Source organism: Phocoena sinus, chromosome 1 (genome assembly GCF_008692025.1).
Source record: "Phocoena sinus isolate mPhoSin1 chromosome 1, mPhoSin1.pri, whole genome shotgun sequence".
NCBI lineage: Eukaryota > Metazoa > Chordata > Mammalia > Artiodactyla > Phocoenidae > Phocoena > Phocoena sinus.
Window position 1 is genome coordinate 32,293,749 of NC_045763.1, and position 50,930 is coordinate 32,344,678.

Sequence of the window (50,930 nt, forward strand, 5' to 3'; positions counted from 1 at the left end):
CAGAGCCCCTTTTTGCTGGATCGTGGGAAGATCCAGGGCAGCTGAGGCCATGGGGAGGGGGAAGTCAGGGGCTCAGGCCAGCGCTGTTTAAAACCGTTATGGAGGCATTTCAATATTTTAATCGCCAGTTTAGCTGGACTGGTGCACACCAGTTGAGTATCATTATAATGCCGGATCCAGCTTGGATTTACACTTCTTGCTGGTTTCAACTTCTTCTGCTACATCTCCATCATTCTGATTGGGCTCTCAGAAGGCAGAGACGGCTATTTTGCAGTGACCTTGGCAATCTCAGTGCATAGTAACAGGGCTTCTGTTTTGCTAAGTGGCAGTTTCCATTGGGTCTGGGACTTGGCTGGCAAGAATTTCCTGGGACGTGCTCTGCAGGCGCAGTTGGGGTGCCGTGCTTTGGGCTCCAGGGGTTCTGCATGTCAGGAGCTGTGGCTCCTCGGGCCCAGTGCTGCAGCCCATGGCTGGGCCTGGGGCTTTGGTGCTCGCGCGGCTTTTTAATTTGCCTGCTGATACAATAAGCGATGTTCTCCCTGGGACATCTCATCCCTTGAAACAATCAGAAGGTGTGTCTGGCAGCTGTCTAAGCCTGCCCCCAGGACTTCTGGCCTTTTATTCCAGACACTGAAAGCTTTTTTCCAGGCCTGAAATGCTCTTTTATGGTTTCAATAATAGAATTTGGACCCTAGTGTCTCTCATCGCTGAGGGCTGTCCAAGTCCATTAACAGTGCTCCAGGGAAACACACAGCTTTTCTGGTGCCTTATCTTGCTGCTTCCCACATCACCGTTCTCCTGCTTCCTGAGAGACCTGGAAGAATCAGGGGTGTTTATGGTGAGGCCCCGGGGGCAGGACCTCTTGGTCTCAGCATCCCTCGGTGCATCTTAATTAGGTGACATCCGGTGCTGCCCTCGCAGCGCGTGTGTCCACCCTGGTCACACAGCCTAGTGCCATGAAGTGAGCCTCGGCTGTGCCCAGCCTTGCAGGCTTCTCATGGCTACCAGCTGGCTCTGTGAGCCCTGGAGACTCCCCCAAGGGGTGATTCTGACCCCAGAGGAAGGAGAAGCAGGCCTTTGTGTGGTTCGGCCAAGGTCAAGACTGACTGGGATTCAGTTCCTTCTCTCACTTCCTTTCGGTTTGCTGGAGGCTGTCCTTAGGTCTCACAGTATCTCTGGCTGGGCTGGGAGCTTCGGCAGAGGAAAGAGCTCCAAACCAGACCCTCTGCCCTGAGGCCTCTTCTGTTGGCCGGAAGGATCCTGGCTGTTGATGGGATGACCCTGGGCAAGGACATCCTCATCACCTGCCCGTCCCCTGGCGGTGCCCAGACACCCAGCACAGCCTTGCCCTTCCTCCCCACGGCCAGCCTCTCAGCCGCTCCAGCACTGACAGGACAAGCCCAGCCCAGGACTCTCGTCTCACCCAAACTGTTGCTCATTTCCAGAGCCACCTCAGTCTTTTGACTTTGTTCTCCCTCCTGCGTTATCTTTCTGATGTTACGATCCTGCCCTCCACTGCCCAGAACCTGTGCCCATTCAGACCCTGGGCTGAGTCCTCAAAAAGATAAAGGTCAGGCCTCACGTGGCCTGTCACCCCTTTTCCTGCCCCCAGAAGTGTTCCAGCTCCCCTGCACACATCTCCAATGACACCTTTGGCTTTCTTCATAAAGTGCTTGCTCACAGCTGGGATTCGCCCGGGAAGCTGGGCAATCAGTCCCCGCCACTGACATCTCCTTACCCCTTCTGGGTCTTCCTGAGGGACCAGCCTTTGGAGGTCCCACCCTCTCTCCGGAGAAAGCCAAGCTGGTCAGCAAAGGAGGAGGCTGACTCATCAAGCAGTGAGAGTTCTTCCCTGGAAGTGGTTGACAAAGAGGCTGCAGGGGCTCCTGCAAGGATGGAGAGTTCACCAGTGCACCGCAGGGGGAGGTCACCTCATCCTAGAGTCCCTTTGACAGCATCCTAGTGACAAAGAGCTCGCTACCTCCAATTACAATCCCATAGCTGGAGAATCTTGCTAATGCACACTGCAGCTCCTTCCTCTCTAACCAGTCACTGCATCAGACCTGACCTCCCCACATTTCCTATATCACTCCAGGCAGGCCTTCCCTTGGGCTCAGCCTGGACCACCTCCCACTTCAGCCCCTAAGGTTTCTCCCCTTGCGTTTGAGCTCACAACACTAAACACCAACTCTCCACCTCTTCGCCCCAGCAGGGCTGCTTGGCAAGCAGAGTAGGACACAGTCATTGAGGGAGTGAGGGTTGAGGTGAGGGGGTTGATAGGCAGCAACAAATTAACTTTGGCTAAAAAGCAAAAGCGAAGGAAGCACTGAGCAGGCCTAGTAAAGCGCCTTCCCAGGGAGGGCCTGCAGTGCCCCCTGCTGGCCGGATGAGAGTCTGCATGCAGGTTAAATTCACTCCCTCCCTCCTTCCACAAACCCTGCACCTGGCAGCTGACCCTTGATGACTCAGATTAAGGCATCGCAGGAAGTAGACAGGTCATCTCATCCAGTGGTTTCCAAACGTGTAAAATTATAGGGAAGGTTACTGTGGATGATTGTGTGCCTTGCCCATTTGACAAAGGCCTCTGGGCTGAGGCGCCGGTAGGGGCCAAAACCCAGCCTATATCCTGCCAACCAAGCTGTGTGCCCCAGCATGGTCTGGGTCAGCCCAGAGGAAGGGCCGTCTTTTCACAATTCATTCTAGAGACAGCGTCTTTCTATAATTTGTACAAAGGTGCTATATATATCAGGAGAAGCCCTGGCTCAGAATCCTTCCTTCAAAGAGGGCAATCTTATAAAACCAAGCTTCTTTAGCTAAAGGAGAGTTTGAAAACGCCCTAAAAGGTGGGGAAATTGACTCATCACGCAGTGAGAGTTCTCCCCTGGAAGTGGTGACAAAGGGGCTGCAGGGGCTCCTGCAAGGATGGAGAGTTCACCAGTGCACCGCAGGGGGAGGTCACTTCATCCTAGAGTCCCTAGCAAGGGAACTTAAAGCCGTGCACAAGGCCAGGACAAAGTTTAGAAGCCAGATCCCATCTCTCTCAAAGCAGTGTTCTTTGTGCTACGCTGAGCTAGTTTTATAAGCTCCTTTTGAGGCATCCTGCCGCTCTGACCCTCTCACCCTTAGTCCCATCAACTTCCCCCTGAAACCCAGCTTTTCTGCACAGTCTTACTTTCTGAGCCAGGATCATGGCACAGTGTTTTCCCAAAAGGGGAGCCGGTGAGAATGCCGGACCAGTCTGCCTAATTTCCTACAAGTACCTCACTCATAGGGATGAGGGCGGACATGCAGAAGGGCAGAGAGGTGAGGAACTAGAAGCGTCCATTGGGCGACGTGTATGACATGGAGCCATGCCTGGAGCAATGTGGGTCAGCAAAGCTGGTGGTTCAGCTACGGTGCAGATGTGGCTTGCTTCGTGGGTGTGGTCCGCCGGGGTGTCTGCGCCACACCGTAAGGCACGTGGGCGGCCACTGTGCCCATCTCCTGAGCCCCAGCCACGTGGAACATCTGGTCATCAAAGAAGATATGTGGGCGGATCTTCTCCAGGAGGGGGCCCTTGGGCGCTCCCGCGAGGAACAGGGCCTCGTCTGTCTCCAGGCCCCAGCTGCGCAGGGTCTTGAGAGCCCGGGCTCCAGAACTGGCGGCACTGCGTGCCGTCACCAAGTAGGTGCGGATTGGACACTCCAGCCGCAGGCCCTTGGAGTAGAACTTCTTCTGCAGCCTACCCAGAGCCTCCAGAAAACCCTTTAAGGGGCCCTATGAGAAGGCAAAGGAAGACTGTGAGCTCACCCATCTCCCAAACATTTGCCCCCTCCCCTGCTGGGCTCCTACCTATAACACTAGGATCTTGCTGTTTGGGGTGGGAAAGCTTCTCAGGATCTCTAAATCTCTCAGTTCTGCTCTGCCTGCTCGGGCCACTGCATGCATCAATTGGACTGTAGGTCCCTGTGGCAGTCTAGGTGTCCATACTGCTGTGATTGGGGATGTCTGCGTCAGAAAAACCATACCAGGGTTGTTACTATAGCAGCCCACCAGGTACATGGGTGTCTGTCCAGCAACTCCGTTAAGTGTGGCCTTCGTGCTCATCAGCAGGGAGGATATTAAGAGTATTTAGTAACTGTGGCATGGGCACCTTTCAATCAGAATGGACTTTAGCTGCGACAGACAGACCAATGTGTCACTGCCCAATATCAACCCTGCCCCTGGGGCAGGTGAGTGGCTCAGGGTGTCGTGCTCCAGCTCTGTAGGGTCAGGGAAAGGATTTACTCTTTACAGTGCCTGGAGCAATGAAGCTTCACGAGGAGGTGTGAATAAAGAACCAGGGGATGACGAAGAAGAAAACTGTAACGCCGCTGGAAATCACGAAAGATGGGTTTCTAATCTTGGAGACCCCTCACTTGCTGGGTGACCTGGGGCAAGCAGTGGTCTCCTGGGGCTCTGCCTACCACTTAGTGGAAAAACTGTCCCGCTCTGGATTGCCAAGGATTTCAGAGGGAACCAACAAGAGAGAAAATGAAATGATTCCTCTGGAGTCATAGCTGAAGCCTGATGAGCTCTTGGAGAGAGAGGCTTTGGGGTTATTGAGCACCCAGATTTGTGTTTAAAGCACAGATAGGAGCTCCCTGGAGGGCTGGAGAATGCCAGTAGCTCCAGCCTCAAGGAATTTCCACCAGCTCTAGGGCGTATTCTGCTCTCAGTGACACTCTGAGCAGTTTAAGGGTGAGTAAGGGTCTCTGAGCCCCTGGCCAAGGGATGGCTGGCAGGAGGTGTGAAGGGCTGGTGTGGCCCAAAGCAGATGGGTGTGCTGGATCTCCTTGCCCCAATGAAGGGCACCAGCCCAACTCTTCCTTTCCTTCAGTGAGGGAAGCAGGGACTTCTTGGGAGGATGGGATCCCTCTCAGAGGAGTGGGGGAATCTCTCAGAGGGGACAAGCATTCCAGAGAGAGGATGGCAGCTTCAGAGAGAGAGCATGAGGCCTTCAGAGCGGGATGGGGACTTTAGAGATGGGATGGAGACTTCAGAAAGGGGATGGAGTCTTCAGAGAGGATCTGGGAGCTTAGAGGGAGGATGGGGGTTTCAGGAAGGGGATAGAGACCTACACTTGATTTTAGCCAAAAGGCCGAGAAGCGATGGGGATGGAGACCTCATAACGGAGCTGCAAAGAAGACGTAGGGGCTTCAGAGAGGGGCTTAGAGAGAGAATGTGGGCTTCAAAGTGGGGATGGGAATGCAGTGAGAGAGATGGGAGCTCAAAGAAGAGGTAGAAGCTCGCTGAGGGGACCCAGGGGTCAGGTGAGAGGGAGGAAGGCCGGAGGCCTAGGGAGGGGACCTGGCTGGATTCTGGGCTGAGCTTGGGGTTTGGTTCTGGGCCGGAGGTTCCAGCCAAGGGCAGGTTCTGGGGAGCTTCCTTGCTCCACCCAAGGGTTCTGGGGAGTGTGTGGAGCACCTGGGCCAAAGGTTTGTTCTCGTGGACCTTCTCATGCTCGAAGAACCTGTCCAGCCCATGGGCCTTCACGATGCGTTCCGACTCATCTGAGAAGAGCACAGCATCCCCATCGAAGGCCACCCGCAGCTGACTCTGAGAGACAGCCACATCCCTGCTGGGGCTGAAGATGGTGGCGGCTGCGATCCCTGGGCAGAGAAAGGGAAGCATTGTCTGCCTTCGTCTAGGTAATAGGGCCCTGACACCCGCCTCAGCTGCCTGGGGGCCAGGAGAGGGCTATCTCAGGCTATCCTTGCCCTGCTTGCCTCACCTAGGATACGGCTCTGAAGGCCCCGGCCTATGCCAGGGTTTCCCTTTTAGTTGCTGCTTTGAGGGAAGGTCCGGGAGGTGTCCCAGGGAACAGGGGGCACTCAGAGGACCCAGGGCAGGAGCTAGTTATCAATCGGCATGGGGGAATTTCAATACTTTAATATCTAGTAAGTTCATGCTGGTATGGGCCAGACAAACATCAGTCCTGGATGGAAGGGAGGGTCCCCCAGGCCACCACTGTCCTTCCTGGAGTTCCTCACAGGCCCCTGATGTAGATCTACAGGGGGGCTGGGAAGGAGCCCCGACCCTGGCTGGGCCTCAGTTACTCTCTTGCTGTTGATTCTGGCAAGTCCCTCACCCTCTCTGGACCAAGATAAAATTAAGGGTGCTCAGCTCTGTCTGGGGCTGAGATTCTAGGCTACAGTCTGTGGTGAGGTGGGTGTGGGCACCCCCTCAGTCTTCCGCCACAGTGGCACAGACTCTGGGCTTCTCCAGACGGCCCAGTATGCCTGTTGGGAACCGTGGCTCCAACTAGAACTCACTGGACAGCAAAGAGTGGTACCAGGAGGCTGGAGACCCAGGCAGTGGGCTCAGCCCATCCCCGATTCTTCACCTCTCCAAAGGCCATGTCAGCCCTGCTCTTTGGGAATCTAGGGCCGCAGGCCTGGACAGAGGCAGAGCTTTGGGAGGAAAGAGCAATGCCAGCCTCACCACAACTTCACTAGCCTGAGGATGTGTAAGTAGGCCCAGGCCCTGGACATCAGGCCAGGAACCTTCTCAGCTTTGCCAGTGCTGGAACCAAGATGAACCAGAACCACCGGACCTGGGGAAGGCCTGCTTCTTGACCATCCCCTGCTCCCTAGCCTGGGCTTAAATTATAGACATATAGAGGCACACATACGGACCAATGCCAAGACCCCAACCAGAGAGAGTGACATCTGTCTAGGGAAATGGCTTCCGCTTCCTGGTTAAAGAAAGTCTCTTGGAACCCCAAGCATCTCAGGGGAGTGAGGCATCAGCAGGAGAGAGGCCAGGCTTCCCGGCAGGAGACAGCATGAAAGAGGAAGAGGAAAGTAAACATATCGTTGGTTGATAAACAAACTTATGGTTACCAAAGGGGAAACACTGGGGGGAAGGATAAATCAGGAGCTTGGGATAACATACACACGCTACTATATATAAGATAGATAACCAACAAGGACCTACTGTATAGCACAGGGAACTCTACTCAATATTCTGTGATAACCTATATGAGAAAAGAATCTGAAAAAGAATGAATATATATATATGTATAACTGAATCACTTCCCTGTACACTTGAAACTAACACAATATTGTAAATCAACTATACTCCAATAAAATGTCAAAATAAATAAGTAACAGTAGCTTTCAGCCTGGAGCCCTCTCGGGCAGTGGGGCAGTTCTTCCTCCCCTGTGAGCCTGTCTTCTTCCGTGAACAACAGGGAAACACACCTTGTCAGGAGACTATGGATACCATCCCCAAAACTGCCCCTTGAAAGACACATGTGGAGGGAAATTCTCTTTGTCAGCGCTTGCAGCTGTGTCTCTAACCTCACCTCAGCACTGGCCGGCCCAGCTGCTGGAATGGTGGCCATTTCCCAGACTCTACTGCTCAGGCTGGACTAGGTACTGATTTCCCTCCTCACTGGCCCAGAGAAGGACAGAGGCCGCCCATGGTCACACAGGAATTAGAACTCCTACTGACCTGGAAGATTCTTGGAAGGGAGTAGCTTTCTGGACTGTAAGGAGGGTTCCCATGGAAACGGAAGGCTGGGTGATGCTGATGAGTAAAGGCATCCTTAACATGGTAGGGCAGGAGGTGGGACAGTGGAATAGATGGGCAATAAGTGAAATAGGTGAGGCCTTGTTCTCAGAGTTTACAGGACAGGTAGGTCATAGGAATTAAGGAAGGTCCTCCCCTTCCAGTTACCATGGCAACCCTTAGAGCCTGCGCAGAGCTTTAGGACAAGGCTTCCCATCTCTGAGGCCCCTTAGGCAGACTCCCCACTCTCTCCTTCCCCAGTTTGACTCACCTTCATCAATGGCTTCCTGCACTTTTTCTGCATCAGCCGACAAATAGAGATTGGTGTGATAGGCCTTGAGGTAGCAGATGGGGCTGTTCCCGCCTGTCATGCAGAACCTCTCAATGGTCAGGTCTGGAGAGGAGGTAGAGAGTACCCAGGTGATGCCTGGGTCAACCCTCAGGACCTCAGAGTGGTCCCTCTGTGTTCAATGGACGCCATCTTGGCTCTGAGTGGTGGTGGGGCAGCGCGTGATTTTAGGCCAGCGTTCCCCCTCTCTGAGATCCTCCATTCTTCGACCATGAAATGGGGATAATCACATTTCTGGAGGAGTTGCCTGGCTCACAGTAATATCCCCTTTCGGGGGATCACAGTACTACAAAAGTAGGTCCCAGCCTCGTGGCTCGTGGTCACACCTGGTCATAGCTGACTGGATAGGGGTAGGCACCTGACTCAAGCTGGACCAATTAGATTCCCTCCCAGCCTGGGCTGAGAGTCACCTAGTACCTATGTCTGTGCAGGTTGTAAAACTTTGCTTGCTGATAAATGGCTGCTGCTCTGAGCCCACTGAGTTACCCCATCACTACCCCAGTCCCTCACACAGGAGGGTCCACAGTGGAAGGGCACAGCAGGGGTCCTTCAGGACTCTGCCCCAGTACCATAGGTGGTGTCTGTCCTGATTCCTCGGTACTTATGTCACAAGGTGGTTAAATATTTTGAGTATCACCCCTGCTCCTAACAATTTGAAATTAGGATTTAAAAATGCTAACTGGCCTCTCTTGGTTGCTGAAAACAAGGAACAAGGACTTGTAAACTTGTCAGTTTGGGCCATATTCATGAAAAGCAGGGAAACCTAGTTTGCAGAAAGAGAAAAAGAGACAGAAAAAAAAGAAAAAAAAAAAAAAAGGAACAGATTTGCTGAGAGAAGCAGAAATAAGGGCTCACGTGGTCCAGAGAGAAAAAAAAGCCCTGGAGAGATTGCCAGTACTTGGATTCAGGCCTTTGTGGGCCCAATTTCACTTCCTTCCCTGTGGTTCCAAGAGGCACACCTGTAACCTAATAAGAAATCATTTTCGGGAATTCCCTGGCAGTCTAGTGGTTAAGACTCCATGCTTCCACATAGAGGGCACAGGTTCAGTCCCTCGTCAGGGAACTAAGATCCCGCATGCCATGCGGCACAGCCAAAAAAAAAAAAAAATCATTTTGTTCAGCTGAAAGGTCTGGCTCTGGAGGGTCTATTACTTTCAAACAAGAGTTTGGACTAAGACACAAAGTCCCTTCACTCTGACGACTGCACCTGCCTCCGCCAGCAGACTTTAAGGCCTGTCAGCCCCCTTGCAGAGAGAGAAACTGAGGCACGGGGGTAGCAAGTGCCCTGCCCGATCACATAGGGAGTGGGGCCTGTGCAGCGATGTGCTGGAGCCGGCTTGTACCAGCTTGCAAGAGCCAAACGTTAAGCATCCAGGGACTTTTGGAGCCAGTTAGATTGTTCAACTGTCGGTAGCTTGACATCAGCCATGGTGGGAATATTTACGCCCTGAATATGGCAATGCTACACAAGCAGGGTTTGGGGGGTTTGTTTTGTTTCTTGAAAGGGCCTGTTTACCAACACCCCTCTGAGCTCGAGGTTCCAGTGGGTTTATCTGCACCCTGCAGAGGTGTGACCCCAACCCCGGGTGTCCGGTAGGGGTCATGTCATGGCCAAAGCCCTCATGCTCACCATAGTGGTTGATGCTGTTGATGAGACGGACGCCCACTTGAGCGTGGTTGTTGGTCACGAGGACGATGTCGAAGACGTCCTCGCTCTCAGGGTACAGCTCCCGCAGCCGCCTGTTCACAGCCTCCAGAGCCTGGATGGGAGAGTGGACCCTCGGGCTCAGACCCCCAGGGACTGATGCCTGGAGTTGGTAGCCAGGGTTGGGGAGGAGGGGTGAGTAAGTATCCAACATGGGGAGGGAGGAGAGGGGAGGTCCGGGGCCAGGCTCGGGGTGAGGCCAGTGGACGCAGGCTATCTCCTCCTAGTCTCTGCCATTGTGCGCGTTGATTATTGCCCAGGGATGCCTCACTAAAAGGGTGAGTGGGGGTTGAAATCCAGCTCAGGTTCCATGCACTAAGCTGGTTACCTGGAGTGGGGTTGCATTAGTCCAGAGGATGGGGTGGCCTCTTCTTCCCACAATGGCTGTCCACTTGCCAAGCTATGCTCCTGTGTGGTGGCATCTGCCCAGAGGGGACCCCTTTTCCTTACTCATACACCCATGGGAGTGCTTTTCTCTAACGCCCATGAAGGCACCGTATGGCCAGTGGTGGAACTGCCCCTCACCTTCACGAAGGGGAAGGCCGGCCCAGGGCTGAAGGGCTCGTTCTCGTGTTCCAGCTGGTAACGCACGTACTCCTCCACACCCTGCTCCGTGTAGATCCGTTGCTCCTCGTCCATGCGGAACAGGGCTCGGGAAGACACAGCAATGGTGACCGCATTCTGAGGCTTGGGCTGCAGGGGCACAGGAGAAGGGGCTGACTCTCAGATTCTCTTGAGGCAGGTCTCAGGGACAGGGAGAAGACACAGGTCCAGCCTCTGCCATAAGGAGCTCAGCCTTGGGCAGGGGCAGACCTAGATCAGGACCCCCTCTGTGCAGGACCCAACTGGGGACTGAGGGAGTTGATGGCTCCCCACGGAGGAGGACAATCTGATGGGAGGCACATGCCCTCAGGGAGTTTGCAATCTAGCCAGCCATCTGGACTCGACAGAAAAATGAATACACTGTGTGTAGTCAAAGTATGACAGATGCTCAAGACGGTCTCCAGATGGTTTCCATTATAAAATGGGAGCTACCTGCCCTTTGGAAGAAGCGGTGCCCAGAAACATGACAATTATATAAGAACTTCTATCTCCAGCCCAAATCTTTCTCCTGAGCTCCAGACTCGTATATCTAACTGCCCCAGTTGACTAATAGACACTCAAACTCATCATGCCCAAGGCTGAATTCCCAGCACTCTCTCCACCCCCAAACCTGGTCCCCTCCCCGCTTTCCTCATCTCAACGCTTGGCACCACCAAACTACTCATCACCTAGACCAGAAGCCCGGAAGTCAACCGCAAGTCTTCCCTCTTCCTTCACCCCCTTCCCTCCATCAATCAGTCACCAAAACCTGCCAACTCTACTAGAATCCATCCACTTCTTTCTGTCTTCCCTACCATGGTCCGGCCCATCACCATCTCTCATTCCCTCCAATACGTGGTCCATAGTGTTGTCAGGGGATTGTTCCCAAATTCAGATCTGATCATGCCCCGCCTCCCCCTTCGGTGGTACCCACTCTTCTCACACTTGGATCGGCAGCCTTGAGTATGGAGTAGGAAGCCCTTCATGACAGACCCTACCTCTGTCTCCACTGTCACCTTCCCATTACCCTGTTTTGCTCAATCTGACTTTCTCATGTCTAAGCACACCTCCCCCTACCTTCTCCGAGCCTTCGCACTTGATGTTTCCTCTGCCTCATGTGCTCTTCCCCTGACTGCCCTTCCAGCTAACTTCTATCCAGCCTTCAGGTCTCAAACTACAAGTCACCTCTAGGAAGCCTTCCCTTACCCCTAGTCATGGGCTTGCTACCTCTCCTAAGGATTTCCTTTGTGGTAAAATTTAACACTAAATTATAATTACTTATTTAACTATTTCTATTTCTAGACAGAGCTCTAGAAGCAGGAACCATGCTTAAGTTCTCGGGGAACAGGAACCAGGACTATCCTGTTCATTTATTGTATCTGTAGTGCTCAGAACTGTGCTTAGCACATAGTAGGTGCTCAGTAAATATTTAATGTCTCTGAACTTTTAAGCAATATAGTTTAATGTGAGACAGTATTTGCCATGACAAATTTAACATGAACTAGAAACTCCAGTGCAGTGCCCTCATCTGTTCAAATTGCTTGAAATATAGTAAATGCTCAGAGAATGTTGTTTCGGTTGATGCAAATTTGACAAACATTTACTAGTTCTTTGTGCCAAGCACCTGGGCTCTGCCTGAGAATGATACTGGTAGGGATTTGGCTCCTGCCCTCAGAGTCACAGGCTGGTAGGGGAGAAAGACAGGTAAACAGAGACGCAAAGGGGACTGAAATGAGTGCTCGAACCAGGTGAAAACGAAGTCTCGATGACAAGTGTTCAAAGCAAGTTGTCATAGGACAGGAGGCGTTTCAGCAAAGCCTTGAAGGAGTGGGGCGAAGGAAGGCATGAGGAGGTGTGCACACACACCGTGCCTTCACAAAGGTGAACAGAGCTCTGTGCATGGGAGCAGAGTGTAGTTGAGCCCGGAAGAGTAGGCAGGTGCTAGATTGCAGAAGGCCTTCTTTCAGGGGCCCGGGAGTGCCTCAGAACTCCTTTGGCACCTCCAGCAGAATGGGGAGAGAGGAATGCTACCACAGGCAGCAGCTGGACCCTTCATAATCCCTGGGGTCCCCAAGGGACTCACAGACACCCAGAGAGTCCCACCACATCTCTGTGACTTGAGCGATCCTGGGACTATGATTCCCACTTTACAGATGAGGAAACAGGGACTCAAGTTGGGGGCAAGACTCATAAACGGACCTTGCATGCTGGCCTGCTCCTTACAGCCCGCAAGTCACGCACTCAACCCCATTTCTCCTCTCTGGAGTCAAGCCTGGGTCCCAATCAGTTGACAACACTGAGTGATGACCATGTGACGGGCACTGTGCTGGGGACATGGCAGGGATCACACAGCTGTGATCCCTGTCCCCATGGAGCTTATGATCTATCCCCAAGGCAGAGATCTGTGCATGCTTTTGAAGAGCACCGTCCAATAGACCTTTCTGTGATAATGGAAATGTCCAGTGCTCTCCGTGTGGCTGCGTGTGGCTAGGGAGCCACTTGAAATATGGTCAGTGAGACAGAGGAACTGAATCTTTAATTGTATTGAATTTTAAGTTTAATCAATTCAAATTTAAGTGGCCATGAATGGCTAGTGGCTAATGAAGCTTTAGAACCTCAAGGTAGGAAGAGAAGACCAGAGTCCCCAAACTCAGGAGGTGGACCTCAGTTTGCATTTGACTTTTATCCCAACCAAGACGGTGTGTGGGCCCAGCAGGGTGAGTATAAGGCATCGGCAGGTCAGGTGCCTGTCCTCTGGGGCTCAGCCCAGTAACTCTCCCAGCTGCCAACCGCCCCCAAGTGTCTGTGTGTTCTTGGGCTGGGTACCTCCCAAACCCCTCAGCCACCGTGAGCCTTCAGGGAAGGAAGGTAAAAATGAAAGAAAAAGGGTGATAGACAGATGGCCAGGGATGGGAAGGGTATGGTTGGGGGCGCAGGGAGGCCTGCTCTCAAACCCAGGAAGCCTGTTGGCCTTCAGGGCAATGGCTGAGACTGCCTCGCCCCCTGGGCTTACTGCCCAGGGCCAGGCCCAACACCCCTTCAAGGACAGGGAGCCAGCTACCCTCCAGCTTGTTCAGGCAGGTTCCCAAGCTGGAGGCTCCAGCTCAGGCAGCCAGCCAAGGTCTTGCTCGTCACTTTCTGTCCCACAGTCCCTGCCAAACTGCTATGTTCTGGGTCTCCTCCGGCTGACCGGCCCAGACCCCATCCCATCCCACCTCTGGCCACTGCAAAAAAAATATCCCAGCTGCCTTGGTCCCAGGAGTCTCCACTTCCTTCTTTTACAGATGGGGAAATAGGCCCAGAGAGGGGAGAGTATTACTCTTGGTCACCCAGCAAAGTCAAGGAAGAGCCAGGATAAGATCCCAAGTGTCTGGCCTCCAGCCTGGCCTCTGTCCACACAGCAGCACCCTACCCCCGTATGCCCCTCCTCAATCACTTGCAGAAGACCCCAACCCCTGCTACTTCAGGCACTTCCCTGGGACTCTCCTCACACCCCAGCCCTCCCTTTTCAGATCTGGGAGAACTAGTGAGGGGCACCATGCCCTCAGAGCAAGGTTTCTCAGGGCAGGGCTCTCTTTACCCCCAGAATGGAGGGCCCCAGGGCAAGGACCCTGCTTCCCTGCTCAGCCTGCTCCGACTCTGTACAAGTGAGGAGAAGTCTAAGGGCCTAGTGGGCATGAGCCGCTGTGGGAAATATGGAATGCCAGCTGGGAGAGAGAAGCAACCTGTCTGGGCTCCAGGCGGAGCTGAAGGAACAAGTGAAAGGGGCTGGTCGGAGCTGGGGAGAAGCCAGGCACTAAGACACCCCCTTGGACCTCGCTGCAGAGGGAGGCCACCCCGTCACGTGATGTCAGGTGCATCTAGAGACAGTTCCTCCAGAAATCAGAAAGAAGTCCAGATGCCAGACTGAAGCTTGGGTCAGAGAGACCCCCTACCCCAGACCAGGAACTCAGCCTGGGAACTCTGGGCTCCAGGGAGTCACTGGAGTGGGGGGGGGGGGCAGGGATTGGGGGGGGTCCAGCTGATTACTCCTGCTTGGGGGACAGGAATGGAGGGATAAAGGAGGGCAGTCCAGCCCCACCCAGCCTGCCTGAGGAGCTTTCACTGAGGCCAAAGTGATTTTGCCTGTTGGGCCCAAGATAGGAACATAGCCAAAAGCTGTTATTTCTAGAAGGACTTAGAGTGAGAAAGGCTGCTGGAGGAGAGAGGAACAAAACAGGTTTGGACTGAGGAAGTCCTCTGACCTCATGAGGTGAGGGCCTCCTATAGGCCTTTGGGGGTTAAATATTTCACTCAGGCTCCTGGGGATGAGAATAAGCCCAGGCCAGGCCCTGATGGGGCCCAGGAGGCCCAAAGCCCCCAGAATAGCTTGTAGGGGGGAGGGGTTTCTGCAGGAAGGAGTAGGGACCAAGAAGCCACCAGTCTCCTTGCCTCCCAGAGAACAGTGAGGGCCAGGGGCTGACCGAGAGGTCATAACTGACGACTGGGCCTGAGCTCCCGGGTTCCTTGGTGATTGGGGAGGAAACAGATTGGTGTGCTCCACTCACCACCCTAGTTCCCAATGTCCATCCCCTCCTTTCCATCCCACAGCTTCCTCCCCAGGCAGGGACCAGCCTCCTCACTGATCTGCCTGCTGCCAGACACGCCCTCTCCAATCCATCTACCAACACAGCCTCAGAGTGACCTTTCTAAAATGAAAATGGACCGAGTTAATCCCTTGCTGAAAAGTCCTGCCATAGCTCCATAATGGTTTTCATACATTTTTTAAAAGTAGGTTGACATTTTATGCAAACGAACTCTTGCAAGGAGCCCCGATATGTAAACCATATAGTACCATATTTTATTGGTATAAATTTATACTATAAATTCAAATGTATTACATGTTCACGCTATATTTATTATCATGTCAACCAATGAATACAGGAGACCAGTGTGGATTTAAGCTTCATCATCTAGTCAGTTTGTTTCTGTTTCCGTTTGTCGGTTTTTGCACAGCGTTGAGAAAGCCCTGATTCACACCAATAAGTGGTTGCAAACGGTAAAAGCCTTTTTTTTTAAGGTTTTGTTTTGTTTTTTTTTTTAATTTATCTTATTTATCTTATTTATTATTGGGTCTTCATTGCTGCACGTGGGCTTTCTCTAGTTGCGGCGAGCAGGGGTTACTCTTAGTTGCAGTGCACGGGCTTCTCATTGCAGTGGCTTCTCTTGTTGTGGAGCACGGGCTCTAGGTGCATGGGCTTCAGTAGTTGCAGCACGTGGGCTCAGTAGTTGTGGCATGCGGGCTCTAGATCACAGGCTCAGTAGTTGCTGCACACGGGCTTAGTTGCTCCGTGGCATGTGGGATCTTCCTGGGCCAGGGCTCGAACCCATGTGCGCTGCACTGGCAGGCGGATTCTTAACCACTGCGCCACCAGGGAAGCCCCAGGTAAAAGCCTTTTTTTGTTTTGTTCTGTTTTAAACTACAACCCTCAGGAGACTCAGCAACGATTGTCAGCAATCTCAAGATACTCTTCTATTAAAACAGATCACAGGAAATGCTTTATTCTGAGGTTTGCTAAAAAGGTAATCAACCTGTATGTAGCATAAGTTAATATGTTGGCAGTCTCCAAGGTGCTAAAATGTCCAACAACACATTTGAGTAAGTTGAGTTTTATCACCTATTTTTATTTGTGTAAAACATAGTTTGAAGAAGAAAGAAAATGAATTGGCTTCACATGTGGGTAGACCTCCTGAAACATGGGGCTTCATGGAACCTAGTTTTAAGACCCCTAACCCCACTGAATAAGGTTCAGACTCCTTAATGTGGCATTCAAGGCCCTCTGTGGGTCTCTGGCATCACCTCAACTCTTCTCCTTCAGATCCTGCATCCTCTCAGTTTCAAAGACATCAGTCATGCTTTTTGCCCAGCCTGTTTCCCTCTCTGCCTGGGAAAGTCCACCTACTCAGGCTTTAAAATCAGCTCAAATGCCACCTCTAAAAGACTTCCTGAGTTGGCAGTCACTCCCGCCTCTATGCTCCCACTGCTAGGGTCTTTCACCTGAGGACTCACCATGTCCAGGGTCTCTGTGAGCTCCTGAGGCGGGGACTCGGTCTAATTCATTCTCAATCCGCACTGCTGGGCAGGCCTTGAGGTGCTCTGGGAGAATGACTGTTGACAGGGTGGGCCTTATGGGAAGGGTCTCAGGTTGGAGCTCTTTGGAGAATGCTCTGAGCCAGCTTCGATCCTCTATCCCCATCCCAAGCTCTGAGATCTGGGAGGCTGGAGTGAGCAAGGCCCAGGGACCAACGAGGGCATCATGAATTTGTCCAATGGGGAGACGAGCTCCCTCCTCTGTGTGAATCCCCAAGGGATGAGACGACCACTGAGGTCGCAGAGATGTCGATGCCAGCGAGGGCTCGCCTGTGAGGCGAGCAGAGCCCAGAGCTGGGGAGCAGAGTCCAGCGTCGGGATCCCAGAACCAGGGACGCAGAGCCGCTAAGCGCAGAGAGCAGATTCCAGGGCAGCTCCCTTCTCTTAAGACGCGGGGAACCCGGCACCCTGAGCCCAAGGCACAGGACCTTGACTCAGACCCTAAACGCAGAGGTTCGGGTCCGGAGCCCGGTGCCCAGATGGCAGAAACCGGAGCGCACAGCAAGAAGCCGGGTTTTCAGAGTCGGGTTACCTGAGCCCGGGGCGCTTCCGCAGGCGCCGCTGACCGGCTTTGCCAACAAATGCTGTCCGCTAGCCCCAGGCTGCCTGCAAGGGGAGGGGCTGGGCCGCTGCCTGGAGCTGGGCCCTGATGACAGCATGACGGAGGGGGATCCTGGTGTGGAACACGAGCCCCGGCGTAAGAAAAACACCAGAGCAGAGCTCCAAAAATAAACCCGAGCCCGTGCCAACGGCCTGGCGCATTCTGGTGCTGAGGAGCTGCGTCCCTTCTCGGAGGGGCACCACGGGTCCCCCTCCAGAGGGCTGACGACCCCCCCTCCGGTGACCCGCCCCCTGCCCTCCCCCATACCCATGCCCTGCTTTTACCGATTTGGGTTTCTTCTTGGGCGCGAGGTTGTCGTGGAAAGTCTTGGCTTCCTCCCAGCGCGGGGCCGCGGCGGTCCCTGCCCCCGGCCCGGGCTCGCGGGGCTCCCGGGGCTCTCCAGGCTCCATGCTCGGCTCTGATCCGGCCCAGCCGGAGCAGGCGGCTGCGGAGAGCGGAGCCGGCAGGGCTGGGCTGCGGGAGGGAGGCGCGTCCCAGGCGTGAGAAGGGGGCGGGCAGCGGTGGAGAGTGCGCGTGCGGGCCGGCCAGAGGGCGGGATGGGGTGGGGGGGGGGCGCTGGGGTGCTCAGCTCGCCCTGTCGGCAGCCGGTGCGTTGCTGCTGTTGCTGGTGGATGTGTATTTCAGGACAGCTGCGCTCTCCTTCCCCGACCGCCCCACGCCCGAAATGGGGGGGGGGGGGGGCGGTTGGACCCTCGGGCTCGCAGGAGGAGGGGGCCTAAGACGGGCCAGCAGGTTGCTACGGGTTCGGGATTGCGGGGATAGTGTTCTTCGATGAGCTATTCGGCACCGAGAGAAGGGGAGGCCTGCCGACTTTTTCCCCCCGGGGTGGTGATCCACAAAGGAAAAAATGCAAAGCTAGCCGCCCCCACAAAACAAAGATAGCCCCCGTCTTTCCCCTCTGATGCCAGGACAGGGGGACCCTGAGCGGCGTCCTCTTCCCTCAAACCCTAGTCCATTCCGCAGAGGGGGAGGAGGTGGTGGATGGACAGCTCCATCCACGAGCAGGAGCCTGCTCCTAGCTGGGGGCACAGCGGAGGGCCCAGCCGGGAAGCTCTTGCCCACCAAGGCGGAGGGACCCTTGAAGTCGTGGCGAGACCAGGCTCCCCTTGGCCTGGCCGGGGACCCAGACCAGAGAGACTCCCGGGGACCCCGGTTCCTGCTAGCCCCTTGATGGCCAGCAGGGGGCGCACACTCCCAGGTACCACCTGCTGAGCTTGGTTAGTTATACGCCATGAAGTGGCTGGATTGAAAGAGAATAGAAAAGGAGCCTAGGAACCCAAGAGTCTTGGACCAACATCCTGGAGTTCTAGGGCATTGCCCTCCTTGGTGCAGACCCCGAGGTGCAGACATTAATGCCCCTCATTCCAAGGCACAGGCTAGGAAGCAGACAAGGGGCATCTCTGTGCGTGTCTAGAAGTGTGCAAAGGTGGCTGGGAGCAGCAGGAAAAAATACTGGCTTAGCCTGGTGGACGTCTGACTGGGATGGGGTACAGAATGGAGGGGTCTGCCCAGCCTCCATCATGACCTGGGAGGAACCAACCAAACCTTGCATGGGAGAAAAGGAGAAATAATCATAACAGAAAGTTTTAGGATTGGGGGAAGTATGTTTAGACTTGTCCTTCTCCAGGCTTGGTAGATTGTTTCCATACACGACCTCAAACTCTCTCGCATCCTGCTTGCTCTTTGGCAATGTGACTTGGACACTTCTCCCATCCAGAGGTGGAGCTGAATCTGAGTTGACCCAGCGTCTTGCTTTGACTAAATAGAATGCTGTAGAAGTGATGCTGTGCGATTTCTAAGCTTAAGCCTTAAGAGACCTTGCAGCTTCCATTTTTGCCCTCTTGAGAGCCAGCTACTATGTAAAGGAGTCTGGAAAGGCCACATGGAGAGGCAGAGAGGCCCTGGAGGATAAGAAGCCAGTGGAGAAAGGTGGTTTCCCAGGCAACTGTCAGCATCACTTGCCAGACATATGAGTGAGGTCATCTTACTGCTCCAGCCCCAGCCCAGCTCCTAGTGCGGTGCAGCAGGAGGAGTGACCTCCACAGACAGCACATAAAGTAGCAAAACCTCCCCGCTGAGCCCAGGCAAACCAAAGAATTATGAAAAATGATACATTTTTATCATTTTAAGCATTACATTTTGGGGTGGCTTGTTACACAGCTATAAATAATGAAACTCTAGGAAGGGGTCAATTATTCTCAGGTGCCTCATGGAAGAGGAGGAGGAGGAGGTCATCAGGGAGAATGTATAGAGTTATTTGGATGGCAGTGAGCACCTGACCCAAAGGTGAACCATCCCCATGCTATCCAGTGACCTTTGACCTGGGTAGTAGCCTGGGTTGAAAAGATGATCTGTGCCAACCAGATTCCTCTTTCTCAGGAATTTAGAATTGGGAAACAGGGGCTGGATGGATAGTCAACTGTAAGAACAGAAGCCAAGGATGCTGCGAAATACAGTTGGCTTCCAAGAGGCCTGGATGGGCCTTAGCCAGCTGCAGTTACGTGCAACATAAATCTAAGAGGGAGCAGAAACTCTGAGCAGAATGAGCCCATCAGCATAAAGACGGAAAAGGGTTTCTGCAGAGGGCAGCAGAGACCCCATGAAAGAGAAGCCGTGCTGCCCTGAGAGGGAGCTGCTTCTGGTCCTGATAGTTTCCCAAGTCCTAGCTGAAGCCTGGCTCTAAAGCCTGTCTCTAAATTTCCATGAGATTCTCCACACTGCTTCAACAAATGCCCCTCAGAAAGGTGGTGGCTATTGGATTTGCTTGACTGGCAACTTTTCCCACCGTCTCCTCCTAGTAACAGGCCCTGCCTCCCTGGTCACAGGAATAGGCATGCGATGCCGCCCAGTCACATAACTCTATTTCCCTGGACACAGTGATTGAGCCACAACGGGGATGCGACCTCAGCTGCGCCGGACTCTTGTACAGGGATGCTGGGAGATTTGGGCTCTGTATTCTCTGGGGTTATTAACCTGGGACAGTGTGAGCTGAGACCCATCTTTCCCTGTGGCAGGCGAAGCCCATCTGAAGAGGACTCAGGATCCCCGCACCTGAACTGCTCCCCCTGTGGGCTGGTCTTCGGCAAGACCAGGGGTGGAAGCCACCTCCTCCATGAAGCCTCCCTTCATCCTTTACCTGTCCCCCTCCCCTTCTCCTCCCCTACCTCCTGGCCCCCCCGCCCCAGGCAAGACCCTCCCTTCCTCTGATGCCCAGAGCTCAAGGTTTGTTACCTCCCTTTTCACATCTAGATTTGGATTCCCTCCCGAGGATGAGGAGGCACTATAAGCAGTGGCCTTGAAGTTAGGAGACCTGAGTTCAGATCCCAGCCTTACCATCCATTCTCTGAGCCTTCATTTCCTGTCTTTTTTTTCTTTTTTAAACAGAGACTTAAACGTGTGTTCAGCTCAGCTGACAGGGAATCACATGGGAAGCTCTTTGGTTACTATGATGGACTGTGTACACATGAGGGGCCAATTGTTTGAGGTCTGGGAGGGCTTCACAGAGGAGGAGATCATTGAGACAGGGGTATGGGTGGCCCAGGGAGGGGCAATGGATTGCGCACAGGCACAGAGGCCTAAGAGATCCCTTAGGGAAACGGAGGGCAATTCAGGGTGACTCAAGTGCAGGAGCGGGAGGTGGGGCTTAGAGCAGACTTCTGAGGTCAGCAGGGGACAGATCATGCAGGGCTGTGAGGGACTTCGAAGGAGCTTATTATACTGAGGGAAGAAGCGGGGCATTGGAGAGTTGACATAGTCAGACTGGTGCTTTAGGAAGATCACTCTGGTCCCTTAGGGGCAGACAGTCCAGAGGGCAAACTTGAAAGGGGAAGCTGGACTGACCTGTGACCTCAAGACAGGCAGGAACTAGACTCCCTTTCCCCTCAGTGTAGTTTCAGCTGCAAGTAGCAGCCCCCCACCCCCACCCGGCCGCACCAGTTCTCAGGCTTCTGAGTCACCTCCTTAGGTTCATGGTTGCCCTGAGGCCAGGTCAGCCTTATTCCTCTGTCCTAATTGCTTCCTGTCAAGGGAGCTGGCCCCCTCCAAGCGTCCTTGAGAAAACCCTTGCAAAAGTAATTGAGCGTTTCAGGAGGAAGCACGCACCTCCAGCTGCCACTGCACCTGCCCCCCCCCACCCCGCCCCGCCCCGCCCCGGACTCCCTGCAGAGAACAGCTCTTCTCTGGCTTTAGGGGGGGCGTTCTGAGAAAAACAGTTCACCACCGATTCCCATCCCCACCCCACCACATTTGGGTCAGTGTAGGGTGTCTCAGGGCTCTGGGCTCTGGTGGATGGTGGAACAGTGTCTGCAGTACACAGTACCCTTGACCAGGAGGGCAGGTAGAGGCTGAGATCCAGGCTGGCTGCCACTTGCCAAGCTGTGCATCGTGGCATGACAAGGCTGTATTTGTTCAGAAAAGGGGTATATTTTCCTCATTAGCCCAAAGGTGCCATCCATTGGCCGAGCTGAATGCTTATGGGACTGTTACACTCAAAGGGGCACCTTTTCCTAATTCGTGCCAAGAGCCCCAGATGGACTACTTGTAATCCTGGCTCTCAGCCTCTCTCCCCGCTGCCCACTATCCACTCATTTGGGCTCTCACGATGCCTTCCACTGGACACAAGGAGAAACTGAGTCCAAGGTCTCCTGCCACTAGCTCCCTTATGGGGGAACTGCTCTGCCCACAGACCCCGCAAATCAGTTCTGGTCTGGCCATCGATGAACGGACCATGGGCTCCCACCAAAAGCTAATCAGATTCTTTCTCTTGAGAACTGGATTAAGAGACACAGAAGGGAATTGTCAGTCGCTGGTGAGTTTGGATACAGAGTTGGAGATGCAGCCACTTTGTGTTGGGAAACCATGGATGTCTGAAGAGAAATTAAAGAGAGAGCACAGATGTGAATGTTGCCAAAGGGATGAGAACCGGCAGGCCCAGAGGTGAGAGGACAGAGGCCCCAATGACAGTCCCAGTTCTCCTGAGGCGCAGACATCCTTGAATTTCCATCTCTAGGGTCCCTTGTAATCTGTTCACCCCTTTCTTTGAACTAGCTCGTGTGGGTCTCTGTTCCACGTAACCTAGAACAAGGACCCCAGCCCCAAGGAGGATGCTGAGGTTCCCCCACTGTGTGAGCTCCCTCAGGCCTCTTCTCCCCGTTTCCCCTCACCCCAGCCCTATCTCAGCTTAGGGAAGAGAAGGAGCCCTCGGTACGGTCACACCTTTTATTCACTGTCAGTGAAAAAAAAAAAAAAAATACACCACACAGCACAGGGTCGAACACTGAGGACATTCACTGCAGGCACAGCCTGGAGCAGCACATCTGAAGGGGACAGGGGGCCACGCTGGAGAATGAGTTGGGAGGCCCCCCTTCTGCCACCCAGCTCCCCTTGCTTCTCCAGGCCTCCACTCTCCTGCAGCCTCCACCAAAGCAGGAAGGGCCATACACCCTGGAGGTCCAGTCCTGCCCCCAACACTCTGGCAAAGGTAAAAGAAAACGCTGAAAAGTTCAGGAAAAAAATTCCATATTTTTCTGAGACTTTTCAATTGCATATTTGAATTATTTTTTTTCTCAAAACGGATGAATAAAATATGTAAGAAATGTATTGATGCCCCCACAGTGATCTCTAAAGTCAGCACAAAGCCTCACCCAGGGTGGATCTTCAGGAAATATTTGTTGCTTTAGTAAATTTTTGTGTAAAAATATTTAGTGTCAGCTTTCTACCCTGCCCAGCTTCTTCTCTTCTTCTCTCCCTTTCCCTCCTTTCCACTCTCCTCCTTCTCTCTCTTTGCAGCAGGATGAATTTCTACCTCTAGGGACTCTGCCATTATCAGGAAAAGATTCAGTGCCTTTGCTTATGGGCTTCCTGTTTCTTAACTTTTGATTTAAACGTAAGTCATATAATCTTGAGTACAGCTCAGAAGACTAGAGTGGCCATCTGAAGTTGCCCTTGGTGGTGACTTTTAGAGATAAGAAATAAGGGCCCCCTTTCAATTAGCCCCAAAGGATGAATAAAGACAAAATACAGTTAGAAGGCAGATTTGGGGACCTTGTAATTCAGAGTTGCTGCAAGAAGATACAGAACTTCAAAAGGGAGTTTAAATATTTCAGCATTTTAACTGTCTGTATATTTTTGTGTCTAGGCGAGTCATACTTCAGTCTCCGCTAACCCTGTGCTCTGTGGCAAGTCCCTCTTAGCTGCAGCAGCAGGGATGGGAGGCCTGCCTCTCTTCTCAAGGCAAGGCTGGTGCTCTACCACAGGAATTCCCAAGCACACAGTCCCTGGGGACATCCAGGAGTAAGTGGGAGCAAGGTCTGGCTTGCCTCTGGCCCTTCCCATCAGCAAGATGGTGGTCCCAGCTCCCAGCCTGGCATTACGTGTTCACACTGCTGAGATGTCTGAGAATCTTTGGCCTGACCGTCAAAGATCACCCATGGGTATATGTCCAGAAGCTTGGAGTGATCAAACATGCCTTCATGGGTAGGACTTGCCCACCATCTAGGAAAAATCAAAACAGTTCTCTCAGGGAGGAAGATAATAAAGACAGTGAAAGATGCTTCCCGGGTTGAGTCAGAGAGGTCTCCTAGGACAGCACTGACCTGTTAGCAGAGCTGCCCAGAAATAGAAAATAAGACGCTTGAAAATGTGCGGACTTCAATCAAGCTCCTATTTCTTTATGGAAGACCACAGCCTCAGAAACTTCTTAGCAGGAAGCTTGTAAAAGACCAAAACCAACTTAGCTTGTCCTACAGTCAATCTCTGTACAACTCAGAGTCAGAGGAATGAGGAGGGAAGACGCTCTGAAGGGAAGAAACCCTTGTAGAGCCCTGGGTTCAAGTCTCGGCACTGTGCCACCTCCTGGCTGTGATCTCACACAGGGAACTCTACTCTGTGCCTCAGCTTCCACATCTGGAGAAATGGAATGAAAATTCCTATTTCCCTAGGCTGTGAGGATAGAATGAGAGGGGTCGATGCAAGCCTTCGAAAGCCATGAAGTTCTGTGTGATTGTGAGTTAGGTTAGAGTCAACGCTGGGGGGACAGGAACCCCACTTTGTAAAAGCCTTCCACTGGAAGTCTCAGCTGAGCTGGGCTGTTGAATCCCTATGTACCTCTGGCGTTGACTGACAGCACAAGACACACTTAATGGCCAGCTCCTGAGAGCAATGAAACATCCCTTGAGACATTACTGGATAAAAACTTGCTGCTTACCGCCCAAGGATGTGAATTCCCCAGTCTTACCATGTGGCTGGTCATTGGCAGGATAAAAAGAGGGTGGCAACCCAGCGGACTTGCCACCCCTAAGGGCAGCAAGAAGGAAAGTCTAATAGAATTTGAGACCACAGGTCGGCATCCCCAAGAGTTTCCACCTGCAGAGAGGGAGGACAGGTGAGCACTCAAAAGTAAGAGATATGCTGCATCTCTTTCTTGAAGATACAACCCCACGCCCCCCAACCCAGCAATCATTCCCAGCTCCCACCCTGGGCTGACAGCACCTGTGTACTAGACTATTTTCACCAGCAGTTCAAGGGAAAATCCACTGTCACTGCACATTGAAGTTAATTTCTGATTACAAGCACAGGAGAAAGTAAAGTGAAAGACTTGATGAAGAAGCAAGATTAATTTTCTGGCATTCAAAGCATGCAGCTGTATAGCTCATGGATCCAAAATTGGAAAGCAAAGCCAGTGCACTTGGAAGATGATGAACTACCTGGTGGACTTAGGATTTGGGGTTAGAAAAAGCCTTTCAGTGGAGCATGCCCAGCACATTTTTAGGCATTTGGTCCATACATGCAGCCTGGCAGCCAAAACAGCGGCCGGCTGGTCCTCTTCTTCTAGCTCTGTCTGCTTCTGTAGCAGTGAAAGAATAAGCCCATCCTTAAACTAGACCAAATCCAGATGTGGGAACTACACTTGTCTCACTCTTGGCAAACCTTGTGTTCTCTGTTTCTGAAGTCAGCACCTAACCAGAATAAGTGCACAGCAGAGACATGCTCACTGAATTGAAAAAGATCATCAAAGAGGAAGCAGCAGGAAGTGCTAAGTGTGACAGCTCAGGACTTAGCCTGATAAGAAAAAGTGTCATCTGGTAAGTTGGGTGATATTGTCTCTCTTTTTTCTCAGTTCTTTTTTCCCCCTGAAAATTAGCATTTTCTGTATTCATTTAATCATTTTACAAGAAACCAAGTAATATAAAGTATGTTTTAATATCCTCAATTAATAAAATGATTTTAGCTCTTTTAAAGGGTCCTAAAAATATAGGTATTACATAAATTTCAATTTTTCTTAAAATTCCCCCGACGTGGTTCCTAGACTTCCAAACACTTTTCATTTCATCCTTCTGCAGCTCTGTGGGGAGCTGAGCAGAAAGATTTAATAGTTCCTCTCAAACTAACCAGCCTCACCGCACCCTCTGCTCACCCGTGCTCAACCTCCCTGTCTGAGACCCTGACCACTAACTACCCTACGAGCTGCCGGAGGGCACAGAATGAGTCTTGTAAACTACCATAGCCTTAGCACCTAGAGGCGCCTGGCACTGAACAGGTGCTCAATAAATGTTAGCTGAAGAAAGGACTGAATGAACACTCCAAAGGCTGGGGCCAGAGGGGCCAGGTAGAGTCGTGGGGGCAGGACACAGACCACCTTTAAGGGATCTGGGTCCTCAGCAAAGGACAGACCCAATTTGGCCCTTTAACCGGGGTCTGTGGGACCACATCCTATAAAGCACAATCCCAGGAAGAACAGAATTTCAAAGCAGAACCCAGCCCCCCTCCTTCACCCTGCACCTCGATGCAAAAACCAACTCCCCTATGCCCAGTGGATGTTGATTCTGGGCCAAGACTGGGGCTGGGGCTAGACCACAGGATACCTGAGGATCTGTCTCTATTCCAGAATTAGGTGGTCCCTCAAGGATCTTGATTGAGGGGAGCAAGGACTTGGGCAGAGGGGTGGGTGGGCCAGAGAGTGAGGCTGGAGTCCCCCTCCCCCTGGGCAAGGGCCAACCAGAGGTCACTGGGTTGGGAGGTGGCCACGCCCCTCCGGCCAGGGGCCCTGCCCCTCACCAGCCTCTACTTCTGCATGTCACACTGCAGCAGCAGCACAATAGACGGGTCACTCTTGGCCGCCTCCTTGAACTCCTCCAGTGTAATCTGGTCGTCCTTATCCCGGTCCATCTTCTTGAAGATCTTGTCCACGCGCTGCTGGGGCGTGAGCCCATCCTGGTTCATACGCATCATGATCACCGTGCCCACCATCTTGTAGATAGCCTGGTGGGGCGAGGAGGGAGCTGTTAACACTCACGACGGGAAGGGAGGACTGGGGGTGAGCGAAAGGGCCTGGGGGTGGGCACGGAGAACACTGGGAGATGTGAGGATACTGGAAGGTGACAAATGGTCATTAAGACTGGCGATTTAATGAGCATCTCACACCAAACATGTCTACTACCCAACTCTTCACCTCCAACCTGCTCGGGCCCCAGCATGCCCTGTCTCAGTGAACAGCAAATTCATTCTTCTAGATGTTCAGACCAAAAGCCTTGATGCCATTCTCGACTCTCCTTTTCTCACACCCATATCCAATCTTTCAGCAAATCTTTTCAGCCTTAATTTTGTAATAGGTCCAATAACCAGCCACTGCCTGCTACCTCCACTGCTCCATGGTTGTTGCCTCCATCCCCTCCTGACCGGACTGCTGTGGAAGTCTCCAAACTGGTCTCCCTACTTCTGCTGCCCTCCCACCCCCTATTCCACACAGAGAATGGAGAGAGCCCTTAAGGGCCTCCCATCTCACTCAGAAGAAAGTCAAGTCTCTACCCCAGACTATGGTGCTAAGAGATGGACTCCTGGCTACCTATCTGACCCCCTTCCTACCACTCTCCCCTTGCTGACTTCTCTCCCACCACCCCTGGCCTCCTGGCCACTCCTTGAACACTGAAAACACAGTCTAACCTCCGGATCTTTGCATTTATTGTTCCCCATGCACAGATCACTCTTCCCCCAGACACCTACGTGGTTAGCTCCCTCACCTTATCCAGGTCGCTGCTCACCTTTCACCTTACACAAAATTGCTTTTCCTCCATCGCTCTCTCTCCCCTCACTTTGCTTTACTTACCTTCTTCATAACACTTACTGCCTGACACAGCACAAGTTTTTTTGTTGTTAAATTTTCTCACTAGAAGGAATGTCCCATGAAACCAAGAACTTTGGACAGTGCCTGGCACGTGGCAGGCACTGAGTATACATTTGTTGAAATAATAAGGAGTTAAGAACTTAGACTCTGGAGTCAGACTCCTTAGACTGGAATCATGAACCGCCATCTGATTCATCTCCTCATCTGTAAAATGGGATTTCTAACAGTACCTACCCCCTGGAGTTGTTGGGTAAAGCACTATAGCACAAGACCTGTCCCACACTGAGCGCCCAACCAATGCTACCCACTGGATCCTGGGAGGAGGGAGGAGGGAGGAGGGGAGTGGTGGGGTGTCCCGAGGTGGCTCCCGAGGCCTGAGTGGAGGGTGGCTGGAGAGGGTGGTGCCAGAGAAGGGCCCCGCAGCGAAGACAGGTAGCGCGTCACCCCAGCACACCCCGGTCTCTGGGATCCGCCCCAGCGCACCTCAATGATCTCCAGCATCTCGAGGCGCGTGATGCGCCCGTCGCCGTCCAGGTCGTACATCTCAAAGGCCCAGTTGAGTTTCTGCTCGAAGGTGCCGCGGGAGGTGACCGAAAGGGCGCAGATGAACTCCCGGAAGTCAATGGTGCCATCGCCGTTCTTGTCGAAGGTGCGGAAAGCGTGCTGCGCAAACTTGGAGGCGTCGCCGTAGGGGAAGAACTAAGGCGGGGACACTGGAGTTGCGGCACAGCAACAGCCTCGCAGAGTGCCTGGCCCCGCCCCCGCCCATCCGGCCCGCCCCCCAGGGTGCCTGGCTCCGCCTACCTTGATGTAGAGCTGCTGGAACTCCTCCAGGTTGAGGATGCCGCTGGGGCAGTCCCTCAGGAAGCCCTTGTACCACTGCTTCAGCTCCTGCTCACTGAACTCGGTGTTTTGAACCAGGTCGTCCAGCACCTCTGGGGCCAGCTTGCTGTTGGTCTTCCCCATGACAGGGCCTGAGGGGACAGGGAGCTCCCTCAGTTTGGCCCAGGGCAAGGCCCTCACCAGCAGCCTTCCCCCAGGTCTCTGTAGGACAAGGCTCCCTTTCTCCACCACAGCGCCCTCCCGTAACAAACTCCACATCCCCACAACCAGGACCCCTCCTTCCATAGCAGGGTGGGTCCGCCTCCTCTCACCACCACCCTGGACAACCCCCAACTCCTACAGCTGGGCTGTGTCCTTTCACCACACCTCTTCCCACAGGAGCTCCTACCTCCCCCCCAACCCCTTCCCCTACACACAACTGGGCTGGGGGCTTCCCCTCATTACAGGGCCTCCTCTGTCTACAGCAGGCCCCGCCCCTCTCCTCACAGCAGGGTTCCTCCCCTGGAAACCAGGATCTCTAGCCTTCCAGGTCTCAGCACTCTTCCTTCTCACTGACCAGTCTGCATGCTACAATCTTCATCCTCTCCTCTCCTCTTTACACCTTCCATAGCTCCCTACACCCGTAGAAGAGAGTCTTAATCCTCCCCTTGCTATTCAGAGCTTTCCGCACTCAGCCCCTACCCACCTCTGCAGGCTCCTCTCCTGCCAGGCAGGTTCCTCACATGCTCCCCCTGCATGTCTCCCAAGTTCTTCCTCAAGGCCTTCCAGGCCACTCCAGCAAGAAACTTCTCTCCCTCCTTCCTCTGTACAAATAGAAGTCCTAGCTGGTAGCACTGATGACGCTGATTGCATTCTCCTTTTCATTCGTTCATTCATTCCCTGAGCATTTTTTTTTTTGCGGTACGCGGGCCTCTCACTGTTGTGGCCTCTCCCATTGCGGAGCACAGGCTCCGGACGCGCAGGCTCAGCGGCCATGGCTCACGGGCCCAGCCGCTCGGCGGCATGTGGGATCTTCCCCGACCGGGGTAAGAACCCATGTCCCCTGCATCGGCAGGCGGACTCTCAACCACTGCGCCACCAGGGAAGCCCAATTCCCTGAGCATTTATTGAGGTTGACTGTGTGCTAGGCCCTGTGCCAGTGATGGGGATAAAGTCGACATGAGCCAGCCTTCACTAACTCATAATTGGGTCAAAGAGGTAGACGGCTGACTGTAAAGGGCCTTCAATCCATGCCAAGGAGTTTGGCCTTTACCCGTGGGGGACAGAAGCTCCTGGGGTTTTAAAGCAAGTGCTAAGAGGACCACATTCGTTCCACAAACACTTATAGATTGCTTACGATATGGTGCCGGGGACCCAGAGAGAAGGAATGTGTTTTAGGATTTTTCCTTTGGCTACAGTGGGCAAGATGACCTGGGTGTGGGAAGGAGGGAGAGCAGAGAGGTCCTGCTGCAGAGTTCAGGTGAGAGACAATAGCACTAGGGTAGGGGTGGTGGAGGGATGTGGATGGACTGAGAGATGTTAGGAGGGGCCTTAGCAGGACTTGGGGACTGAATGGATGTGGGGGTGAGAGGGACAGAGGAATTGCGGCCAATGCTCAGATTTGGGGCTGAATAGATAGAGGTGGTGTTGCTGAGAAACAGGTTTGGGAAGAATGAAGAGTCAGTCCCCAGTGGGAACATAAGCCCCTCAAGTAGCCTGTGCCCAAGGAATTTTTTGCAGAGGGAGGTACAGGCCCTCCCCATGAAGCCTGGCTAGAGTGAGGCCCCCACCAGACCCGGAAGGCTGAGTGGACATTCAGGAATGTCCCACTAGAGCCCCAGTTTCCCAGGACATGGCCTGGGAGGTGAATTTGACCTGCCTGGAGTCTCTTTGGAGGGGTGCCAGACTCCGACTGCAGGGTAGCTTGTCATGAAGACACTCTGGAAAAGGAAGCCCTCAGGCTGGCAGAAGGAATTCTACTTCCACAGCCCAGTGCCTGCCAGTGTGGCTTCTAATCCTTACTGCTGGGAGCGCCCTAGGTAACTAGATCTGCGATGGGTCAGGTCCATGCCCCTGCCCTTGCTATGTGACCTCAGTGAGTTCCAGGATAGCTCTGGGCCTCAGATTCCTCTACTGGGCCATGAGGCAGATCAAGGAGCAGTAGGGGTGGCAACATCCTCTCCCACTTACCAACCCCAGAGAATGAGGACTCCTATATGCTCCCAGAAGAAGGCAGGGAGGGGGGAGGTGTGCCATCTTCAGGAACCTAGAACTGTGGGGTCCAAAACGGCTGCCCTGGGGCCAGAATCAAGGGTACATGTGGAACACGCATGGGCAGAAGGAGGCAGGCTCCATCCTCAGCTGCCCCCTCCTCCAGCCCAAAGCACACTAAGGGCTCAAGAACCCATGGGTGGAAGTATCTGACGGGGAAGGCAGAGCCTCTCCCTCCGCTCCTGTGGGATGTGCCTGAGTGTTTGCGTAAAGGGCTTGGAGTGGGTGGGAGCACATCAGCGTATGAGACTGCAAATCTGCCAGAGTGCACACGTGTGTGTGTGTGTGTGTGTGTGTGTGAGATGGCATCTGTGTGACTCTCACTTCCTTCCCCTTTTCTCCTCCTTCCCTGCGCTGCCTTCCTACCATTTTCTGTCTCCTGGGGCCATACCTGTTCTCAGTGCCCATTTGATCCCAGGCCCACCAAGGACATGACTCCTCCTTCATCTCTCTTCATTCCTTCTAGTGCTCTTAGGTCAGCAGGCCAAAGCTGGTGATGCCCTTTAAGATCATCCCCTCATTTTAGTGAAAACTGGAACCCAGAGAGAGGAGAAAACTGGCTGAGTTACACCCAGGCTGAATCCATGCCACCTGCCTGGACCACCCTCTCCAAATCATGGCTACTCTTGTCTAGTACAGACTCCTACCTGCCTTCCAGGAAAACCATAGCTCTGATCTCCCCCTTGACCTCAGTGGGACCATCTTGGTGGCTCCAGGCCACAGTATCTGATACCCAAGAAATATCGACCCTTGGGGTGGCGCACCAGCGCCTCTGACTCAGCACATCTACAACCAGACTCACCCTCAACCCGTGATGGTCCTTCTCTCTCCATTGCCCTTCCTTCCTTCCGTCCCTCATCCCAGTGGGGAAATGTGATCATAGTTACCCTTAGTTTCCCCTCTCCCTTTTCCCTAGGTTCAACTTACTACCAAGTCCTATTGTTCCTTCTTTAGAAGTGTTCCTGGAACCTTCACCATGTCCTCTCTCCCCACATAGTCAGGGCTAGGGGCACAGCCAAGGGGGCTGAAACCCAGCTGGGGCACTGCTTGCCAAGCCATCCTGTAGGCTCAACTGCCTTGGAGGGGGTGCTTTTCCTTCTAATTCCTCTGCTCCACGAGAATGTCTTTTCTAGTTTTGCTCAGAAGTACAATATAGGCTAGGGGTGGCCATGCCCATGGGCTCCTGAAACTCCAGAATCCGCTAGAATCTGGTGTCAAGGTGTCCACCTGTCTTGCCTCACCTCCCACTGCTCCCCTCACAATTGCATACTTTCAAGTTAGTCTTCTCACAGCCAGAACCTACTTCAACTATTGCTTAGCTGTTTCCATCTTCCTTAATATCCTCTCTTCTCTTCGGGGCGGATGCAGCTATAATCAGCCTTCAGGCCTGACTGAAGCCCACTTCCTTATGATCAGCCTCTCCCGGCCTGGAGAGTTGACAGTCAGCAGCATGGACTTGGCATTCTGGACATGAGGAGAACCTGTGAGCCCATGGAGTTGAGCCCCACAGGTGCGTAGACTTCAGAGCTCTCTGACCCTCACCTGCTGCTCTAGAATTCCACAATGGAGCCTGACTTGGGAGAGACTTTTGCGTTACACTCTTGTCTGAGCCAGAAAAAGTTCTCCAGGACTTTTGCTCCATGGCAAAGAGCTTATTCCCTCCCGATATAACCCAGTCTGTTTTGGAGCAGCTTGGACAGTGAGGAAAGTACTTCTCCCCTTGTTCCTACTTGCCCTCTTGTAGCTGCCCCACACAGGTTGCCACTCTGCCCTCTGTGGCAACACAGAACTGCTCTGCAGAGACCTAAAGGCCACATCTGGAACACAGATGTTCAGTGAATGTCCCTTTGTGGATTATATGCAAGGGGCAGAACCCCCTTCTTTCTCCTTGGAATGGCGTCAGGCTGTTTTGTTTATCTGTGTTCTCCTGCCATTGCTCCCACTTAGAGACAATGGAACCCAGACCCTAGGAAAGGAAGAGTTCACCCAAAGTCAAGTAGAGCCTATCAGCAGAAAGGCGAAGGCCAGAACCCACTGGGGGCATGTTCTGTTGGAGCTGTGGCCTGGCTGCATGTGGGCAGGCTCCTCTTGAGAGCTGCCCTCCAGCTGTGAAGGAGCTGGCACTGCCCCATACACAAAGCCACTGCCCTTCTGGGCTCAGAGGCTTCTTTCAGAGGGCAGGACTCAGGGTTGTGGGCTCCAAATGCAGAGATGGCAGGGAGGGTAGGAGGGGCTGAGGGAGGCAATAATCCCACACCCTCACCCATCTTCAGAGGAGCTGGGGCTGAGACTGTTGCCATGGTGACAACAGCTCCCTGGTCAGGAGATTTTTCTCTTTCCTCTCCTCCCTTTGCTCTTCTCCAAGCAGTGGCCATGGCAGCAAAAGCCAGGTCTTCTCCCTCTCCTTATTAGTGAGACACAGGGAATGATAAACAAAAGGTGGGCCCTGTTGAGCACCTCCACCTTGGAGCTGCCCATGCCATGCGGGCTGATGGTCTAGGAGGGACTCCGAACTGCTGAGGAGGAGCCTGGGCCTGGAGAGTATGTGGGAAGGGGTTGGCCCATACCCAGGCCTGGGTAAGAAGCAATGTCCTTTTGGTGAAGACTAAAGCCTCCTCTCTGAAATGTCCTAATGGTTCAGGGTAAGAGAGAAAGGGTCCTGTTCTCTCATAATCAACCACAGAACCAGAGTGCGTCAGTGTTGGAAGGCTGTCCAATATCATCTCATCAAGTCCACTCTCTGTCCTGCCCACCCTGCCCCTGTTCCCCATCTCACGAAGGATCAGAGAGGGAAATGACTTGGCCAAAGTCAAACAGAAACTGAGGCAAAGGCAAGATTTGAACCCAGCTCTTCTGCCCTCCAGGTTCAGGCTGCCTTAGGGAAGGAGCAATACAGTCCACACGGAGCTTTGGCACGATCCCTACTGAGACACAGGAAGATAGGAGAGAGGGAGTGGCTGGGAGCAAGAAGGCCAGAGAGGGTACGAATTAGAAAGATATTTGAGAGGTGGAATGAGAAAACTTGGTGCTTTGGCCGTGAGAAGTCAGGGGAACGGAGGAGGCTGGGACCTTGGCAGTGGTGACTGACAGGTATGGATGGTCTGCTGGGGAATGGTGTCCCTGATTTATGTTGAAGCCAGGTGAAAGAGGCCAAACATGGGGCCTCTGCCTTGCACTGAGACCATGGGCAGGGGGGCCTGTTGAGAGAGGGTCACAAGGAGGAGAACTGGGTGGTGAGCCTCTTCCCACCCCCAGGTATGCTGTGAGCTCTGTCACCTTAAGGGGTAGAGGTGGGGACAGTCTGAGGGGACAGTGTGAAGTGGGAGTGGGCTCTCTTTGGAGGTGGAGGCTGTCTTTTGGGGCAGGGACATTGCGATGTGAACTGCAGTGAGCTGCCGGTGGGGCCGGGTAGGGTGTGGGTAGGGGTTATCTGTGGAGGTGGGAGGTTGCCATGGGGGTGAGCGGACTACCCACCTGCAAAGGAGGGAGGGTGATGGGTTCCTCTCTAGCACCGGCAACACCACACCCACGTGTGTGTGTGCGTGTGACTGTGTATTGGGGGCCAGAGCAGTGGTTGCTCGGGGGGTAAGGAGGCAGCTCTGCCTCCTTCCCTGGGACCTGTGGGGCGTGGACTGGAGTGGGGGGGTCCCCTGGCCAGGGGCGAGCCCTCCACATGCTGCCGCCTATGCTGGAACCAGGGGTCAGGGAGATGAATCACAGGGGGCAGGAGACGAGGGAATGGGAATGAAGAGTGGAGGGGGAAGGGACAAGGGCCTCCACCCGGCCCTGCCCACGTTACCTGAGGCCGTTCGCCGGGTCGCTGGATGACTCTGAGCCTCGGCGGGCCGCGGAGACTGACACTGGCTCGCGGGCCGACGGCCAGGTTCCCCAAGGTCCGCGCCCGAGTCGCCTCCCAGCTCTTGTATCACTATGTGTCTCTCAGAGGCGACACGATTTGCATAAGCCCCGCCTCATCCCGGTCAGATTGGGCGTTGATTGGGTCGGCTGAGGCGGAGTGGCAGGCGGGGTTTCAGGTGGGGACCTGGTGCCCAGTGAGGCCCGGCTGCAGGAGAGCGCTCCGCCCGCCCGCCCTGACCTTCCCAGAGTAGCGAGGAAAGAGCGGAGAGCTGTGCCCCCATCTGTACCCCGTCCTGAGGCTCAGACCCCGGGCCATCGTCTGAGGTTAAAAGTGTCCACGATTGAATTGGATTCGCAAAAACAACCGCATGGTTGCTATGGAAACGGAAGAGCCAAAGCTGAGTCTCTAAGCCTTTCTTTCTTGGGCCCCAGCGGGGGTGGGGATGGAAAAGAGGATGAGTCACAAGATGTGTCCCCCCCCACCCCATATCCCACCCAAAATCGGAGGAGGGCAACGAGGAGCTGAGTTGGGGAGGGAAGAGATGAGGTGGTCAGCAGCCCACGCCTTCGCATCATCCCCTCCCCCAACACTTTCACTCGCCTCAAGCCATGGCGGGTGGGCGAGGATGGCAAAGTACCCAGCCTCTACCTAGCCCCATGCTAGCCGTGGGCCCCCCACAGCCTCTAATTCCGATCCGTCCCTTCCTTATTTCTCACGGAGTCCCAGAGGCCTCCCGGAAACTCCCCCGGAAGGATCTGCCTACCTCATGAACCCCTCCATTCCCCACCCTCCCGTCTTCCCGTCCCGTAGACGAAGCCTGTCCCCAGCCGCCAGTCTCCGGCCTCTGATGTTGACACAAGCCAGAGGCAGTTTACACTGAGTGGGTCTGGAAGGTTTCAGGGCCCTGGGAACACCTCCTCCCCGCACTTGGGGGTCTCCCCAAAGCCGGGCCCGGCAGCCCCAACTGCAGTGGCAGCTGAGAGCTCCTGACCCAAGGCAATGAGAAGGAATCCTTTTACTCCAAACTGGGGGCGAAAGGGGAGCAGAGAGCCTCGGGTTGGGCCACGTGCGGGGGAGGCACTTCTAGCCATCTGACAAAAGTAGGGCGGGGCATCTGGGGATTGGTTGAATCTGAGCCCGGATGTTGAAGAGCTTGGGGGGTGGGTGGAGGCGGGGCTTCTGCCAATTGAGTGAGTGTTGAGGTGGGCTGCGCAATAGGGCTTGCGGACCAGCTTGCCAAGAGGGGAGGCTAGGTTTCTCTGGCTGATCCCAGAAACTTCAGGGCCAGGCTCGCTGGGGAGGAGCCACTGGAGTTCTCTCTTTTTCTTTAAAAATCGTCCCGTTCCCCGTGAAAACTGTTTTGCTGTCCATCCTCCCAGCTGCAGGCTATGTCTTCTCTCTGGGGTCCTAGCAGGATGAGAGCATACCTGGGGCACCAATTAGCAGGCACGTCTCTGGCCCCTTTGTTTGGTGATTTACGAGAGACAGGTGTTTGAAAGTCCTGACTCTGTCACGTTCTGAGCACCTGGCCCTGGGGACCCAGAGACAGGCAAAAGCTCATCCCTGCTCACAGATACCATAATCTAAGGCATGAGGAAGTGGGGAGAGGCAGCATGAGATGCTGGAAGTGGTCTCTGGAACTCTAAAATAAAATCCCATCTTTGCCAATGACCCTACATGTGGCCATGGGCAAGACCCTTCTCTCTCTGTGCCTCCCAGTCTGTAAAATGTGGGAGCTGGTACAGGAGGCCCAGGAGAGCAGGGGAAGAGTTTCAACTAGGAGGGTGAAGAAAGATTGTCACCCTGGACAGAATTATGTGGGCATGAATCTGACTGCTCCACTACACCTGTGAGCTTCTTAACAATAGGTAACATACAGGTAGCTTACTTTGTGCCAAATGCTCTTCTAACACTGTATATGTATTGTCTAATTTATTTCTCATAAGAACTCTTCGAGGCAGGTACTTTTATCACTCCCATTTAACAGATGAGGACAGTGAGGCACAGAACAGTTAAGTGACTAGCCCAAGTTCACATAGCTAGTAAAGCTGCAGAGCTTGGATTTGAACCCAAGCAGTCTGGCTCCAGAGCCCAGACTTGTTGCCAGTACACAATACCGCCTCTCTTTAAGATCATTCAAGTCCTCAACGGGAGGGGCCTTGGATTGGAATACTCTTTTCTGATCCCCCAAGGCATTAAAAAGACAAAGCCCAGCAGGATATATTGGTCCCGCTCTGGCTCTTTAGTTCAGGCAGGACCACCCACACAGCTTTGCCCTTGACTCATCCCTGGCCCTGTGACTGTTCCTGAACTGCCAGTCATAACCCATCTTCACCAGCTTATAATACTTGAGACCCTGATCTTGATCCTGCCTCTGCCCTTTAGGTCGATGTTTAAAGCAATAGCAACTGGCATTGACTGAGTTGCTTCACTATGTACCAGACACCCTTGTTAGGGGAAACACTGACTGAAACCGCCTGCCCTGGCCAGGCAAAGACAGTAACAATTTGCATGGCTTATTTTACGACAGGAGATCCTGGTAAGGAACATGGAACTAATAAGCCACCACCAACCGGAAGAATATGGGAAAGGTCAAAAGGAGAGAGGAGAGATCAGTCCATATGTCCTGCCAACCTCCCAGACTCCTCGCTGGAATCCATCTTGGCTGAGCGGTTGTGCGTGCCACCAGAAAGGACCCTGAGTCAGAATGATTGGCCAGAGACAACCTGGAAACTAATCCCATCACCCTAAAACCTGAGACTGTGGGCCACGTGGCAGAGCAGTCCTCCTGGGTTCCCTTACCCTCCGGCTCTCCGCCCCCGGCACCCCTTCCCTATAAAGTCTCTTGCTGTGTCAGCACGTGTGTCTCCTCGGACAGTTCATTTCCAAGTGTGAGACAAGAGCCCACTCTCGGGCCTGGGAAGGGGTCCCCCTTCCCGCAACAACTCTGCCCAGTCCTTTATCTGCATCATCCCAGAAATGACCTCTGCCAGGGGTCATTTCTGTGGAGGCACAAGCGTTACCAATCAGAGCAGATGCTGGCCTTAGTGCTAGATCAAGGACTCTGTTCTGCCAAGAGTGAACACTTCAGTTACTGGATCAAGGGGAGCAGGCAGGAGAGAAGCTAGGGAGGCAGGGACCCAAGGCTATGGCTATTTACCAATCAATTTGCAGATATTTTGATGTTTTAACAACCAGCTGTACCGGTATGTAGGGACTGAATTTCAGTGCTGGTATCATTACTTTATTTCATGGCAGTGGATGGCAGCTCAGAGATGTTAGACAACTTGCCCGTTGTAACACAGCCCACTAGTGACAGAACTGGGATTCCAACCTAGGTCTGACTCCAGAGCACACAGTCTTAACCACAAACTGTCCTGTGTTCCTGGGAAAGGAGAGTGTCCAGAACAAGAGTTGTTGTTTCCACTGTTCTGCGGCTAAAGGCTAAGCCAGAGGAATGAGGTTTAAGTTCTGAAACTTTGTTGTGGCCTCTCTGTTCTCAGGCTTGGCAATACCTACTATGTATGTTGAGGGAGTGGGCTCTGCAGAATAAGGAGGGTGGGGCAGGATGCAAGGAAGAAGGAACGGTGTGTCTGTGTGGGAGACCCCAAAAATGAGGCACAGATGACACTGAGCCCATCAGGGTTTCAGTGAGGGCAAAAGTTTGCAGGCTGTGGCCACTTCAATTTGCTTCACAAAAATGCTAGCATTCCTCCTGTTGTTGGTCCTAAACTGTGCCTTTATGATGGATAATGCCTTCCTGGCTCCCTGGGTTTCCTCAGCCTTGGCAAGTGCAGCCTGGTGATAGCTGGAATTCACCTTGGTTCTAGATATTTCATAGTCTTCTTAGTGGCTGGGAGAGAGTAAGATCACCAGCTTTGGGCTCTCTCCCTTTCTCTATTGGCTAAGCAGGATTTTTTTTTTTTTAATTTCCAAAATAGAAATCTTTTTTTTTTTCTGTTAATGCATAGTGACTAAAAGAATAATAGAGAGGGTGGAAGTTCCCCATACTCTCTCCCTTGAACATTACCTGCAGGGGACCTTGTGTTTTGGCTGGCCCTGCCCTCACTCACTTTCTGCTGGAGAAGCCCTATAGTGTAGTGGGTTAAATGTATAGACCCTGGGGCCAGGCTGCCTGGGTTTGCATCCCAGCTCTATCACTTTCCAGCTGTATGACCACAGGCAGTTTACTTTATCTCTCTATGTCTCAATTTCCTCATCTGTAAAATAGGGATAGTAATAAGAGTACCTATTTCAAAGTGCTACTCTAAGAATTAAAATGAGTTAATATATGCAAAGCACTTAGAACCGATTTTGCTTTGGGGAATTAGCCCCCATTGTATACAGTCTTGGTGGGACTATCAACCCGGCGTCCCGCCTTCCCATGGGCAAGTGTTGGGCATGAGACTCAGGTAAGGCTAAATAGTCTCTCTCTCTCTCTCTCCCAAGCTAATCTGAATCTTGAGTAAGGTGACGCAAAGGTGATAGATAATTAGCTCTGGTTTATTCCAGAGCAGTGCCCTGATGACACTGTACGTTCATTCCTGCTATCTGAATCCCCAGGGATCACTTTGGTACACATCTCTTCCAAGACCTACTTCTGCTTTTCCTTTGTCTCTGTGGGCCATTTCACATCCCTCCCCCCAAATTTATTTTCTTTCTCTTTTTTGAAACTTAAGCTATCTAGAGGTGACTTCTGTTTGCTTGCAGAAAGTTCATATGAGTCTGTCATATTTCTCTATCGGTAATGACTCTTGGTTGCAAATGACAGAAAATCCAGCCCACAATGGGCTAAGCAAAAAAAGGATGTAGTGGCTCCAGTAAGGGAAAACCCCAGGAGTAGAGTGGACTTCAGGCGTGGCTTGATTCAGGGGCTTAGACAATGTGATTAATATCTGACCTCTTTCTAGGGCTTGGCTTTACTCGTGTCAATGTCAATTTTGTTCTTGGGTTCCATATAAAGGCAAGATATCTGCCATCATCTCTAGCCAACATCCTTTCAGGTGGAGTCCCACAGAAAAGAAGAGAGTTTCTCTTCCCCAGGGCATCTAGTCAACATCCTGGGCTGGTTCTCATTGGCCTGATTTGGGACAGGCTAAGTTCAGAATCAATTGCTGAAAACGGGGGGATGCAGTGCTTTCATTGGCTAGGGCTGAGTCACTTGTCTACCCCTAGAACTGGGAGGTAAGGTCAACTCTTCCCAAAGGATGTGTATCCAGAGTAGGGAAGGAAGGTGTTCCTACCAAGGACAACAGAAGTTCCTAAATTATAAAAACACGTACAAGTTATACTATCAGAGTACTGACAGGAAACAGATGGTACTCAAAGAGATAACTAAGACAGGTCAATGGGGGAACTATTTACACAGATATGGGCAGGGTTGAGATATCAGCAAGGTATTGTCAAGCATCCTGGGGCTAGCGCCAGTGGAGAGTCATGACTATTTCTAGGCCTCACACGACGAGAAAGGGAACAGAGCTGTTACTTTAGGAGAGTGTTCCAGTGGGATCCATAGCCTTTGGTAAAGGAACAGAGTCACTGCCAACACCTGGCCTGGTACAGAGAGACTGAGGGCGGGTGGAATAAATACACTGACCCCCTTCTCTTCCCATGTGCCATTCTCATACTCATGTCTTCCATTGGCCAAACACAACAAGAAGCCAGAGGGCAAAGTAGCCCAGTTATGCAAGTTCACAAGTCAGTCTCCCGGGGCAGCACAGAGAGGGTAGAAAGTGGAGGCAAGCAGAGAACAAACCTAATGAGGGAAATAAATAGATGATATAGATATGGATACACACACATATATATGTATACTAAGTAGCTCTCTATATAGACTTTCAAGTGCATTGACTTTCAAGTTAGGCAGCCCTTGGACAAGTTACTTAACTTCTCTGCAATTCTTTTTCCTCGTGTGGCTCGGGCATAAGAAGAAGAATGACTTGTTATGTGAGGCATTCAAGGAGGATAAATTGCTTGGCAGACTGCCTGGCACAAGTAAGCACTATTTTCACATAAATATGTCAACCACAGTTAAGGTGCTATATTTGTTGGGGCAGAGGCTAAGCTGCTCTAACAAATAGATCCAACCATACCATAACTCAGACGCAATAGAAATGTTTTCTTGTTTATGTACAGTCAAGGGTCAGTGTCAGGTTGGTGAGTGGCTCTCCTTATAGGAATTTGGGACTGAGGCTCCTTCTACATTGTGATTCTACCATTTCCTAAGGTCTCCAGCCAGTGAAAAGGCAAAGAGAATGGAGGAAGCTGGAAATGGCTCATATCGCTTCCTTTCATGTACGAGGGAAAACAAAAGTGATTCTAGTATTTCCAAGAGTGTATTTAATACAAGAGATTGGACACAAAAATGTTAGAAGGGCTCTAGGAACAAAACACAGACAGTGAGGTTACCCAGAGATGTCTAATTAGGGGACGCCATTACCACCAGTGGGCTGGAGGGATGAAAAGGAAGACGATGCTCTTCGGAGCCCACGTGCATTGCGTTGCGAAGGCAGCTGGTGCACCTGCTGCTGTCACTACTAGAACCACCACCACTGCTGCCCTGCAGGAAGCCAGGAGCTCACACCCTTGCTGAAGTCACTTGCTGCTGCTGTTGACACTGCCAGACTTAGAGTTCAAGGGCACCATGCTGCTAAGGCTGCTGGAGTGCCAGCCACCTACCACGTCTGGAAGAGTGCTGCTTGAGCAGGAACCCAGGAGCCTGCAGCCACTCATCGTTTTTGCTGTTCTTACAACTGCTGGAGAAAGAAAAAAAAAGGCTTCTCCCTTCTGTCTTCCAAACTCCCACCAGTGCCTCTGATTGGCAAAACCTAAGGGGAAGCCAGCTGAAAAAGGAGTCTAAGAAATGTAGATTACAGGCTTCCAGCTCCAGGCTATACAGAGGAGGGCAGAGTAGGAAGAGAACAGAGTTAGAGCAAGCAGATAAGTGGCTGGTATTATAAATTCAGAGTACTGAGGACTGCAGTTTCAGCCACCTTCTTCCAGTGTTTACTGAGAGATGCTCAACTTCAAAACTAGCCCAAGAATCTCTCTACCCTCCCAATAGATTTCTACAAAGAGGACGGAAACCGGAGGAGATTATGATTGTAAAGGGAGACAGACTGTCCTCGCCCCTCATTCCTTGTGAGTGTATTCATCTGGTTCCCTTCCTGATAGCTCTTGGAGGGGGATCCCAGAAATTAGCTCATGAAGTTTTGGGGTATCCTCAATATAAAGGAAAAACCTGTTTTCTGCATCCTGTGTCTTTCTTTCCTGTGTGTCTCCTTTACTCTCACATCACTACCACACTCACACAGAACACTTCACTTTTGACCCTTCTGGTCCCCACACCAAAACAATTCTCTGGGACACAAGCTGGGTGCCTTAAAATTTAACTCAATTCTGATGCTATCTACCTGGAGATAGAGCCTGTAAGATCCCACAGTTAAGGGCTCAGTCTTACAAAGCCCTGCTCCAATCTGAACCTCCCATTCAGATGCCAATCACAAGTAGTAGGTCCCCACGTCACCCAAAATTTCTATCCCACTTGGCTACAATCATGGGGTTCCATGACCCCCTCCTTGGGGTTGATTAATTTGCTAGAGCCACATGCAGAACTCAGGGAAATACTTACGTTCACCACTTCATTAAAGGATATGATAAAGGATACAGATGAACAGCCAGATGAAGAGATGCATGGGGCAAGGTATGTGGGAAGGGCGCAGAACTTCTGTGTCCTTTCCAGGAGCATCACTCTCCCAGCACCTCCAAGTGTTCACCAACCTGGAAGCTCTCCAAACCCTCCATTTTGGGGTTTTTATGGAGGCTTCCTTACATAGGCATGATTGACTATGTAACTGGTGATCAGTTCAGCCTCCAGCTGATCTCGGGTGGCCTCGCCCTGCAGCGACTTGAAGCAGGGTTTCAGTTCCTGGCCAGAGATTGAGGTCGGGTCTCGTCAGTCAGAGCACCAGATCCTAGCCACTGACCAGTGGTCAGTGACAAGGCCCTGGCCCTTCAGCTTTGCAGAAAAGAATTCCCACAAAGGTGGAAAGTAGTGAAACAAGTAATTATTAGGAGGAAAAAGAGTACAGTTACGTGGATGGGCACACAGGTGGACTCAGAGAGAGAGAAAGTCGTGCCCTCGTGGTAGTTTAAATCACTTATATGGGGCATTTCTTCCAGGTTTCCTTTGGCCAATCATTTTGATTTGCCTGGTTCAGAGTCCGTATTTGGTATATCTCAGGATCCTCCTATGTGTGTGCGTGCATCTCTCAGCCAAGATGGATTCCACCGAAGAGGACTATGGGTAGTTGACATCATTTACTATGAGGTGGCACCCCCTCCCCTTTTGACCTCCAGGGAGCCTTTCTGCGCATGTGTCCTCAGGGAGGTCTCCTTGATTTTCCGGAATGAGAAATACGTGGTCTCTTATCTTTTATCTGGGCAGGGCCCAGCCTCCTCTCTCAACTGTCCTGCCATTCTCCTCTTGGAGTATCCATCCACAGGGAACGAATCTCCAGCTGCTTTCCTTGGGGGGCCCATCTACCTCCTGCCTCACAGCCCTTCTCCCCTCCCAGGAGGTCAAGGGATGGGAAAGAAAGTTCCAACCCTACAACCAAAGGGTTGGTTCCCCTGGCAACCAGCCCCGTCCTTAGGTGACCCGAGGGCATGCCAGAAGTCACCTCATTAACATGACAAAAGACACCATTCTCTACCCATTTAGGAAATTCCAAGCGTTTTAGAAACTGTGCTGTCAACGAAGACCAAATATATATTTCTTATTATAATTCACAATATCACACTCAGGAAGGGGAATTGACTCATTTGTCAGTTCTCTCTCAGCTGACCCATAATATCACCTGCCTCAGTGCTTGCAACGGCAAGGGTAGGAGGATGTCGGAAAAGGTATCGGGGAGAGATGATGTAGTGACAGTGCCAATTGGAGAGAGAAAAGAGCGTGCCCTGGAGTGGTCAGTTCCTGAGAGTTACGGAAGACACATCTCACAGTCCAGCACTGATCCACTGAACTTTTCGCGACAATGGGAAAGTTCTACCTCCATGCTTATCGCTTATCCGATATGGTAGCTATTAGCCACTCGTGACTAGCACTTGAAGTGTGGCTAGTGTGAATGAAGAAACAGAATTTAAAATTTTTATTTAACTTTAATCAATTTTAATTTAAATAATCACATATAGGTCGTGCTTATTAGATCGGACAGCACCAGCTGCCGAACTTGAAGTTGGAGATAAAGAGACTACATAAGATTGGGAGCTGCAGGCTTGCTGGGACCATTGCAGAGGAACCCCACGTGCTGCCAGCTGGGAGTCAGCAGACAAATGTGACTATGTTTCAAGAGCCCATCCATATCTGAGAGAATGGTTTAGGATCAAATCTCTCACCAGCAGAGCCTGTAGGGAGCTCACTGCTGGCTCTTGAGTCTACGGACCATGAATTGGATTAGTGGTGGCGAGACTGAAATTCAACCAGAACACGCTGTCAGCTAAAAATTTATTCACAGTCTAAAAGTTGAGAGTTATCTTTTATTCTATAACGGAGCAGGACCCTATGGGGCCTTCCTGGGACAGGCCTTCCCCCATATCCTCTGCTTTAGCTCCTCTCTGAAGTAGCTAGATAACAGTATTTGATGCACATTTCCTGAGTTGTTTTACAGATGTGAAAAACCCCCACCAAATGGAAGATGTTAACTACTTGATGACCATGAGCACATGGGCCCAGGCCTCCTGGAGCCTAAGGACTGATAATGTTAACCCCGGTGACACCACCCTGTTATCTCACCATCAGCCAATCAGAGAACTGTGCATGAGCTGATCACTTACCCTTTGACCCACCTCCCTCACCTGGCTTTTTTTTTTTTGGCTGCGTTGGGTCTTTGTTGCTGCGCACAGGCTTTTCTGTAGCTGCGGCGAGCGGGGGTTACTCTTTGTTGCGGTGCGCGGACTTCTCATTGCGGTGGCTTCTCTTGTGGTGGAGCACGGGCTCTAGGCATGCGGGCTTCAGTAGTTGTGGCTCTTGGGCTCTAGAGTGCAGGCTTGGTAGTTGTAGCACACGGGCTTAGTTGCTCCGCGGCATGTGGGATCTTCCCAGACCAGGGATCGAACCCATGTTCCCTGCATTGGCAGGCGGATTCTTAACCACTGAGCCACCAGGGAAGCCCCCCTCACCTGCTTTTTTTTTTTTTTTTTTTTTTTTTTGCGGTACACGGGCCTCTCACCGCTGTGGCCTCTCCTGTTGCAGAGCACAGGCTCCGGATGCGCAGGCTCAGCGGCCATGGCTCACGGGGCCAGCCGCTCCGCGGCACTTGGCATCCTCCCAGACGAATCCACGTCCCCTGCATCGGCAGGCGGACTCTCAACCACTGCGCCACCAGGGAAGCCCCCTCACCTGCTTTTAAAAGTGCTTTGCCAAAACCCTTCCGGGAGCTCGGGGCTTTTTAGGGAATGAGACACCTGTCTCCTTGCATGGCCCTGCAATGAACCTTTGTCTGCTCCAAACTCCGATGTTTCAGTTTGTTTGGCTTCACTGTGCAGCGGGCACATGAACTTGTGCTAACAATTCAGTGGGAATTTTTAGGACTTTAAACCCAGGAGACAGCATCTCAAGTAGCCATGATGGAACTGCTCCGAGGAGGTGAGGGGGGAGCTAGGATATATTGGAGTTTTGCAACAAAGGGCAGGAGTAGGGAACATCAAAAGATTATTTTTGCCCACCACCGCCAAAGCCTCCTCTGGCTGCACGGGTCCCAGGCCTGAGCCCCACCCCTGCCAAGGCCTCCTCTGGCCGTGTGGGTCCCAGTGGACCTGAGCACTGCCACCCCCCCATAGCCTCCATGGGCCATGTGGGTCCAGGCGGGCCGAGCACCACCCGCCTCCAAAGCCTCCTCCAGCTGTGCCGGCCCCTGCAGACACACCCATGGAAGCCAGCGGCCCAGCCAGCCTGTGCAGGCACATGCGCTCCAGGTCAGCTTCAGGGGCATACACTGGTGAAAGGAACACACGCAGAGGTGGTGCTGACACAGCAGGTTCAGAGACCTACCTAGAGGTCTTGGAGGCCCTCCTGGGGAGGCAGGGGTTGGATGTAACTCACCATGGCGGCAAGGACACTAATAGCAAAGGCACCAGGGAATTTTAATTTTTAATTTATTTTAATACTTTTCCAATTTTTTTCTAATGTTTTTTTGCTGTTGTGTTTTGTTGTTTCAATTTTACTTTTCTAATTTTATTTTATTTTTTATGCTTTGTTATTGTTATGCTCTTTTTTGTTGTTGTCTGTTTTGTTCTTTTCAGTTTTTTTCTCCCCGCTGCATAGCTTGCGGGGTCTTGGTTCCCAGGCCAGGGGTTGGGCCTGAGCCCCTGTGGTGGGAGTGCTGAGTCCAAGCTGCTGGAATAACAGAGTACTTCAGGCCCCAGGGAATGTTAATAGGTGTGAGCTCTCCCAGAGGTCCTCATCTTGGCACCAAGACCTGGCTCCACCCAACTGCCTGCAAACTCCAGGGCTGGACACCTCAGACCAAACAACCAGCAAGACAAAAACACAGCCCCACCCATCAACAAAAAAGAGATGACAGAGAAATATGTTACAGACAAAGGAGAAAGGTAAAAACCTACAGGACCAAATAAATGGAGAGGAAATAGGCAATCTACCTGAAAAAGATTCAGAGTAATGATAGTAAAGATGATCCAAGATCTCGGAAATAGAATGGAGGCACAGATGGAGAAAATACAATAATGTTTAACAAGGACCTAGAAGAACTAAAGAACAAACAAACAGTGATGAACAACACAATAACTGAAATGAAAAATACACTAGAAGGACTCAATACCAGAATTACTGAGGCAGAAGAACAAATAAGTGAACTGGAAGACAGAATGGTAGAAATAACTGCTGAAGAGCAGAATAAAGAAAAAAGAATGAAAAGAAATGAGGACAGTCTCAGAGACCTCTGGGACAACATTAAACACATCAACATTCAAATTATAGGGGTCCCAGAAGAAGAAGAGAAAGATAAAGGGTCTGAGAAAATATTTGAAGAGATTATAGTCGAAAACTTCCCTAACATGGGAAAGGAAATAGCCACCCAAGTCCAGGAAGCACAGAGAGTCTCATACAGGAAAAAGCCAAGGAGAAACATGGCAAGACACATATTAATCAAACTAACAAAAATTAAATTCAAAGGAAAAATATTAAAAGCAGCAAGGGAAAGCAACAAATAACATACAAGGGACTCCCCATAAGATTATCAGCTAATTTTTCAGCAGAAACTCAGCAGGTCAGAAGAGAGCAGCAGGATATATTTAAAGTGATGAAAGGGAAAAATCTACAATGAAGATTACTCTACCCAGCAAGAATATCATTCAGATTTGATGGAGAAATCTAAAGCTTTACAGACAAGCAAATGTTAAGAGAATTCAGCACCACCAAACCACCTTTACAACAAATGCTAAAGGAACTTCTTTGGGTGGGAAACACAAGAGAAGAAAAAGACCTACAAAAACAAACCCAAAACCATTAAGAAAATGGTAATAGGGACATACATATCGATAATTACCTTAAATGTAGATGGATTAAATGCTCCAACCAAAAGACACAGACAAGTCGAATGGATACAAAAACAAGACCTGTATATATGCTGTCTACAAGTGATCCACTTCAGACCTAGGGACACATACAGACTGAAAGTGAGGGGGTGGAAAAAGATATTCCATGCAAATGGAAATCAAAAGAAAGCTGGAGTAGCAATACTCATCAGACAAAATAGACTTTAAATAAAGACTCTTACAACAGATAAGGAAGGACACTACATAATCATCAAGGGATCAATCCAAGAAGAAGATATAACAATTATAAATATTTATGCACCCAACATAGGAGCACCTCAATACATAAGGCAAATGCTAACAGCCATAAAAGGGGAAATCGACAGTAACACAATAATAGTGGGAGACTTTAACACCCCACTTACACCAATGGACAGACCATCCAGACATAAAATTAATAAGGAAACACAAGCTTCAAATGACACATTAGACCGGATAGGCTTAACTGATATTTATAGGACATTCCATCCAAAAACAGCAGAAAACACTTTCTTCTAAAGTGCACATGGAACATTCTCCAGGACAGATCACATCTTGGGTCACAAATCAAGCCTCGGCAAATTTAAGAAAATTGAAATCATGTCAAACATCTTTTCTGACCACAATGCTATGAGATTAGAAATCAATTACAGGGAAGCAAATGGTAAAAACACAAACACATGGAGGCTAAACAGTATACTACTAAATAACCAAGAAGTCACTGAAGAAATCAAAGAGGAAATCAAAAAATACCTAGAAACAAATGACAACGAAAACACGACAACCCAAAACCTATGGGATGCAGCAAAAGCGGCTCTAAGAGGGAAGATTATAGCAGTACAATCCTACCTCAAGAAACAAGAAAAATCTCAAATAAACAACCTAACCTTACACCTAAAGCAACTAAAGAAAGAAGAACAAACAAAACCCAAAGTTAGTAGAAGGAAAGAAATCATAAAAATCAGAGCAGAAATAAATGAAATAGAAACAAAGAAAACAACAGCAAAGATCAATGAAACTAAAAGCTGGTTCTTTGAGAAGATAAAAGAAATTGATAAACCTTTAGCCAGACTGATCAAGAAAAAGAGGGACAGAACTCAAACAAATAAAATTAGAAGTAAAAAAGAAGAAATTACAACTGACACCACAGAAATACAAAGGATTATAAGAGACTACTACAAGCAACTACATGCCAATGAAATGGATAACCTGGAAGAAATGGACAAATTCTTAGAAAGGTACAACCTTCCAAGACTGAACCAGGAAGAAACAGAAAATATGAACAGACCAATCACAAGTAATGAAATTGAAACTGTAATAAAAAATCTTCCAACAAACAGAAGTCCAGGACCAGATGGCTTCACAGGTGAATTCTATCAAACATTTAGAGAAGAGCTAACACGCATCCTTCTCAAATTCTTGCCAAACATTGCAGAGGAAGGAACACTCCCAAGCTCATTCTACAAGGCCATCATCACCCTGATACCAAAACCAGACAAAGATATCACAAAAAAAAGAAAATTACAGACCAATATCACTGATGAACATAGACGCAAAAATCTTCAACAAAATACTAGCAAATAGAATCCAACAACACATTAAAAGGATCATATACCATGGTCAAGTGAGATTTATCCCAGGGATGCAAGATTCTTCAATATATGCAAATCAATCAATGTGATACACCATATTAACAAATTGAAGAATAAAAACTGTATGATCATCTCAAGAGATGCAGAAAAAGCTTTTTACAAAATTCAACACCCATTTATGATAAAAAAAAACTCTCCAGAAAGTGGGCATAGAGTGAAACTACCTCAACATAATAAAGGCCATATATGACAAATCCAGAGCAAAATCATTCTCAATGGTGAAAAATTGAAAGCATTTCCTCTAAGATCAGGAACAAGACAAGGATGTCCACTCTCACCACAATTATTCAACATAGTTTTGGAAGTCCTAGCCGTAGCGATCAGAGAAGAAAAAGAAACAAAAGGAATCCAAATTGGAAAAGAAGAAGTAAAACTGTCACTGTTTGCAGATGACATGACACTATACATAGAAAATCCTAAAGATGCCACCAGAAAACTACTGGTGCTAATCAATTAATTTGGTAAAGTTGCAGGATACAAAACTAATGCACAGAAATCTCTTGCATTCCTATACACTAGCAACAGAAGATCAGAAGGAGAAATTAAGGAAACAATCTCATTTACCATTGTCATAAAAAGAATAAAATACCTAGGAGTAAACCTACCTAAGGAGGCAAAAGACCTCTACTCAGAAAACTGTAAGATACTAATGAAAGAAATCAAAGACAACACAAACAGATGGAGCGATATGCCCTGTTCTCGGATTTGAAGAATCAGTGTTTGAAAATGACTATACTTCCCAAAGCAATCAACAGATTCAATGCAACCTCTATCAAATTACCAGTGGCATTTTTCACAGAATTAAAACAAAAAATGTTACAATTTGTATGGAAACACGAAAGACCCTGAATAGCCAAAGCAATCTTGAGAAAGAAAAATGGAGCTGGAGGAATCAGACTCCCTGACTTCAGACTATACTACAAAGCTACAGGAATCAAGACAGTATGGTACTGGCACAAAAGCAGAAATATAGATCAATGGAACAGGATAGAAAACCCAGAGATAAACCCACGCACCTATGGTCACCTCATCTATGACAAAGGAGGCAAAAATATACAATGGACAAAAGACAGTCTCTTCAATAAGTGGTGCTGGAAAACTGGACAGCTACATGTAAAAGAATGAAATTAGAACACTCCCTAACACCATACACAAAAATAAACTCAAAATGGATTAAAGACCTAAATGAAAGGCTGGACACTATGAAACTCTTAGAGGAAAACATAGGCAGAACACTCTATGCCATAAATCACAGCAAGATCCTTTTTGACCCACCTCCTAGAGAAATGGAAATAAGAACAAAAATAAACAAATGGGACCTAATGAAACTTAAAAGCTTTTGCACAGGAAAGGAAACCATAAACAAGACGAAAAGACAACCCTCAGAATGGGAGAAAATATTTTCAAACGAAGCAACTGAGAAGGGATTAATCTCCAAAATATACAAACAGCTCATGCAGCTCAATATCAAAAAACAAATAACCCAGTCAAAAAATGGGTGGAAGACCTAAATAGACTTTTCTCTAAAGAAGACATACAGATGACCAAGAGGCACATGAAAAGATGCTCAACATCACTAATCGTTAGAGAAATGCAAACCAAAACTAAAATGAGGTACCACCTCATACAGGTCAGAACGGCCTACATCAAAAAAATCTACAAACAATAAATGCTGGAGAGGGTGTGGAGAAAAGGGAACCCTCTTACACTATTGGTGGGTATGTAAATTGATATAACCACTATGGAGAAGAGTATGGAGGTTCCTTAAAAAACTAAAAATAGTACTACCATATGACGCAGCAATCCCACTCCTGGGCATATACCCAGAGAAAACCATAATTCCAAAAGATACATTCACCCCAATGTTCATTGCAGCACTATTTACAATAGCCAGGACATGGAAGCAACCTAAATGTCCATCAACAGAGGAATGGATAAAGAAGATGTGGTACATATATACAATGGAATATTACTCAGCCATAAAAAGCAACGAAACTGTGCCATTTGCAGAGACGTGGATGGACCTAGAGACTGTCATACAGAGTGAAGTAAGTCATAAATAGTAAAACAAATATCATATATTAACACATATGTGGAATTTAGAAAAATGGTACAGATGAACCTATTTGCAAAACAGAAATAGAGACACAGATGTAGACAACAAATGTATGGACACCAAGGGGGAGGGGATGGGTGGGATGGATTGGGAGATTGACATTGACGTATGTACACTACTATGTATGAAGCAGATGGCTGGTGAGGGCCTACTGTATAGCACAGGGGGAAAAAAAAGAAGGTACAATCTGTTTTCAGGACATATATTGAGTTAACCTTAAAAATGCATTTCAATATACATTGGGAGCAGACAAATACTGTTTGATTCCACTTATATGAGGTAACTAGAATAGTCAAATTCATAGAGTCAGAAAGTATATTGGGAGATGCCAGGGGCCGGGGGTTGGGGGGGTGGGGAGTGGGAAAGGGGGTTAGTGTTTAATGGGGACAGAGTTTCAGTTTAGGAAGGTGAAAAATTTGGGAGATGGATGATGGTGAGAGTTGCACAACAGTGAGAATGTACTTAATGCCACCGAACTGTACAGTTAAATATGGTTGAAATAGTATGTTTTATATTATGTGACTTTTACCACAATAAAAAAAACATTAAAAAAAGATAACCAGGATATATTAAGT

The 50,930-nt window shown here is 50.8% G+C and overlaps 2 protein-coding genes across 2 annotated transcripts; both read right to left on the minus strand.

Annotated features, from left to right (window-relative positions):
* Positions 1-3,197: 3,197 nt before the first annotated feature.
* Positions 3,198-17,310, minus strand: NT5C1A (5'-nucleotidase, cytosolic IA). Its single transcript, XM_032652062.1, has 6 exons — positions 17,185-17,310; positions 10,113-10,280; positions 9,513-9,642; positions 7,805-7,927; positions 5,446-5,630; positions 3,198-3,756 (listed from the first exon to the last, which is right to left on the minus strand). The coding sequence occupies exons 1-6, from the start codon at positions 17,308-17,310 to the stop codon at positions 3,391-3,393; spliced, it is 1,098 nt and encodes a 365-aa protein (XP_032507953.1). The 3' UTR covers positions 3,198-3,390.
* A 5,639-nt stretch (positions 17,311-22,949) lies between these two features.
* On the minus strand, positions 22,950-34,087 carry HPCAL4 (hippocalcin like 4). Its single transcript, XM_032631954.1, has 4 exons — positions 33,934-34,087; positions 27,846-28,015; positions 27,525-27,740; positions 22,950-26,179 (listed from the first exon to the last, which is right to left on the minus strand). Exons 2-4 carry the CDS (start codon positions 28,005-28,007, stop codon positions 25,982-25,984), a joined length of 576 nt encoding a protein of 191 aa, XP_032487845.1. The 5' UTR covers positions 28,008-28,015; positions 33,934-34,087; the 3' UTR covers positions 22,950-25,981.
* Positions 34,088-50,930: the final 16,843 nt, after the last annotated feature.

Excerpts from the sequence above, each read along its gene's own strand:
- NT5C1A (XM_032652062.1), bottom strand. The coding sequence starts at position 17,310 with ATGGAGCCTGGAGAGCCCCGGGAGCCCCGCGAGCCCGGGCCGGGGGCA. Across the intron at positions 10,281-17,184 it reads CCAAGAAGAAACCCAAATCG|CCCAAGCCTCAGAATGCGGT; the intron begins GTAAAAGCAGGG and ends GTGCCCCTGCAG. Across the intron at positions 7,928-9,512 it reads CAACAGCATCAACCACTATG|ACCTGACCATTGAGAGGTTC; the intron begins GTGAGCATGAGG and ends CCTCCTCTCCAG.
- HPCAL4 (XM_032631954.1), bottom strand. The coding sequence starts at position 28,007 with ATGGGGAAGACCAACAGCAAGCTGGCCCCAGAGGTGCTGGACGACCTG. Across the intron at positions 27,741-27,845 it reads TCCAGCAGCTCTACATCAAG|TTCTTCCCCTACGGCGACGC; the intron begins GTAGGCGGAGCC and ends TCCCCGCCTTAG. Across the intron at positions 26,180-27,524 it reads AGATGCTGGAGATCATTGAG|GCTATCTACAAGATGGTGGG; the intron begins GTGCGCTGGGGC and ends TCGCCCCACCAG.